At 33.1% G+C, this 72,089-nt stretch overlaps 1 long non-coding RNA gene and 2 pseudogenes across 1 annotated transcript; all 3 read right to left on the reverse strand.

The window, feature by feature from the left end:
- Nucleotides 1–10,737: 10,737 nt before the first annotated feature.
- LOC116662092 lies at nt 10,738–24,142 on the reverse strand. The gene is made up of 3 exons (XR_004318077.1): nt 24,057–24,142; nt 19,462–19,465; nt 10,738–10,747 (listed from the first exon to the last, which is right to left on the reverse strand). It is a non-coding gene; the product is annotated as an uncharacterized LOC116662092 (long non-coding RNA).
- Nucleotides 24,143–31,514: 7,372 nt separating this feature from the next.
- Nucleotides 31,515–33,156, reverse strand: LOC102511135 (annotated as a pseudogene).
- A 33,022-nt stretch (nt 33,157–66,178) lies between these two features.
- LOC116661903 lies at nt 66,179–68,004 on the reverse strand (annotated as a pseudogene).
- Nucleotides 68,005–72,089: the final 4,085 nt, after the last annotated feature.

The raw sequence follows: 72,089 nt of genomic DNA on the forward strand, positions 1-72,089 counted from the left end.
GATGGCTAACATCTAGCTCAATGTTAACATACAGGAATGTTTTCCTCTGGGCCAGTAATAAGAAAAAGTAGCTCATTCTCACAAGTCTTAAATTACACTACTAGAAGTTCTAGACAGAACAACTAGTCAAGAAAATAACATAAAAGGCATATGCAACTTGTCAAAAAGCAGTAAAACTTTTATAGATGACATAATTTCACATAGATACAAAACTCCATAGACTCCTCAAGTGAATGTTAGAAATAATTAATAAACTTATTAAACTTGCAGAATTCAAAATGAATCTACAAAATTCATTTGCATTTTTATATACTAACAACAATTTATCAAAGAGATGAATTAGGAAAACAATTATGTGTACAATTATATGAAAATGTATAAAATAGGAATAAATTTAATAAGTGAAATAAAAGATCTAAGCATAAATCTATTAATTACAGGTGCAAGAATTACAAGTAAACAAAATAAATAGAAAGATATTGTGTACTCATGGACTGTATGTAATGTGAGTAAATATCCTAATCTATCTTTTACATTATCAATCTTCCCAGCACTACTTATTGAGGAGAATGTCTTTTCTTCATTTTATACTCTTGCTTCCTTTTTCATAGGTTAATTGATCATAAGTGTGAGGGATTATATCTGGTTGCTCTATTCTCTTCTATTCATTGGTGTCTGTTTTTGAGCCAGTATCATGTTGTTTTAATTACTAAATCTTTGTAGTACTCTATAAGAGAAACTTTCACTATGAGATTTAATACTTTTTTTCAAGATTATATTGGCAACCAATGATCTTTGTTGTTACATACAAATTTTGAAATTATTTGCTCTATTTAATTGATAAATCTCATGGTTATTTTGATATGAATCACATTAAAATTAGATTTCTTTGGGTAATATGGTTGTTTAAACCACATTGTTTCACATCCTTAACATAAGAGATCTTTTCACTTGTTTCTATAAGTTTTAATTTCCTTCATCAATGTTTTGATTTTTTAATGTATAGGTTTTCAACTTATTTGTTAACTTCATTTCTAGGTATTCTTTACATATATATATATATATAATTATATACATAATATTTGTAAACATGTTTCCTTCACAAATACAGCAGCCAGAAGAAAGTGGCAAGACATATTCAAAGTCCTGAATGAAAGCTGTAATCTAAAATATTATATCAAGCAAAGCTATGCCTTAGAATAGAAGGAAAATAAATAAATTCCACACAAGCAAATACTAAAACAACTTAGCAACAGAATAAGAAATAATGAAAGAACTACTCTAAATACAAAAGAAGCAGGATGCTATTGAAAGTAGAAAGGTATAATTAGAAAGGCAATACTTACAACGACTTACAACAGAATAAACATGATGTTGAAAACAGGACATCAAAATTTTTAAGAGTCAGAGATTGAAACAGGACAATATAGAGTATTTTTTTTCTTGTTTCTATTCTCTGTAGGATGGGTTAGAGTTTGTATCACTATCAGTTAAAATAAACAGATATAGTAATGGGTCCATAAACATAGAAAAAAAAGGAAACCATAAATCAAAATTTTTACAATGAAGATAATAAAAGAAAATTATCAAGCCACAAAAAGAAAAAGAAATGAACAAAAACGAAATACCAAATCAAGTGGAAAATGAAGTACAAAATGGAAATAAACACCCACCTATCAATAATTATCATAAATGTTAATGGGCTAAGTGCTTCAATCAAAAGATATATATTGTCAGATGGTATAATATAACAAGACCCTACATTATGAAGCATACAAGAGACCCACTTAGGGAGAGGAACACACATCAATTGAAAGTCAGAGGATGGAAAAATATATTCAATGCAAAAGGACATGACAAGAAAGCAGAACTAGCAGTACTGATTTCACAAAAAATAGACTTAAAACAAAGGCCATAGGGAAAGATTAACAAGGATGAGATATAATGATTAAAGGAGAAATAGAAAATGAGGTTATTATACCCTTTAAGATATATGCACTCAATATTGGAGCACTTAAATACATAAAGCAAATACTAATAGATAAAAAGGGAGAAATTAATGGGAACACAATCATAGTAGGAGGCTATAACACCCAATTACCATCACTGGATTTGTCTTTCAGACAGAAAATTAATAAGGGAACAAAGATACTAAAAGATAAAATAAAATAATTGGACTAGGTTGATATTTCAAAAAGAGTACATCTCCCAAAAACAGATTATGCATTCTTTTCCAGTGCACATGGAACATTTTCTAGGAAAGATTATATACTCAGGCACAGAAGAAGCCTCAAAAAATTTAAGAGGATAAAAATTATTTCAAGCATCTTTTCTGAATATAATACCATGAAACTAGAAATCAATCACAGAAAAACCAGCGAGAAAAAAATGACACCATGTAGATTAAACAACATGATACTAAAACAAGAAGGGGGGTGATGAAGTTAAAGAAGAAAGTAAAAGTATCTTCAGAAAAATGACAAAAACACTGCACAAAGTCTATGGAATACACTTAAAGCAGGCTTAAGAGGGAAGTTCATAGTGACAAGGCTCTCCGCAAAGTAGAACAGAAATTTCAAATAAATAATCTAACGTTGTATGTAAAATAATCATGAAAAGAAGAGCAAACAAAACCAAAAGTCAGCAGAAAGAGGGAAATAATAATGATCAAGGATGAAAGAATTCATATAGAGATTAAAAAATAGAAAAAAAATTCAAACTCTTTTTTGAAATAGCAAACAAAATTGACAAAACTCTGGACAGGAACACCAAGAAGAAAAGAGAGAGAACACAAGAATTATATGAAATGAAACTGGAGAATCTACAAAGAGTACAACAAATTTGCAAAATTTCATAAGGGACTACCATGAACAACTGTATGGAAACAAACTGGATAACCAAGAATAAATGGAGAAATTTCTGAAAACATTCAGCCCACCAATATTGCATCAAGAAGAAATTGACCATTTTAACAGACAGATCACCAGAAATGGAATAGAATTATCAATAAAATAAAAAAAAATCTCTGCAAACAAAATTTCAGAACCAAATGTCTTCACTGGGGAATCTAACCAAACATACAAAGGAAAATCCATACCAGTCCTCCTGAAACCCTTCCAAAAGATTGATATGGAGAGAGTATTCCCAAACTCACACCATAAGGCCAACATCAACCTGATACCAAAATCAGACAAAGACACTACCCTAAAAGAAAGTTATAGGCCAATATCATTGATAAACTTAGATGTAAAAGTCCTTAAGAAATTATTAACAAACAGAATCCAACAGTATGTAAAAAAAGATCATACACCATGATCAAATTAGTTTCATCCCAGGAACACAAGGATGGTTTAACATAGGCAAATCAATCAATTGTGATACAACATTTCAACAAAAGAGAGGATAAAAACCACATGATCATCTCAGTAGATGCAGAAAAAACATTTGATAAAATGTAACAACTATTTGCAATAAAAATTCTTATCCCAGTGGGCATAGAGGGACCATATCTCAACATAATGAAAGCTATTTATGACAAACATATAGCCAGCAAAATACTCAGGGGTGAAAAACAGAAATCCTTCCCACAAAAATCTGAGACAAGACATGGTTGCCCATTCTCACAAATTTTATTCAATATAGTCTTGGAAGTCCTAGCCACAACGATCAGGCAAGAAAAAGAAATAAAAGGATTCAGACTGGAAAAGAAGAGGTAAAATTGTCACGGTATGCAGGCATGACACTATACATGGGAAACTGTAAAACCCTCCCAAAATAATACTTAGGCTAATAAAGGAACTGGACAAGGTAGCCAAAATAATGTATAAAAATCAATTCCATTTCTTTACACTACTAGTGAATCAACAGGAAAAAAAGGATAGAAACAACCACTTTTATAACTGCACCCAAAAGTATAAAATGCTTAGGAATAAATCTGACCAAGGAGGTTAATGTCTTATACATGGAGAAATACAAAACATTGATTGAGTAAATTAAAAAAGATTTGAAGAATTGAAGATACACAATGTTCTTGTAATGGAAGAAACTATATTGTTAAAATTGTCATGCTGCCCAAAGCAATTTACAGAATTAATGTGAGTTCCTATCAATTTATGCAAAACATTTCTTTTTAGGACTGGAACAATGATCCTAAGATTTATATAGAATCAGAAAAGATTCCTAATTTCCAAAGCAATATTGAAGAAAAAGAAAGAGGCTGGAGGTATAACCAGCCTGGTCTCTATACACTATTGCCTAACTACAATAATCAATATGACATGATATTGGAACAAAAACAGGCATATTGACCAATGGAACAGAATAGAGACCCAAGGAATAAATCTACAGGCCTATGTTCAAATAATCTTTGAAAAGTAGCCAAGCATATGACACAGAATAGAACATCTCTTCACCAGCTGGTGTTGGGGAAACTGGATAGCAGCATACAGAGCAAAGAAATTACAACACTCCTTCACTCCATACAAAAGAATAAACTCAAAATGGTTTGAAGACTTAAATTTAAGGCAAGACATAGTAAATCTCCTAGAAGAAAACATAGGCAAAACACTGAGTTTAATCTCAGCAATGATCTCCTAGAACAGCCTAAGCAGGTAATAGATATAAGAACAAAATTAATAAATGGGACCTAATTAAAATTATCACCATTTGCTCAGCAAAGGAAGCCATAAACAAAGCAAAATGACAAGCTACAGGATGAAGGAAAATATTTAGAAGTGATGCAACTGGCAAAAGCTTAATTTCCAAAATATAAAGAGCTCATACAACCGAATGATAATAAATAAAAAAGAAAAACAATCTGAAAATGGGCAGAAACATTAAATAAGGAATTCTCAAATAAAGACATACAAATGGCAAATAGATATATGAAAAAAATGCTCATTATCATTAATTATCAGAGAAATGCAAATCAAAACTCTAATGAAGTATCACCTCACAATACTCAGAAAGGCCAACATTCCAAAGTCCACAAACCATAAATGCTGGGGAAGCTGTATAGAAAGGGATCCCACCTAAACTGTTGGTAAGAATGTAGTTTGGTGCAGTCATTGTGGAAAACTGGATGGGGATTCCTCAAAGACTGAAAATATATTTAACATACAATCCAGCAATCCCACTTCTGGGTATATATCAAAGAGAACCCTAATTCAAAAAGACACCTGCACCCCAATTTTCATAGCAGTGCTATATAAAACAACCACGACATGGAAGCAACCTAATTGTCCATCAACAGATGACAGGATACAGGACTTATGGCATATTTACACAATGGAATAATACTCTGCCATAAAAAATGATAAAACAATGACATTTGCAGCAAAATGGGTGTCCCCAAAAAGTGTCATTCTAATTGAAGTACGTCAGAAAGAGAAAGAAAAATAACACATGACTTGACATATATGCAACCTTAAAAAAAAAGTTGGATGAAGGCACTATGATTTCATCTACAGAAATGAAACACACTCGCAGATCTACTAAATATTCTATGGTTCCTGCAGAAAGGGGATGGAAGAGGATATTCTTGGGAGCTGTAGTTTTATACATGTTATCCACTATATATAAAAATAGATATTTTCAAAAGTTCTTTTGTATGACACAGGGCAGTATGTTAAATAACGTGAAGTAAATTTTAATAGGAACACAAATATATGCATGAAATGGGACACTGTGCTATACACCACAGATTGACACAATGTAAATGGCAGTACGTCAAAGATAAATGAATATATATAAGTAAATAAGTAAATAAAATAAATAAATAAATAAATAAATAAATAAATAAATAAATAAATAAATAATATTTAATATAAAAAGAAATACAAAGATACACACTACTTAAATTTACACCTCAAGAATCTAGGAGAAAAAACAAACAATTAGGAAGAATATTGAATGAATCAGAGTAAGGCAAATAACAAGGTAAACAATGGAAATGATAAAAAAAAACTTAAGTTTGATTCTTTTAAACATAAAGTGGACAAACCTTTAGTTTGGCTAAGAAAATAAAGACTCAAATAAAATTAGAAATAAAAGAGAATATATTACCACTGATGTTACAGAGATACATAGGTTCATAAGAAATTACCACTAGCCAAAAGTTTGAATGACCTAGAACAAAAGACAAATTCCCAGAAACATATGTCTTCCAATACTGAATCAAGAAGAAATTAGAAATTTAAATAGAGCAAAAGTGTGTATGAGTAAATCAGTAATCCAAACCTCCCAAAACAGAAAATATTTACAAGATGACTTTACTAGTGAATTCTCTCATACATTTGAAGACAATTTTTCACCAATTCTTCCCCAAATCTTCCAAGAATTTAAAGGGGTGAAAGATTCCAAACTGGTTTTATGATGCCAGCTATATATGCAAAACAAGCTAGAAAGGACATTATATGCAAAGTATAGAATAATATCCATGATGAACATATGTGCCTCAATTCTCAACAAAACACAAGCAAAATGAATTCAACAACACATTTAAAGTATCATACACTATGTGTTAAGGGATTTATCACTGGGTTTAAGGATAATTCAAAATTTTCAAATCAATAAAGGTGACATGCCACACTACTAGAATGAGAAATGAAAATCACACAATTGTCTCAACAGGTGCAGAAAAATCATTGTATATAAAGAAACATCCTTTTATGATACTCCTGACAACTAAAATTAACTCTGTCAGTGGCACGATATCATATACACACAAAAAGTGTGTGGAGAGAAGCGAAGTAGTTCTCCGTTTATTAATTCTTAGAAAAAGGGTTTATATATCTCATGCACAATGACTCACATAACATCTAAGTTATAACAATGTTAATAATCTTAAGCTATTTATGACCCCATGCTCCTGCAGTAAGCACAGGATGTTAAATGATCAAGTATTGTTTGAAAGTTCATCACAAAAGTTCATTAAATAAGCCATCTCTTATCCTGCCAGCTATGACTGCCTTAGGTTGTTCTCCTCTGAGGATCTTTCCCGTCATTTTCATTCCAGCCATCCACAATGGATACATTGAGTAGGTCGTTTCTAATCCAGCCTGGTAATGGGACATTACTAAAAGTTTATCAGTTCAGCCTATGGGCTTATTCTCTAGAGCCTTCAGACAGGAGCCTACAAACTCAACATCCCTTGACAGAAAAGTGAATGAAGAAAATTTGATGTATATATACAATGGAATCAATATCTTACATTCCTATCAACAGTGTCAACGGTGTTCCTTTTTCTCCAATAACATCTATTTCTTTACTTTTTGATGAAAACCTTCTGACAAGTGTGAGGTCTTGTCTCACTTTTGGTTTATTACTTTCCTAATAATTTATAACTCTGAACATATTTTCATCTGTTATTTACCCAACTCTATATTTTCTATGGAAAATTGATTCAGAACTATCTATTCAGTTCTTATGGACTTTTTTTAAATTGGACTGTTTGGTCTTATTTGATGTTGTTGTGGGGCATGATTTTGCCATATATTTTGGATATTAACACTTGATTCAAAAATATCACTAGCAAATATATTCTCCCATTGTGTTGGTTGACTTCATTTTACTGATCATTTCCTCTGCAGTGTAAATCTGTTTAGAGTGATACAATCATATTTCTTTAGTTTTGCTTCTGCTTCCATTGCCAGAGGAGACATATGTAGAATCCAATTAAGCCCAATGTCAGAGTGTACTTTTTATGTTTTACTCTAGGATTCTTTGCCTTCGGGTTTTATATTTTTTATATGCCCAGGAGTGGGATTGCTGAGTCATAAGATAGGTCTATTTTGTTTTTTAAAGGAACTTCCATACTGTTTCCAAAGTGGTTGCACCAATTTTCATTCCCACCAACATTGTAGGGGAGTTCCTTTTCCTCCACAACCTCCCCAGCATTCATTACTTGTAGACATTTTGATGGCAGCCCTTCTCATTAGTGTGAGGTAAAACATTATTTAATTTTTGTCTTGCCTTTGTATAATGATTAGTAATGTGAGCAAGTTTTTATGTTCCTGTTTGTCAGCTGTGTGTCTTCTTTAGACAATTGTCTTGTGGTCATTTTCTGGCTGAGTTGTTATTAAATATTTGAAATAGAGTTATATGAACGATTTGTGTATTTTAGTAATTAGCCTCTTGTTGATAGCATTGTTTCCAAGTATTTTCTCCCATTTGGAAGTTTATATTTTCATTTTGATTATTTTGCTGTGTAGACGCTGTTAAGTTTAATTAGGACCTTTTTGTTTGATTTTATAATTTTCAGCTTGGGAGAGTGACGTAAGAAAATTTTGCTACAATTTATGTCTTGTTTTGCCTATGTTATCTTCTAGGAGATTTATTGTGTCATGTATTAGATTCAGATCTTTAAAATAATTTGATTTTATTTTTGTACAATGTGAGGGAGCGTTCTAATTTCATTGATTTCCATTTAGCTGTCTAGCCTTCCTCAACATCACTTGCTGAAGACTGTCTTTTTGGCACTGTATATTTTTGTTTTCTTTCTCATAGGTTAATTGACCATAGGTGTGATGTTTTATTTCTGCCTCTGTGTTCTGTTCCAGTGATATAGATGTTTGTTTGTTTTCTAGGATTGTGCTCTTTTGATTACTGTATTTTTTAATAAGTCTGAGATCTGGGAGGGTTATGCCACCAATGTGTTCTTTTTCCTCAATGTTTCTTTTGCAGTTCTGGTTCTTTTGCAGTTCCATACAAATGTTAGGACTATTTTTAGTTTTTTGGAAAATATCATGTAGTTCTATCTGAATAACTTTATATCTGTAGACATATTTTGTAGTATGTATATTGTAAAAATATTAATTCCTCTAAAATAAGACCATGAGATTTTTTCCATTTCTTTGCATTGTCTTCAAATTTCTTTATCACTGTCTTCTACATTTTATTATATTGATTTATTCATATGTTTTTCATTTTTTGATGTGATTTCATATGGAATTTTAAAATTATGGAATATTTCATTGTTAGTGTAACTTAATGTGACAGTTTTTGTATATTAATCATGAATCATGCTACTTTGCTAAATGTATTTATAAGTTTTAGTTGTTTTTGTGTGGAGAAATTTTAGGGTACTCTATATAGATTATCATGTCATCTGAAATAATAACAGTCTTATTTCTTTCAATCCAACTTGAATAACTATTTTATTGTCCGATTGCTGTTGCTAGGACTTCCCATACTGTGTTTAATAGAAATGGTGAGAGTGGGCATCCTTGTCTTATTCCTTAATTTGGCTTTCAGTTTTTCAACTTTGCATATTATGTTGTCTGTGGGTCTGTAATAAATGACTTTAGTTATGTTGAGATATATTTCCTGTATCCTTCTTTGGTAAGAGGTTTCTATTGTTGTTGCTGTTGTTGTTGTTGTGGTTGTTTTAAATTATAAATTTTGCATTTTGTGAAATGCTTTTTATGGGTTTATTGGGATGACCAATTTGATTTTCCTTTTTCTTTTGTTAATCTGTGGTAACAAACTGATTGATTTGTGTATGTTGAATCTCCCTTGTTAAGCTGCAATGAATCCAAATTTATCATGGTGTATGATTCATTTTATGTATTGCTGGATTTAGTTTGCTAATAATATTTGCAGAATTTTTGCATCTATATCAATCAAAGATATTGGCTTGAAGTTATCTTTGCCCGTACTTTGTTTGTTGGCTTTGCTATCAGGGTGATGAAAGCTTCATAGAATTAATTTGTGAGTTTCCCTCATCTTCAATATTTTTGAATAGTTTGAAGAGTATAACTTCTGCTTTGTATTTTTGTATAGTTCTCCACGCGAGCTGTTTAAATCTGCACTTGTATTTAACGATATTTTTTAAAATGCAGACTCTATCTTTCTTCTGCTAATCAGTTTGTTCCAATTATGTTTCCCCTTATCTCTGTCTCTTTCTAAACATGTGCCCATTTCTTCTAAGTTGTCCAGAATATTGGCATGAAATTGTTGACAAAAACATCTGTTTTTTATATATCTTAGGTAACAATTGTTTTTTCTCTTTTTTTATTTCTTACTTTATTGCTTTGGAGCATCTCTCTTTACTGCATGATGCACCTGGCAAGAGGTTTTTTGATTTGCTTATCTTAAAAACAAAACAAAATAAAAAAAAAACTTTGGGGTAACTACTGTTTTGCATACTGTTTTTCTAATTTATATTTATGCCTGTAATATTTAGGATCGTATTTTTCCTTTTTTTAACTTTTTTTTTAATTGATTTACAATCATTTTACAAAGTTGCCTCAAATTCCAGTGTAGAGCAAAATTTTTCACATACAATAAACATATATATATTTGTTGTCACACCTTTTTCTCTGTGAGCTGCCATGAGATCTTTTGTTTATTTCCCTGCACTATACAGTACAATCTTGCTTATCTAGTCTACAATTTTGGCATTCCAGTCTATCTCTTCCCAACACCCGCACCCTTGACAACCAAAACTTTGTACTCTATGTCTGCGAGACTATTTCTTTTTTTATTTTATGATTGTTTTGTTTTGCTTCATTTTGTTCTTAGATTTCAAGTATGAGAGATCTCATATGATATTTTTCTTTCTCTTTTTGGATTACTTCACTTAGAATGACATTCTCCAGGCGCATACTTGTCGCTGAAAATGATGTTATGTTGTTGGTTTACATGGATTAGTAGTATTCCATTGTATAAATATACTGCTTCTTTTTTATCCAGTCATCTGTCGATGGACATTTAGGCTGTTTCCATGTCTTGGCTATTGTAAATACTGCTGGCTATGAACATTGGGGTGCAGGTGTCATCCTGAAGTAGGGTTCCTTCCGGATTTATGACCAGGATTGGAATTCCTGGGTCATATGATAAGTCTATACCTAGGCTTTTGAGCGATCTCCATCCTGTTTTCCAGAGTGGCTTTACCAAAATGCATTCCCTCCAGCAGTGTTGGAGGGTTCCCTATTCACCACAGCCCCTCCAGCATTTGTCATTTGTGGATTTTTGAATGATGGATATTCTAACTGGTGTGAGTTGATACCTCATTGTAGTTTTGATTTGCATTTCTTGGATAATCAGTGATATTGAGCATTTTTTGATGTGCCTGTTGATCTTCTGCATATCTTCCTTGGAGAATTGCTTGTCTAGGTCTTCTGCACATTTTTGGATGGGTTTTTTTTTTTTTCTTGTTCATTTGGATGAGCTGCTAATATATTCTGGAGATCAAGCCTTTGTCAGTTTCATTTGCAAATTTTTTTTCCAATTCTGTAGGTTGTCTTTTTGTTTTACTTCTGGTTTGCTTCCTGTGTAGAGGCTTGCAAGGTTCATTAGGTCACTTTTTTTTTTTACTGCTTTCATTCCTTCTATGAGAAAAGTTTCGAGATGGATGTCAAATAATGTTTTGCCTTTATTTTCCTATAGGAGGTTTATTGTATCCTGTCTTATGTTTAAGTCTTTGATCCATTCTGAGTTTATTTTTGTGTCTGGTGTAAGGGAGTGTTCTAGCTTCATTGATTTACATGCTGCTGTCCAGCTTTCACAACACCATTTGCGGAAGAGACTGTCTCTATTCCATTGTATATTCTTGCCTCCTTTGTCGTAGTTTAATTGACCTAAAGTTTGTGTGTTCATTTCTGGGCTCTGTATTCAGTTCCATTGGCCTATATGTCTGTTTTTGTACCAATAAAGTGCTGTCATGTTGACTGTAGCTCTGTAGAATTATCTAAATCGTTAGCGTAAAGAAATGTCACTGATTTTTGAACCTGAATCTTGTAACCTGCTACCTTGCTGAATTCTTTGATCAGCTGTAGTAGTTTTTGTGTGGATCTTGCAGGGTTTTCTATATATAGTAACATGTCATCTGCCTATAGTGAGACTTTTCCTTCTTCCTTTCCAGTTTGGATCCCTTTTCCTTCCATCTTTATTTGATTGCTGTGTCTGGGACTGCCAAGATTTTGTTGAGTGTGAGTGCTGATAGTGTGCAACCTTGTCTTGTCCCAGATTTTAGTGGGAAGATTTTGATTTTCTCACCATTGAGTGCTATGCTGGCTGTAGCTTTGTTATATATAGCTTTTATGATGTTGAGATATGTTCCCTCTATGCCCAATTTGGTGAGCGTTTTTATCATACATGGGTGCTGAATTTTTTCAAATGCTTTCCCTGCTTCTATTGAGATGATCATGTGGTTTTGGCCCTTTCTCTTGTTGATGTCATGTATTACATTGATTGATTTGCATATGTTGATCGACCCATGTGTCTTTGGGATTAACCCCATTTGGTTATGATGCATAATCTTTTATATTTGTTGCTGGATTCTATTTGCTACTATTTTGGTGAGGATTTTGGCATCAAAGCTCATCAGTGATATTGCCCTATAATTCTCTTTTTGTTAGTGTCTTTGCCTGGTTGTGGTATCAGGGTGATTGTGGCTTCATAGAATGAGTTTGGGAGTATTCCTTCCTTTTCAATCTTCTGGAAGTTTTTGAGAAAGACTGGTATGAGTTCTTTGTATGTTTGGTAGAATTACACATTGAAGCCGTCCGGTCATGGACTCTTAATTGTAGGGAGGTTTTATATTGCTATTTTGATTTCATTTCTAGTGATCTGTTTGTTCAAGGGGTCAGTTTCCTCTTGATACAGTCTTAGTGGGCTGTATGTTTCTAGAAACTTGTCCATCTTCTCTAGGATGTCCAGTTTGGTTCCATGGAGTTTTTCATAATATACTAGTATGATATTCTTTATTTCTATATTATTTGTTGTAATTTCTTAATTCTCCTTTCTTATTTTGCTAATTTGTGCTCTCACTCTTCTCTTCTTTTTGAGTTTGGACAGAGGATTGTCGATTTTTCTTACCTTTTCAAAAAACCAGCTTTTGGATTGGTTGATGTTTTTCCTATGGTCTTTGGAACCTCCATTTTATTTATTTCCTCCACAATCTTTATGATTTCCTTCCTGCTGCTGCCTTTTGGGGATTTTTGTTCTTCCTTTTCTAGTTCATTCAGCTGGTGGCTTAAATTGTTTATTTGTTATTGTTCTTCTTTTTTGAGGAAGCCCTTTATCACTATAAACTAACCTCTTAGCTCAGCTTTATGAGTCCCATAAATATTTTGTGGTTTTGCTTTCATTTTCTTTTGTCTCAAGGTATTTTTTCTATTTCAGCTTTGAATTCTTCATTGACCCTTTGGTTTTTAATAACATATTGTTTAATCTCCATGTTTTCCTTTTGTTCTCCTTTGTTTCTCTGTTGTTGAGTTCTAGCTTCATGGCATTGTGGTCAGTAAATTTGCTCAATGAAATTTCTATCTTCTTAAAATTGCTGAGGTTTCTTTTGTGCCCACGTACATGATCAATCCTGGAAAATGCTCCTGGTGTCCTTGAAAAGAATGTATATCCTATTTTGGGGGGTACAATGCTCTGAAAATATCCACCAAGTCTAATATTCCTATTGTATTATTTAATTTCTCTGTTGCCTTATATATTTTCTGTCTCGGTGATCTGCCCAGTGATGTTAATGCAGTGGTGAAATCTCCAACTGTGATTCTATTCCCATCACTATGCTCCTTTATCTCTGTTAGTAATTATTTTATGTATTTAGGTGCTCCTCTATTTGGTGCATATGTGTTAATGAGTGTACTATCCTCATCTTGTATCACTCCTTTAATCATTATAAAATGTCCTTCTTTATCTTTCTTTATGACATTTGTTTTAAAGCCTATTATGTCTCAAATCAGTACTGCAACACCTGGTTTTCTGGCTTTTCCTTTTGTATGGAATACCCTTTTCCATCCTTTCACTCTCAATCTATATGTGTCCTTCTCCCTCAAGTGGGTATCTTGTATGCAGCATAATTAAGTTTATTGCTTTATTATATCCCCTGCCACTCTATGTCTTTCGAACTGGAGCATTTAGTCCATTCACATTTACAGTAATTGATGATAGGTTTGTGTTTATTGCCACTTTGACCTTATCTTTGCAGTTGACAAGTATTCATCTTTGTTCCTTTCATCTTCCTTTTATGGTTTGGTAATTTTCCTTTGTTTTATCATGAATTTTATTTTGTTTTATTGATTCCCTGATTAGTTTTTGTCTTGTTGTTACCCTTTTTTATAAGTCTATTAGCCCATTACTATAACTGCTTTTATTAAACTGACAGTAACATGATCTCAAACCCATTTTATGAAGAACAAAAAATTTTAAAAGGAAAGACAAAGAAAACAATTCTGTATTTTCATGCCTCCCTCTCCCACTCTCAATGATTTGTATGTCTTATTTTATAATTTCATATTTATTTTATTTGTAATTCATGTGTTATAACCTTTCCAGCAGCAAGTTTCTCATTTCTGTAGCATCCTGCTTCTTTTCTATTTAGACTAGAACTTTCAAAATTTTTTAAGTATGTTTTTAGTGTTGCTAAACTCTTGTAGGTTTTTCTTGTCTGTGAAATTATTTACGTCTCCCTCTATCATAACAGATAGCCTTGCAGGATAAAGTTTCCTAGGAGTATATCTTTTCTTTTTCATTCAGTATTTTTAGTATACCTTAACACTCCCTTCTGGCCTGTAGTGTCTGTGTAGAGAAATCATCTGAGATCCCTATGGGGGTTCCCTTGTAACTCACTCTTTGCTTTTCTCTTGCTGTCTTTAGGATCACTTATTTATCCTTGACTTTGGCCATATTAATTATATGTTGTGGTGTGGGTGTACTTGGGTTCTTTCTGTTTGGGACCCTCTGAGCCTCCTGTCCTTGGATATCTCATTCCTTCTTTAAATTTAGGAAGTTCTCTGTCATGACATCTTCAAACACCTTTGCAATCCCCTTTGATATTTCTTCCCCTTCTGGGACATCTATCATGCAAAATTTGGCATGCTTTATATTATCCCATTGTTCCCTTATGCTTTTTTCACTTGTTCCTGGTTGTTTCTCTTGTACATATTCTCATTGGGTGCTTGCTATTGCATTGTCTCCTAAGTCACTAATTCGTTCCTCTGCATTTCCTAGTCAGCTTTGCAATGCCTTTACATGATTCCTCACCTCAGTCAAGGGGTTTACCTATACTACTCGGCTCTTCTTTATAGCTGTCATTTCATTTATGAAATATTTTATATCTCTAAACACTATCTCTGTTATTTCCTTCAGTATTTTGATCAGTCTTTTTTGAAATCTTGATCTAGTATGCTATCAATGTCTATTTCACAGAGCATTCTTTCAGGGATTTCTGTTTTTCTTTTAATTGGGAATGGTTTCTCTGCTTCTTCATCTTGCTCCTACATCTCTGGCACTGTGTTTTATGGAGTACCAGTTATCTACTGTGGTCCTAAAAGAGTTTATCTATCTAATGCCTATGTAGTAATACAACTTAGGAAAGAGAAAAAAGGGACAGAGTGATAAAGAATTTTAAAGAAGGGAGAAATAAAGCTTTGAAAACATCATATAATGTATAATAGAAAAGCAAGTTGAAGCAGAATTTTGAAAAATAATAATCATAAATATATTTTTTAAAAATTCCAAAGGGGTGAATATGGGGGTATATATAATTTTCTAAGAAGTAAAAATTAAGAGGGTAATAGAAAATGGAGCAGATAAAAACAGATTTAAACAAGAATGGGTTGTCAGTGTCCTCCTGGAGACTGTGTGCTTTTAATGGGAAGTCTTTCTGCCTTCATCCTTATTTGGAATCTCAGCTTGAAATTTCCAGAGGTCCTCCATTGTAGACCTCATCTGTGATGCTCCCAGTGCCTGTCGGCAAGCAGATCGCACCTACTCCCAACACTGGGTCAGGTGCAGTTCTCCTTTACTGTGGACTGGCTTGTCACTGCCCTGCCCGATGCTGCAGTCAGATGTTGCATACTGCCCAGGCATGATTCGGCATCATGCCCTCTCCCAGCAGCATGGTCAGGGGCTGTGTTCCAGCCTAAAATGTTGGGGGCCACCCTCCCCTTCAGGGTGGAGGTCACTACAATGCTCTGTGCCACTGTGCACTCCGCCTTGGGTTTGCACCCGGTAGGAGGGCTCAGAGAAGACTGAGAAACAGTGCTGCCCCTGGTCTGGGACAAAACACAGCACCTTGTTTGTCTTGGTGGGGCAAGTTCTCTGAGGGACCATGACAGAAGTATCCTATCTGCCTTGGGCTGTAGACAAGTCTTTTTCCAGCCCTTGAGGCTGCTAAGTCCTTAGGTGTGGATGCAGATTTTGCCCCTGCTGCCACCTGGGTGCAAAGTGATAGAGGGTATGGTGGCTGCGCATGAGCTCCACCTCGCTTCAACTAGAAAATTTTGTGGATTCTCAGAGATTGGGGTATGCACCCTTCCCCAATCCAAGGGCACATCTGCCCTGATGTTTTATGTAGGGCCCAGTTTATTCTGCCCCATTAATGCACAGCCATGGCACACAGCCCCCTACATTACCCCTGGGTTGCCTCAGTTTAGCCATCCCCATCTTCCACCCAGCTCGGGCAGCATGGACTTGCCCAGAGCTGCTGGACTGCATTTTGGGCTGGGTGTCACAGGGAACCTCTGTGCCTGTTTAAATTTGTTCGGTCAGTCAACTGATACTCTGTACATATCCAAGCCTTCTAGGCTCCCCCTTCATCCAACTGGCCTCTCAGTTGGAAAGGGGAGACTCAGTGAATGAGTGCCTGTCCTTCTTTGCTTCTCCTTCCCATTCTGTTTTGCCTTTTCTTCCATCTTTATTCCTTTTCTCCTACCAGATTTTTGGCATCTTTATCTTTTGAAGAGGACAATGATCTTTCAGAGTTCTGCAGGTTCTCTGGTTAGGTGAGTGACTCTGGATGTGAGTCTTGGTGCATTTGTGGGAAAGGGAGAGCTATGAGTATCCTTCTACTCCACCCTCTTGGCCTCCCCCCAAAAAAGACTCACTTTATGGAGGAAGATATACACAGCCTGGAAATAGATGGAGAAGATATTTCATGGAAATGACAAGAAAGTGCAGATTGCAATTCTGAAAACATACAAAATATGTTTTACAACAAGGGCCACAATGAAAGTTTAATGAGATTATATAAAGAAAAAGAGATCAATATAAAAATAGAGTATTACACTCATTAACTTATATATGGACCCAACACCAAAGATCTTAAATGTATAAAGAAATATTAGTAGACATGAGGGAATCAATTCATTGTAAAACAATAATAGTACATGAGTTTGTCTCCTCACTATTTTGATGGACAGAACATCCAGAAAGAATATCTGTAAGGAAACAGAGGTCTTAATAGCATATTAGATCATTTCAACGTAACTGAGTTATTGGACACTGCATCAGAAAAGCAGAACACATAAACTTTTCAAGTGTGCACAGGATGTTATTTAAGGAATTAACCACATATTATGTCATGAAAAGAGCCTCAGAAACTTTAAGCAAATAAAGATGACAGCAAGCATTATTCCATACACAAAGGTATGAAACTATGCATCAACTCTAGAAAGAAGAACAGGAAAGCACAAACATGAGATTAAACCACATCCTTTAAAAAACATAAAAAATGGTCAATGATGAAATCAAAGATGTAATAAAATCATACCTGGGGACAAACTGCAATGAAAACACAGCTTCATAAAAAGTATGGGATGCAGCAAAGACAAATCTATGAGGGAAGTTTAGAACAAATCGGGTCTTCTAGAAAAAATAAGAAAAACCTCACACAAAGGTCTATGCTTACCACCCATAATAACTACTAATAATAACAAACAAAACCCAAAGGCAGTAGAATGAGAAATCTTTAAACATTAGGTTGAAAATAAATAAAATAAAAATTAAAAAATAAATTATAAGTCATAAAATCAGGAGCATTTTTGTCTTAAAAATAATAACAAATTGATAAGCATTTAGCCAAGTTTTTCAAGATATACAGAGAGTGGACCCAAACAAAATAAGAATCAAAAGAGTAGAAATAAATTCTGATATTACACAAATACAAAAAAGTTTATGAAAGCCATATGAGCAGTTACATGACAACCAACTGGATGACCTAAAAGAAACGGAGAAATATCAAGAAACACATATCCGGCCAACACTGAATAAAGAGAAAACTGAAAACTTGAAAACAGCAATCAGTATAAGTTAAATAAAATCTATAATTTTAAAAAGACCCCTTTATCAAAATGTCTGGATGCCTTCATTAATACCTATATCCCCCCAACTATTTCAAAAAATAAAGGAGGAAGGAAAATTCCCAAAGTTATTCTATGAGACCACCATTACTTTGATAACAAATCCAGTCAAAGACATTACAAAAAAAAAAAAATGAAAATGAAAAGCCAATATCCTTGATGTATATACATTGAAAACTCCTCAATAAAAGAACAACAAATTAATCCAGCAATACATAGAAAGGATTATACACGACGTTCTGCTGGATAACTTCTAAAGTCACAAGGTTGGATCAACATACACAAATCAATCAGCATGATACATATTCAAAAAAGGAAGGACAAAATTCACAGGACCATGTCAATACACACAGTAAAAGCATTTGATAAAATTCATCATCCATTCACGATCAGAAATCTCAGGAAAGTGATTACAATGGGAACATCCTTCAACATACTAAAGGCCATTTATAACAAATTTTAATACTCAGTGGGAAATGCTGAAAGCCTTCTGGGTAAATTCAGAACATGACAAGGATTTCTACTCTCAGCACTTCTGTTTAATAGTAATAGAAGAAAGGAAAAGGAAAAGAAGTAAAAGAAAGGCAAAATGGAAAGAAAGAGGCAAAATTGTCACCAGTACTGATGACATAACAATCTACATAGAGAGTCCTAAAGGCTTCACACAGACTATTATGAACAATAAATAATTTCAGCAACGGAGCAGGGTACAAGATAAATGTAAACAAGTCTCTTGCATTTCTACACATTAATCATGAGGTACCATAAAATGGATGTTGAAAGCAATACTATTTTAAATCCCATCCCCCAAATATCTTGGAATAAATGTAACCACATATGTGAACGGTCTAAACACTGAAAATTATAAAACATTGACAAAGAATTTAAAAGTGATTCACAGAAATGGAAAGATGTCTTGTGTTCTTGGAATGAAAGAGTTAATAAGGTTAACATGTCCATACTACACAAAGAAACCTACAGATTTAGTGCAATTCCTGTTATAATGCTGTAGTATTTTCCACACAACTAGAAAAGAATAATTCTAAGTTTTACATGAAACCATTAAAAATTGCCAAAATGATCTTGAAATAAAACAAAAAATCTGGAGGTTTAACCCTCCCAGATAACTTACTATATTACAAAACTACAGTAATAAAAACAGCATGGCATTGGCACACAGGTATAATAAATACAAATAGATACAGAGCCTAGAAATAATTCCACAAACATATGATTAATGAATCTATGATAAAAGAGGCAAGAGTACACAGTGGAGAAAAGACAGCCTCTTCAATGGATGGTGTTGGGAAAGCTGGACATCTACATGTAAAAGAGTGAAATTAGAGCATTCCCTGACATCATACACAAAACTAAACTCCAAGTTTATTAAGGATATAAATAGAAGACCTGATAATATAAAACATCTAGAAGGGAATATAGGTGATACACTCTTAGGTATATATCATAGGAATATTTTCTTATATCAGTCTTCTAATGCAAAAGAAATAAAAGCAAAAGTAAGCAAGTGGGACCTAAACAAACTTGAAAAATTCTGCACAGCTAAAGACACTATCAATGAAATGAAAACATTGCCTGTGAAACTGGTGAACATAATTGCAAACAATGCAAGTGGCCAGGGGCTAATAGATGTAGGTTAATAGTTGTAACATGGATTTAAGTTACACAACTCAATGTGAAAAACAAAAATGCTATCAGAAAAAGAGCAGAGTACCTGAATTAATATATTTCCAAAGAAAAATTTCAGATAAGTAACAGGCAAGTAATAAAAATGCTCAACATTACTAATTATTAGGGAATTGCAAATCAAAACCACAATGAGGTATCACTTCACATTGGTCAAATGGCAATTATCAAAAGTCTACAAATACTAAGTTTTGGAAAGTTCTGGAGAAAACATAGCTCTTGTATACTCCTGGTAGGAATGTAAATTGGTACAATTTCTATGAAAAACAGTATTCACATTACTTTAAAAACTTAAAAGGGAACTACCATATGACCAAGTAATACCTCTCCTAGGAAAAATCCAGGGAAAATTTCTAAATTGAGAAGAACCTATGTTCACAACAGCACTGTTTATAATATGCAAGAGAGGGAAGCAAAGAGTTCACAATAGACTATGGAATTAAGAAGATATGATATTTCAATAAATATGCAATGGAATATTACTCAGCCATGAAAAAGTATAAAACGTAGCTTTTTCAGTATCACGAATGGTCTAGTAAATATTATAGTTAGTGAAGTAACTTACACAAAGACAAAAGTATATAATATAATTTATATGTGGAATCTAAATAATAACAAATATCTGTGTATATCTATCAAATGCTATCAATTGATAAATGACAGATAAATTGATAGAAAGTTATGTAGATAGATACATAGAAAGATAGATAGATTGATAGAGAATTAAAGATATAGAAATATAGAGAGTTTGACATATTGAGAGATTAGATATACAAGACTGAAGCAGACTCAAATTTATGGGAAAAATTTATGTTTACCAAAGGGGAAGGGAAAGACAATTTAATGGTAGGACATTGAGAGATACAAAGTAGTACACATAAAGGAGATAAGCAACAAGGATAATCTGTAGATAACAGGGAATTATACACAATAAATTATAATAATTCTATCTTAAAATTATTGTAATAACTTTTAATAATTTATAATGCATTATAATCTACAAAGTGGTTGGAATCACCATGCTGTACATCTGAAAATACACAATATAGTACATCTACTGTACTTCATTTAAAATAAAATATCTCATGTATCATTTATTATTTTTACCCGTGATAGCATCATCCTTTAAAGTTGTTTTACTTTCACTCTTTAACTTTTCTGATTATTGTCTCAAATTAATTCTTTTACTATTATGAGGATGTTACCAGATTGAAATATCTATATTTATTGCCCCTGATTTCCTATTTTTCTCTTTTTCATCCTTATAGTATAGTACCATATTAAAACATACCCAAAAAAAAGTTGCAGCTTTCTCGTGGTCTCCACTTAGCATTTTGGTCAATGTTTTGCATATTTTTCCCATTTTATTTTTCTTAGAAGAGCTCTTTTCTACATCTCTTGTAAGGTGTCTCGGTTCTGGTTTTCATCTCATTCAGGTTTTGTTTGTCTGGTAAACTCTTCATTTTCAATTTGTATCTAAGTGATAACTGTGCAAGGTAGAGTATTCTTGGGTTAGAAGTTTCATATGACAGTAGTTTGAAAATGTCATTTTGTTTACCCTTGGCCTATGTTTTCTGCTGAGAAATCTGCAGATTTCCTAATGGGGGTTCCTGTGTAGTTTATCATAACTTTTTTTGCTGCTCTTAAAATTTTACTCGGTCATTGAATTGCCAAATTGCATATGATGTATCTTGAAGGAGGTCTCTTTGCCTTAAAGTTATTGGTGTTTTGTTGGCTCACAGACTTGTGTATCAGTTTCTTACACAGTTTAGGGAAGTTATAGACTATTAATTTTTTAAATAAACCATCAGCTGACTTCTACCTTTCTTCTTCCTCCAGGATTTCAATCTAATGTGAGTTCCTAAAGAAGTCTGATGGCTATTGTAGAATTTCCTCACTTTTTAATATCTTGTATCTCTGCCCTCTCCTATCATTTCTAGTTTTGTATTGGTGAGTTTACTAATCTCTCTTCCACAAAAACAGTCTAGTTCCAATACTTTCTATTGCATAATTCATCTCATTTATTAAGTTCTTCTGGTTCTCCAATAATGTTTATTTTATAGTTTCAGTATCTTTAGTAATGTATTCCTTATCATAATTAAATTTATTCCTGAGTTCACTAAACTGCTTTCTGAGATTTGTTGAGTTATGTATTGAGTTTCTGTATGACACCTATTTTGAATACTCTATTAGTCATATGGCAATATTCCATGAGTTTAAGTTTGTTTGCTTGAGGGTCGTCATTGTGTGTGTGTGTGTGTGTGTGTGTGTGTCTGTGTATATGTGTGTGTGTGTGCCCTATAATGTTACTGTGATTGGTCATGATCTTTTAAATTATTGCTCTGATGACACTAAATAACAGATTGGGTGTTCAAGTCCTTGCTTTTGTTTTCTGGTAGTTTGCAATATTGCAAATTTTTAGGTTTTACTTACCTGAGCTACCTCTGATAATATTTAAAAATGGCACTTTCCAGTCGCTACTGTCTGGATAAAAGATGTGCTTTCATTGTCACTTCTTAGACTTCTCTGGTAGTTAATGCCACTGTTGCCACTGGGATGGGGAAACCCTTCCTTTTATCTGATATCCCTTGAGACTCAGTGTACACATTGAGGAAATTTGTAAAGACAGGTGGGTAGTTGGAATCAGGCAAGTGCCTTTGCCATGTCCAGTGTTGCAAGGTACCTTGTCTCCACCACTGTGAATGGGGAGAAGGGTGAGTGTCATGAATGTCTGAGTGTCTGAAGGATGGAATTTCTGTCTCCATTGTGGCTCCCTCCTAGTTACCTGTGACCATGAATACTGGTGCAGTTGGAGGCTGAAGCTGAGTGAACAACTGAGACCCTTTTTCTACTGGGTTCTCTGAACCTGTGGGCTCAGATACCCTAGTCAGTGGTCCTTGGTTACAGTCACCAACTCTGCTCTTCCTTCAATTCAGCCTCCTTTATGTGTTTTAGTCCACCACACTTCAGCTGTACACATGCATACTGGAGTATTGTTTTGTGTTGTAGTTATTTTTGTAGAGATGTGAACGTTTTACTGACTGTAGATTAAAGGGGAGAGACTAGAATAGTTTAAACTTATGTAACTTTTTAAAAAGTATATACTTTTTCATTTAAAAGCTTAAATTCTACTTAGGACATTATAACAACAGAAAAGAAAGTGAACAAATCACCTCCCTTAATATCATAGTACTGCAAAATATTTTGTTTTTCCTAGTTTTTTCTTCAATTATTGTCCCATATAGATGCACATTTTCCTATAACATATGCTTATAATCTCTTTAAAATCATTTAAATTATTGAAATATTTCTCTGTCCTGTAAATATAGCTGTGTTGCTTCTCTAATTTATAACTAGTAGCTTGCATATTTCTGTTTTCTACATCCTTCTTCCCTGTCCCCACAGGAAACCACTACTTGGTACACTACACATATATAAGTGAGTCGGTTTCTGCTTTTTTTTTAATGATTATTTCTCTTATATCTTTAGTTTACTCATGTAAGTGATAACGTACAGTGTTTTTTTCTGTATTACTTATTTTCCTATGTGCAACAACCTCTGAGTCCAATCACATTGTTTCAAATGGCACAATTTTATTTTTTGTTTAAACTAACTATTTATTATATTATATATATCTCACATATCTTCAGCCAATCAATTGTTGATGGGCAGTTGTGTTGTGCTTCTATCCTTGGCTATTATAAATGATGATGTTAAGGACATTGGTTGTAATATATCCTTTAAAGTTTTTGTTTTCATTTATTTCAAATTTAGAAATAAAAGTGGAATTGCTTCAACATATAATGTTTCTATTTCTATTTTTCTGAGTACTGTCCACACTTTTATAATAGTGGATGCATCAATTTATATTTCCACCAACAGTATACCTGGGTTCCCTTTTCTCAACATTCTTATTAAAGTTTGTCATTTGTAGACATTTTGTTAAAAGCCATTTTGGTTTCTCTGAGAATATATTTCATTCTGGATTTGATTTATGTTTTCCTAAATATTAGCAATGTTATGTATCTTTTTATGTTCATGAAAATCAGCCACATGTTTTTGAAAAGTTTCCATGAAGATCCTTCAACTATTTTTAAGTTGGGGTCTTTGTTTTTTAAATACTGAGTCTAATATGCTATATATATATTATGGATATTAACACCTTGTTGGTCTCATTGTCTGAAATTTTTCCTTCTATTCTGTGTGTTGTCATATGTCTTGTGGACAGTTTCCTTTACTCTGCAAACGGTTTTGCACTTCACATTTTTACAAGAAGTAGAATCCCTGTATCACATAGTACATCTATTTTTTCCTCAATAAACTATAAACTGTTATTCATAGTTTTGTTTATTTTTCTATTTTTTTTTTTACATAGGAGAAACATCAAAAATAAATATTTTTATGATTTACCTCAAAGTCAGTTCTGCTCATTTTCTTGGTCATAAATTGTGTATTTTCAGGATTTACATTTAGGAAATTAATCCATTTGTATATTAGTTTGTATTCTATGGAATGAAGTGCTCTTACATCCTCCTTTTACATGTAGTGTCCAGTTTCCCGAGAACTACTTGTTGAAGAGACTGCGTTTTCTCTGTTTTATACTCTTGCCTACTTCATTGTAGACTAATTGATCATATGTGTGTGGGTTTATTTTAGGACTCTCTATTTTGTTCCATTGAATGATGTGTCTCTGTTAGTGCCATATTTTGATGTTTTGATTACTGTAGCTTTGTAGTATGTTCTAAAGTCAGGGAGGATAATGCCCAGAGCTTTGTTCATTTTTTAAAGGTTATTTCCGAAAATTTAGGTCTTAAAAGTATTTGTATAAATTTTACTATTTGTCTCCTTGTTTTGTGAAGGAACTTATGGATTCTGTGAGACTAGAAATTTACTAAAGAAAAAAACAGAAAAATATTAAAATGTGGAGGGTAAATCATACAATATTAAACAACAAATGGATTGCTGTATAAATCAAAGAAAAAATATATAAACAAAAATGACAACAAAAACAAAGTTCATGGGGTATAGCAAAAGCAGTATTAATAGGGATGTTTTTAGCAAAATAATCCCACTTATACAAAAAGAAATATCTCTCTCTTATAACATAATCTTACAACCAAATATGTAACAAAGTAATAAACAAAACAGTTAGTAGAATGAAAGACACCAGAAAGTTAAGAACATAAATAAAGATTAAAAATAGAAACATTAAACAATATAAATAATAGTTTTTCAAAGATAAATAAAATTCATAAACTGTAAACAGACTCATGAGCAAAAAAGAGAATACAGATTGATAAACTCAGAAATAAATGAGAAGTTACAGCTTATATCACAGAAATACAAATCATCATAAGAGGATACAACAAATTATATGCCAATAAAATGGAAACCCTAGAAGAAATTGACAAATTCTTAGAAAGACATAATCTCCAGGATGGAATGAGAAATAGAAAATATGAACCGATTATCACCAATGAAATTGAATAAGTAATTAAACAAAATCTTCCAAGGAACAAAATTCCAGTCCTAGACAGCTTCACAGGTGACTTCTGCCAAACATTCAGAGAAAAGCTATCACCTATACTTTTCAAAGTATTCCAAAAATTTGCAAATGAAAGAAGGCTTCCTAACCCACATTTCCATATCACACTACTACTAAAACTGGAACAAATATCTCAAAGAATTACAGGTTAAATATTACTGATAAGCATAGATGCAAAAATCATCACTAAAATGTTAGCAAGCCAAACAATACATTAAAAGGATTATACAAAATGATTAAGTCCATGTTATTCCAGTGATGCCAAAGTGATTCAATACCTACAAATTAATCAATATGATACACCACACTAACAAACTGAAGAAGAAAAATTATATGGTCACCTCAATAGAGTCATAAAATGTTTTGACAAAATCAGTATCTATTTATGATTATATTTCCCCTCAAAGTGGGCATGAGGAATCATACCTCAACACAGTTAAGGTCATATTTGACAAGATTTCAGCTAACATGACACTCATTGATTAAAAGCTGAAAGCATCTCCTGTAAGGGCAGCAAGAAGACAAGAATGCTCACTCTTACCACTTTAATTCAATATAGAATTAGAAATTCCAGCCATAGCTATCCATAATAAAAGTAAATAAAATGTAGCTAATTAAGGAAATGACTAAAAGTATCTGTTTGCAGATGACATATTTTAAACAGAAATCCTAAAGATGGCTTGATAAAACTACTAGGGCTTATCAATGAATTTGGTAAAATTACAGAAAGGAACATTAATATACAGAAATCTTGCATTTCTACACACTAACAAGCTAACAGATAGAGAAAGTGAGGGAACTGTCTTATTTACAGTTTCATTACAAAAAAATAAAATATCTAGAAATATATCCAACCAAGGAGGTAAAAGACCTGTACTCAGAAAAGTATAAAATATTTATAAAAGAAATTGAAGATGAAGCAAATAGATGAAAGGATATACAGTGTTAATAGATTATGAAAAAATTATTGTTTAAATGACAGTACTAACCAAGAAAATACACAAGTTAAATTCAGTGCCTTTAAAAAGACCAAGGACATTTTCAGAAACTAACAATAAATAATTCTAAAATATACATGTAATCAGAAAAGAGTTGAAATCACTATAAAAGAAATAAAGAAAACAAACATACAAAAAACACAAACTACTTTGAGAAAGAACAAAGGGGATGTGTCACAGTGCCTGATTTTAAACTATAATACAAAGCTACGGTAATAAAAAGAATATGTTATTGGAACAGATCAAACAGAATAATGGAACAAAACAGAGTGCCTAAAAATGAAATCACACAATATGGTCATTTAGTCCATTACAAACCAATGAATATACAGTGGGGGAAAGATAACCAACAGGCACATGAAAACGTGCAACATCACTAACCATCAGAAAAATGCAAGACCAAAACACAATGAGATTTTATGTCAGTACTGTCAAAATGACTATTATCAAAAAGATAACAAATATAAGTGTTGGTGAGAATGTAAGGAAAAGAACCCTGATGCACTGCTGGAGTGAATGTAAATTTCTGTTGCCACTGTGGAAAACCGTATGGATTTATATCTAAAAATTAAAAATTAAATATGATCCCACAATTCCATATCTGCATATTTATTCCAAGAAGATAAAAACACTAATCAGAAAAGATAAATTCAAACCTATTTTCAGTTCAGCATTATTTACAGTATCCAGGAAATAGATGCAAATTAATTGCTCAACAGTAGATGATGGATAAACAAGATGTGCATTTATAGTATATTAATATACCCATCTATTAAATACAGATATATCTATATTTATAGATATATATATACAGATATAGATAGATAGATAGATAGATAGATAGATAGATAGATAGATAGATAGATAGATATAAGCACACAAACACATAAAAATTCAAAGGGTTATTCCTCAGCTATAAAAAGAATAAGTTCTTGTCATTTGCAACAAATGTGTACAACAAGAGGGTTATATGCTAAGTGAAATAAATCAGAGAGAGAAAGACAAATGTTACTAATTTTATTTATATTTGGAATTTAAAACAAACAAACATAACAATACAGAAAAGGAGTTATAGATATAGAAAGAAACAGGTTGTTAACAAGAAGGAGGGAAATAGGGTGAAGGAAAAGAAATAGTTGTGGAAACTTAAGAGAGAAAAATTTCCAGTTGCAAATTAAATGAGTCAGGGACAAGAAATATACTATATGGGGAAGAGTCAATAACTATGAAATATCTTTAAAGAGCAACATGTTATATCTAGATTTATTCTGCTGATCAGTTTGAAATTTATTACAGTTTGCAAACAGTAGGTTGTGTAAGAGAAACTAACATAGTGTTATAGATTAAAGTACACTTCAAAAACCAACAAACATAATTTTAGAAAAAAAACCATATTTGTAGTTAATAGAGGCAGGGGTTGGGAAAGGAGAATTAGATTAATGAACTCAAAAGTTACAAATATCCAGCCGTAAAATAAACATGTTACATGGAGGCCAAAAGTAACATGATAAACACAAGTAATACTGCTTTATGTTATATATGAATGTTGTTAAGGGAGTAGACCATAAGATTTCTCATCACAAAAAAAAAAAAACAAATTATATATCTTTAGTAATGTATCTAAATGAGAAAATGAATTCTCCCTATAGTTGCTATGATATCTATTTCATGATATATGTAAATAAAATCACTTTCCTGTGCACCTAAACTTACACAATATTTTATGCCAATTATATCTCAATAAAAGTGGAAGGAAAAATGGAAAGGCAATGATCATTTTTTCCATGCCATTTCTCATGATTGTTTTCGCAGCAAGCAACCTTGAGTCATGATGTATTTATCCGAGGTAAAGATACTAATAAATAAGTGATTCTAATAAATAATTCATAAAGATACTAATAAAATTAGTGTTTTCCCATGACTTAAACTTTCTTCCTGATAACAGCCCACTTCTTCTGTAGGCATCAAAATTTTACACTGTGTATTCATCTGAGATTAGGGAATAGGTATAAAATTAACCCTGGCTGCTTTTGCTGTAAGTGATAATGTTCACTGTCTCTGACCGAGGGTCTCATATACCCGACAGCATCTACAAGAAAGGAACATGCTCAGTTACTAAAAATCTCAGCATGGTAAAATCTCAGAACTCCTACACTTATTAACAGTTTGGCAATGAGAATGCAATACTGACAAAGACTTGATTTTGGATAACAATGTGGTGTTTTCCCATGGTTGCATTAGGGGTTGTGAGGAGAATCCCTGTGATCCACAACAACATTCTTGCTCAAGTGCTGGGCAAAGAAGTGTAAATGTTCTGCATTATTAGGACTGAGCACTGCTTTCAAACTAATGACTATGCTCACTCTACTCCAGGTAGTCCAAGGAAAGAAAGGTTATTGCAATTTCTAGGCGAACGGGAATAAGTCTGTGTTTCAGTCTCCATAAATAAGTCAAGGGGTGTTCAAAGCCAAAATAAATTGTATCAACAATGAGAATGAAAAGAAAATATCTTAGACATATGCTTAATTTAAAAAGGAGACACAATCCTGTGCTGGGCTCTGGGGACTGCAGAATGTATATGTCTCTGTCCAGTTCAAGGATTCAGTGGCTTAGCCCTAGCATCAACTCGGGATTCAGTGAACAGGTAACAATTAGTATACTGGGAGAAATATAATCTACCTCTTCCTGATCTAAAGAAAATCTGATGGCTCAATGAAACTCTTAATTCACAGAGTTCCTGCCAGATGCAGAAGAATAATTCACTGATGACTCAAATGAGACAAATTTAGTTACTTCTTAACAATTCATCTTCACACATACACACAGTGGTAGACAGATTTGTAGTATTTAGTGGGAAGAATTCAGTGGGCAGAGCTCAGAGAATAGTTTTCAAAGCACCAGCAAACTTTTGTACTTTTGCCAATAGTCTATATTATCCCAGGTAGAAAACTACAAATGAACAAACAATATTCTTCTTTAGGATTTCTAATTTTGAAATTAAACTGTAGCTTTTGACTTATCAGTATATAACCTTGTTAAGATAATCACGGTAAGACACACTGTCTGAGAAGAGAGCTGGAAACTAGCTGCTGAACCAGTCCATCTGAACCCCAGACTGCTAATGTAAACAACATAACCACCATGAGATTTGAGCTGGCAAACTTAAAAGCTTCATGTTTCTGTTGTAGGAAAAACCACTGCTGTCCAGAACCAGTTCTCCTGCTGCAAGTGGGCTCTTTTCTTCTCTTGGTAAAGGTCATATTGGTGGGATGTGGCTAGAGCTTACCTTTGTCCATTTGCCCATTCTCCAGATTATCAAAGGCTTTCTTCACAACTGGTGACACATTTTCAGAATTCAATATTGCCATTCCAGTCTTATTAGCTGACACTGGCTGCATGATTGTGAGCAGAAGCCTTAGGCTCCCTGACCTTGCCTACAATTTTTCCCACATTACAGGGCATTTCACATTCTGAAAATGCCTCATCTTTTATTTTAAATTAATGGAAAATTGTCAGTCTTCCGTGAATATTTTATATTTCCTACTTTCTGCAAAAATTTGGTATTCTTGCATTTGGACAAATTTTTAATTCTACCAACCTCAACTCTTTCTAATCCACACATTTTAGATTGCAATTTAGTTAATGAATACGACCAACCCAAGTAAGGGTCTAGTATCTCTTAGATACTTCCTGTGTGAAGGTTAGAAGGGGCACAATTTATGTGGGGTGTATTAACCTACTATAATGTTTGTAATGGCACTATCCCTTCTGGACATAGCAATGATTCTAAGAAGTAAATTAATTAGAAGACAATATTATTATTATTATGGGGATGAGAATCATTTATTTTGGTTTGAGTGGGTGAGGAAGAGACAGGAATATATCCAGCAAATGAGAATGGAATGCTTTAGTCCCCTGGAGGCCTGAATTAAGAAGAAAATAATACTTTGTCTACTTTACATACCTCCACTTTTTGTAATTTGTGACTAGTCCTTGGGTTATGAAAAGAGCTAGTTTGTGGTGAAGAGTAAAGACCATAATGAAATAATTTGAAAACCATGAGAGTTTGTTGTTTCAGAAAGTAGATTTTGCTTAAAGTCAACATGTATTTTTCACTCACTAAATACTAAAATGCATCCTGTGGCATGTGCTGTGCTTACTGTGCTGGTACCCAAGATAGACAAGGAAATGGGGATAGACAGAAAACATCTGGAGGAGGTGGTTTCTGTGCTGAGACTGGGAAAGTCTAAGTAGGTAAAAGAAGGACATCCTAAGTCCAAGGATGAGCTGGAACAAAAGTTGTGAGTTTGTAGTTAACATGGTTGACAAGCATTTGCCTGGATATATCACCAGATACAGTGAAACATAAAGATATGCCAAGGTAGTCAGATGCCTGATCTGTAAAGAAATGACTAAACTATGTTGAATTTGTGGGCTTAGATTTGGAAAGGCAATAAGAGCCAACCTGAGGATTTAAGCTTGTCTTTGGCTGCAACATAAAAGCAACATAAATTATTCACCAGAAATTAAAGTGTAGACTCCTGATGGGAGGACATGAAAGCACAAATTGGAATGCTTTGAAAACAGCACAAAGAAGACCATAGATAAAATTACGTCTTAAATTCTACCACAAGCAGAATGTGCCATCTGAGACTACATCATGTGACCTTTATTATTCCAGGGATGACATAATAGAGACCATGATCCCTGGGCCAGTTCCAGCATTTATCTCCTGTTCCAACCATTCCTACCTTAACACTTCTAATGTTTTCCAGGATGAACCAGAAGACACTTAGTACTTTTCCCGCTCTAAATATTTTAGTCTTTTCCCAAATTCTTCCATTTTCCCTTCTTCCTTAAAAGAAATTATTCAAATTTACTTCCACATTGTTCCATCAGATGATCATATCAATCAAATATCTCTTTTTTTCTTTAAATGTTAATTTATTCTCCCACTTTACTCTTAACTGTATTTTAAAAAGACAAGGAAACACAGTTACACATGTATGTTTATCTTTCAAATAAGAAAATTGCAAATATTTGTTGATATTTGCCAACATCAATTTTAATCTTTGTTATCTTGCATAAACTCTTAGTACTCCAGTAGATCAGTTGTAATTAGGATGAGGTTCATAAACTGCAGTTGGCTGATGAGTAGGCTATGAAAGAGAGTTAGATGATATCAGCTATCACTGGCACTTGAAACCTTGGGTTGCTCTCTCCTTGAAGTTTAGAAAAAGGACCTTCATTGGCCGATATATTGTGATATTTATTTGGAAAAGTAGAAGGCTCCAACATCAGTCCAAGATAATTTCTCTGTATGGGAGATACGTTGCTGTACTAAGAAGTAGAATTTGTAGTTGTAATGAAATTCACAACACGGCTATTTGCTTCAGTGTAGCTGCTTTGTGAGTGCACGTGGAAAGTGGTCAACTGATTTAAAATAGCACGTTGATCCACTGCAATTTGTTCTGGTGGTCTAACTGACATTGATGATGCAGGAGAAAAATCACCTCTCGTTGGGGTAGTTGTATCATCAATTATGTGGCTAGTAGAGGGCTTTCTTATTAGAGGCATGTTTAAAATGCAGAAGGTAAAAATGCACTTTCTCCTCTAGTGTCAGCCACAAAACCAGAATTATGATTATCCACATTACCCCCTGCTTTAAAGTGCTTTCTTGTTGAAATCTTGAGCCAATGAAGATACCAGAGAAGCATTTTTAATCACAACTCTTCTTTTTATTCTCACTAAAAGCTGGGGACAGCCTCGTTTAAAATTTGGATTATGATAGAACTGCAGCTACAAACAAAGGAGAAAGATTTTAGTACTACTTTCAAACAATATACAACACTACAATAAGCCTACTCTATAAAACCTCAGATTTCATGCTTACTATACAAAGATAATATCATCAAAATGTGAACATTGCTGACTATTTTTTGAAATTCCTTATTTGGAAAATACACTTTTAAATAGTATAGTCATCAAATTTAAAATGTTAACATTTGCAGTAACGGTGAATGCCCCTTTTAGAAAGCAGCTTTAATACCTTTATTTACATTTTGATAAGATTCATAGTTGCTAGCAAATTTCTCATAATCTTGAATACTTAACACACTGTCTTCATTTTTTAGATAAAAGAAAGAATTTTAGCCTTAGTAGTTTTATACAATTTTCAAAAATTAACTTTACATTTATATTACCATTGACTGATGTAAAAAAAAATTTATATATAAGCTATGAAGTGGCGACTAAAATTTCTGAATACCTTGCTTAAAACAGAGACTCCTTTTTCTTCTGCCAGAAAGTCAGCTAGACAAGCAGATCTTGGAAAATTCTGCCACACTTTACTAAACCCGTGAAGGTTAAGCTGTCTAACTAAACATTTCATACTTCCAGTTTCAAATATTCTGAAAGGGGCCTTTCTTTCCAAAACTTCCTTCTTAAAGACATCTTCATCGATCACTATGGAAGTTCCATTATCTTCCCACTAGATGGATTGAAATTGGTCACTCCCAACAATTTTCCAGAGTTTTCTTGGAAAACTCCCAACAATTTTCCAGAGTTTTCTCTCTTGTTCCAGAGAACAAAAATCATTATCTTCATCTGGTTCAAAGACACAATGTGTGTAACATGGTCTTTTTATCAAGGATTCTTCACACAAAGTCTGAAAAGCATTTTCTTCAATCATATACCTCATGTCCAAGTCCCCAGAGAATGTTTCATCACATAATAGAGATCTACTGGACTTTCCTGAATCCATTGGTGCATATTTAGGAGACACATCTTGAATTTCTGAAGAAACATGTGCCATCTCAAGTAACATTTTCTACAGCTCCTTTTCTAATCTGCCTGATTTTGAGCACTGCAGCTTCTAATGCTGCTTTGGAAGGCCTGCACACATAAACTGCTAGGACATCACAGTGGTTCTCAACCTGAGTAGCTGTGACATCACAAAATGACTGGTCTCCTAGCAACCCAAGTGTAATATTCAGCCAGTGCTTACTTCTCATTCATCCAGTTAAAATGAAACCTATAGGATGTTTATTTTTATAGTATGATCTGCAAATATTATTCCCACAAAATCTTTGTAAATAATTTAAATTTGGGGTCTATGAAATAAAATCAATCTCCTTCCTTTTGTACACAAATTTATACCTGATTGGTGAACAGAGTATAAATAATGCACTGAATAAATAAACTAATTTTAAAGTTTTGGAATTTTAATTGACATGTGTTTAAAACCTGTGAAAAAAAAAAAGGTATAACTGTTTCATTGTCATTTGTAATTAAAATGAAACATAATTTGATTTCGATATGGAAGTAGTTATTTATCTGTGTGCTTTACATTAAGTAGCTCTATATTCAAAAAATGAGCAGAATAAATATTGGTTCATTTGGTATGTTTATAAATAAATGGTAAATATTTATGAAATAAAATTAGATTAAAATAATCAATCAAATTTAAGAATTCCCAAAGGGGGGAATTTTTTTTTAAATTGTAATTCAGCATTATAAGTAAAACAAATGTAATTTAATATTCTTCTTTAAAATTACAAAAGAGAAAATCTTATTGTATACTTACAAATGTTTATTTTTGCCATTCTTTCACTCAGACGTTTTTCAGTCCTTAGAAGGAATAAATTTTCTAGTCATCTTTATAATCCATATCATTGTGGCTCCTGTTAAGTGTTCAAAAATGATGTTGATAAATAAACTTATGCACAAGATCGTGGGTTCCATACCCAGTGCCTCCATTAAGGGGCAAACAAACAAACAAACAAATAAACAAACAACAGTATATGTGGGTTGGTGTGGAAAAGACCAGCTAAATACATTTTAGGAAGCAATTTGCTTCTCAGTCCTGAAACAGTTGGCATTCTTAGTATAATATGGCATTTAAGGCAAGTATTTTGTGCTCTAATTGTAAATAATAACTATGTTCTATATCAGTAAACTGTAGTAAATCCAGTTCTACCAAAAGTTATATTCTTTATTTAGAAATAAATTCCATTAAACATAAGCCATATTCAAAATGAGAGATAAAATTTCTAAATAAATAAATCTACACTCAAGCTACAATTGTAACTTTTTCCTTCAGTATATGTATATTCAATTCTAAATAAATATTAGCAATCTGAATACATGGCATATTATATGTATCATAAACGATAGTTAAGTGGGATTTAGTTCTGATTCATAAATATTATTTAACATAGGCAAATCAATAAATGTGATACCATCCTTTAAAAAACAAAGAATACAAAAATAATAATCTCAATAGATGTAGGAAATTTATTGACAGAACTTAACTTTTTTATGAAAAAATTCTTAACAATTTCACTCCAGATAAAATGTAACTAAACATAATAAAAGCCTTATTTGAAAAAAACCATGACTAACATCAAGCTCAATGTTCACATACAGGAAGGTTTTCCTCTGGACCAGTAATAAGAAAAAGTAGCTCATTCTCACAAGTCCTAAATTACAATACTAGAAGTCCTAGCCAGAACAACTAGTCAAAAAAAAGCATAAAAGGCATCAAACTTGTAAAAAAGTAGTAAAACTTTTACAGATGACATAATTATACATAGATAGAAAACTTCATAGACTCCTCAAGTGACTGTTAGAAATAATGAACAAACATAATAAACTTGCAGAATACAAAATCAATATACAAAAATCAGTTGCACTTTTATACACTAACAACAATTTATCACAAAGATGAATTAGGAAAACAATTGTGTGTACAATTATATCAAAAAGAATAAAATAGGAATAAATTTAATAAGTAAAATAAAAGATCTAAACAAAAATCTAATAATTACAGGTGCAAGAAATAAAAATAAACAAAATAAATAGAAAGATATTCTGTGCTCATGGATTGCATGCAATATGAGGAAATATCCTAATCTATCTTTTACAAGTTCTATGTTCCCAGCACTGCTTATTGAGGAGAATTCCTTTTTTTCATTTTATACTCTTGCTTCCTTTTTCATGGGTTAGTTGATCATAAATGTGAGGGATTATATCTGCTTGCTCTATTCTCTTCTATTCATTGGCGTCTGTTTTTGAGCCAGTATCATGTTGTTTTAATTACTAAAGTTTGTAGTACTGTCTAAGATCAAAGAAACTTACACTATTAGATTTAATACTTTTTTCAAAATTATATTGGCAACTCATGATCTTTGTGGTTACATATAAATTTTGAAATTATTTGTTCTATTTAATTGAAAATTCTCATTCGTATTTTGATATGAATCACACTAAATGTAGATTGCTTTGTGTAGTATGGTTGTTTTAACCATATTGTTTCACATCATTAACATAAGAGATCTTTTCACTTCTTTGGATCAGTTTTAATTTCCTTCATCAATGTTTTGTATTTTTTAATGTATAGGTTTTCATCTTATTTGTTAACTTCATTTCTAGGTATTCTTTACATATATATATAATTATATACATAATATTTGTAACACGTTTCCTACACAAATGCAGCAGGCAGAAGGCAGTGGCAACACATATTCAAAGTCCTGAATGAAAGAAAGCTGTAATTTAAAATATTTTATCAAGCAAGGCTATCCCTTAGAATAGAAGGAGAGATAAATAACTTCCACACAAGCAAATACTAAAAGAAATTATCAACAGAAAGAAAATAATGAAAGATCTACTCTAAATACAAAAGAAGCAGAATGCTATAGAAAGGAGAAAGGCATAACTAGAAAGGCAATAGCTACAATGACTTACAACAGAATAAACATGATGTTGTAAAACAGGACATCAAAATTTTTAAGGTTCAGAGATTGAAACAGGACAATACACAGTATTCTTGTTTCTGTTCTCTGTAGGATGGGTTAGAGTTTGTATTACTATCAGTTAAATCAAACAGATATAATAATGCGTCCATATACATACAAAAAAAAAAAGTAACCGTAAGTCAAAGCTTACAAAGAAGTCACAAACCCAAAAAGAAACCAAGTTAATAAAAGAAAATTATCAATCCACAAAAAGAAAAAGAAATGAACAAAAAGGAAATACCAAATCAACTGGAAAATGAAGTTCAAAATGAAATAAACACCTGTCTATCAATAATTATCATAAAAGTTAATGGACTAAGTGCTTCAATCAAAAGATATATATTGTCAGATGGGATAATATAACAAGACCCTACATTATGAAGCATACAATCGACCCACTTTAGGGAGAAGAACACACATCAATTGAAAGAGGATGGAAAAATATATTCCATACAAATGGACATGACAAGAAAGCAGGTCTAGCAGTACAGGTTTCACACAAAATAGACTTTAAAACAAAGGCCATAGGGAAAGATAAACAACAACATGATGTAATGTTTAAACGATCAATACAAAATGAGGGTATTATACCCTTTAAGATATATGCACTCAATTTTGGAGCAACTAAATACATAAAGCAAATACTAATAGATAAAAAGGGAGAAATTGATGGGAACACAATCATAGTAGGAGACTATAACACCCCATTACCATCATTGGAGTTGTCTCTCAGACAGAAAATTAATAAGGGAACAAAGACACTAAAAGATAAAATAAAATATTAGGACTTGATGGATATATTCAAAAGAGTACATCTCCCCAAAACAGAATATGCATTCTTATCCAGTGCACAGGGAACATTTTCTAGGAAAGATTATGTACTCAGGCACAGAAGAAGCCTCAACAAATTTAAGAAGATAAAAATTATTTCAAGCAGCTTTTCTGAATATAATACCATGAAACTAGAAATCAATCACAGAAAAACCAGGGAGAAAAAAATGACAACATGTAGATTCAACAACATGATACTAAAAAAGGGGGGGGTGATGAAGTTAAAGAAGAAATTAAAAAATATCTTGAGGAAAATGACAAAAACACTACACAAAGTCTATGGAATACACTTAAAGCAGGCTTAAGAGGGAAGTTCATAGTGACAAGGCCCTCCTTAAAGTAGAAGAGCAATTTCAAATAAATAATCTAATGTTGTATGTAAAATAATCATGAACAGAAGAGCAAACAAAACCAAAAGTCAGCAGAAAGAGGGAAATAATAATGATCAAGGATGAAAGAATTCATATAGAGTTTAAAAAATAGAAAAAAAATAATCAAACTATTTTTTGAAATACTAAACAAACTTGACAAAACTCTGGACATGCTCACTAACAAGAAAAGAGAGAGAACACAAGATATATATGAAATGAAAATGGAGAAACTACAAAGAGTAGAACAAGTTTGCAAAATTTTGTAAGGGACTACCATGAAAAACTGTATGGAAACAAACTGGATAACCTAGAAGAAATGGAGAAATTTCTGGAAACATTCAGCCCACAAATATTTCATCAAGAAGAAATTGACCATTTGAACAGACACATCACCAGAAATGGAATAGAATTATCAATAAAATAAAAAAAAAATCTCTACAAAAAAAATTTCACATCCAAATGGCTTCACTGGGGAATCTGACCAAACATACAAACAAAAATCCATACCAGTCCTCCTCAAACTCTTCCAAAAGACTGATATGGAGAGAGTACTCCCAAACTCACACTATAAGGCCAACATCAACCTGATATCAAAACCAGACAAAGACACTACTCTAAAAGAAAATTATAGGCCAATATCATTGATAAACTTAGATGTAAAACTCCTTAAGAAATTATTAACAAACAGAATCCAACACCATGTGAAAAAAGATCATACACCATGATCAAGTTAGGTTCATCCCAGGAACACAAGGATGGTTTAACATATGCAAATCAATCAATCAATTGTGATAAACCATATCAACAAAAGAGAGGACAAAAACCACATGATCATCTCAGTAGATGCAGAAAAAGCATTTGATAAAATTTAACACCTATTTGCAATAAAAATTCTTATCCCAGTGGGCATAGAGGGACCATATCTCAACATAATGAAAGCAATTTAAGACAAACATATAGCCAGCAAAATACTCAGTGCTGAAAAACTGAAACCCTTCCTACAAAAATCTGAGACAAGACAAGGTTCCCCATTCTCACAATTTCTATTCAATATAGTCTTGGAAGTCCTAGCCACAATGATCAGGCAAGAAAAAGAAATAAAAGGATTCAGACTGGAAAAGAAGAGGTAAAATTGTCACGGTATGCAGGCATGACACTATACATAGGAGACTGTAAAAGCCTCACAAAGTAATACTTAGGCTAATAAAGGAACTGGGCAAGGTAGCCAGAATAATGTACAAAAATCAACTGCATATCTTTACACTACCAGTGAATCAACAGGAAAACAAAGTATGGAAACAACCATTTTTATAACTTCACAGAAAAGTATAAAATGCTTAGGAATAAATCTGACCAAGGAGGTGAATGACTTATACATGGAGAACTAGAAAACATTGATTGAGGAAATTAAAAAAGATTTGAAGAATTGAAAAGATACCCAATATTCTTGTAATGGAAGAAAAAATATTGTTAAAATGGCCATACTGCCCAAGGCAATCTACAAAATTAATGCGAGTTCCTATCAAATTACACAAAACATTTCTTTATAGGACTAGAATGGATGATCCTAAGATTTATATAGTATCAGTAAATATCCATAATTTCCAAAGCAATATTGAAGAAAAAGAAAGAGGCTGGAGGTATAACCAGCCTCATCTCCATACACTATTCTAGAGCTACAATAATCAAAATGACATGATATTGGAACAAAAACAGGCATATGGACCAATGGAAAAGAATAGAGAGCCTAGGAATAAGTCTACAGGCCTATGATGAAACAATTTTTGACAAAGTAGCCAAGAATATGAAACAGAAAAGACCATATCTTCACCAACTGGTGGGAAAAGCTGGATAGCAGCATGCAGAGCAATGAAATTAGAACACTCCTTCACTCCATACACAAGAATAAAGTCAAAATGGTTTGAAGACTTAAATGTAAGGCAAGACACAGTAAATCCCCTAGAGAAAACATAGGCAAAACACTCTGCGATAAATCTCAACAATGATCTCCTAGAACAGCCTACCCAGGTAATGGATATAAGAGCAAAATTAATAAATTTTACCTAATTAAACTTATAAGCATTTGCATAGCAAGGGAGCCATAAACAAAGCAAAATGACAACATACAAGATGAAAGAAAATATTTAGAAGTGATGCAACTTGCAAAGGCTTAATTTCCAAAATATAAAGATTTCATACAACCTAATAATAATAAAAAAAAAATCTGAAAATGGGCAGAAACCTTAAATAAGCAATTCTCCAATAAAGACATACAAATCCCAAATAGATATATGAAAAAAAAATGCTCACTATCATTAATTATCAGAGAAATGCAAATCAAAACTGTAATGAAGTATCACCTCTCAATAGTCAGAATGGCCATCATTCAAAAGTCCACAAACAATAAATGCTGGGGAAGCTGTGGAGAAAGGAAGCCCTCCTAAACTGTTGGTAAGAATGTAGTTTGGTGCAGTCATTGTGGAAAACAGGATGGGGATGCCACAAAAGATTAAAAATAGACTTAACGTACAATCCAGCAATCCCACTTCTGGGTATATATCAAAGAGAACCCTAATTCAAAAACACACCTGCACCCCAATTTTCATAGAAGTGCTATATACAACACCCACGACATGGAAGCAACTTAATTGTCCATCAACAAATGACAAGATACAGGAGTTGTGGCATATTTATACAACAGAATAATACTCTGCCATAAAAAATGATAAAACAATGACATTTACAGCAACAGGGGTGTCCCCAAAAAGTGTCATTCGAGTTGAAGTAAGCCAGAAAAAGAAAGAAAAATAATACATGACATGACATATATGGAATCTTAAAAAACAAAGTTCAATGAGGGCACTATGATTTCATATACAAAACTGAAACACACTCGCATATCTACTAAATATTCCAACGTTTCCTACGGAAAGTTGCTGGGAGTGGATACATTTGGGAGATGTAGGTTTATAAATGTTATACACTATATATAAAAATAGATTATTTCAAAATTTTTTTGTATGACAAAGGGCATTATGTTAAATATAGTGAAGTAACATTTAATAGGAAAAGAAATATATGCATGAACTGGGACGCTGTGCTATACACCACAGATTGACACATTGTAAGTGGCAGTACTTCAATCATAAATAAATGAATAAATAACTAAATAAGCAAATTAAATAAATAAGTAAATAAATAAATAAATAATAAAAGAAATACAGAGATTCACAATATTTGACTTTACACCTCAAGAATCTAGGAGGAAAAAGAAAGAATAAGGAAGAAAATTGAATGAATCACAGTAAGGCAAATAACAAGAGAAACAATGGAAATGATAAAAAAAAATACAACTAAGTCTGTTTCTCTTAAACATAAAGTGGACAAACATTTAGTTTGGCTAAGAAAATAAAGACTCAAATAAAATTAGAAATAAAAGAGAAGATATTATCAATGATGTTATAGAGATATATAGGATCATAAGAAATTAGCACTAGCCAAAAATTTGAATGACCTAGAACAAAAGACAAATTCCCAGAAACATGTGTCTTCCAATACTAAATCAAGAATAAATTAGAAAGTTAAATAGAGCAAAAGTGTGTATGAGTAAATCAGTAATCCAAACCTCTCAAAACAGAAAATATTTACAAGATGACTTTACTAGTGAATTCTGTCATACATTTGAAGACAATTTTTCACCAATTCTTCTCCAAATCTTCCACGAATCTGAAGGGGTGAAAGATTCCAAACTGGATTTATGATGCCAGCTTTATTTGCAAAACAAGGCTACAAAGGACATTATATGCAAAGTATAGAATAATATCCCTGATGAAAGTATGTGCCAATATTCTCAACAAAACACAAGCAAAATGAATTCAACAACACATTTAATGTATCATACACTATGAGTAAAGGGATTTATCCCTGGGTTTTAGGATACTTCAAAATATTAAAATCAATAAAGGTGACATGACACACTAATAGAATGAGAAATAAAAATCACATAATCATCTCAATAGGTGCATAAAGAGCCTTGTATATAATACAACATCCTTTTATGATTCTCCCAACAACTTAAATTAACCCTGTCAGTGGCACGATATCATATACACACAAACACTGTGTGTAGGGAAGCGAAGCAGTTCTCTGTTTATTGATTCTTAGAAAAAGGGTTTATATATCACATGCACAATGCCTCACATATCATCTAAGTTATAACAATGTTAATGATCTGAAGCTATTTATGTCCCCATGCTCCTGCAGTAAGCAGAGGAAGTTAAATGATCAAGGATTGTTTTAAAGTCCGACATGAACTTCATTAAATAGGCCATCTCTTATCCAGCTAGCTGAGCCTGTCTTAGGTTGTAATTCTCTGAGGATCTTACCCATCATTGGCTATCCAGCCATCCATACTGGATACATTGAGTAGGCCATTTCTTATCCAGCATGGATATGTGACATTCCTAACAGCTTGTTTATCAGTTCAGCCTATGGGCTTACTCTAAAGCCTTCAGAATGGGGCCTACAAACCCAAAATCCCTTGACAGAAAAGTGGATGAAGAAAATTTGATGTATATATACAATGGAATCAATACTTTGCATTCCTATCAACAGTGTCCACGGTGTTTCTTTTTCTCCACCAACATCTATTTCTTTTCTTTTGATGAGAGCTTTCTGACAAGTGTGAGGTCTTGTCTCACTTTTGGTTTATTACTTTCCTAATAATCTATAACTCTGAACATATTTTCATGCGTCATTTAGCCAACTCTATGTTTTCTACGGAAAATTGAGTCACATCTATCTATTCAGTTGCTATGGACTTTTTTTTAATTGGATTGTTTGGTCTTTTTTGTTGTTGTTGTGGGGTATGAGTTTGCCATATATTTTGGATAATAACACTTGATTTGAAAATATCACTTGCAAATATATCCTCCCATTGTGTTGGCTGACTTCATTTTATTGATCATTTCCTCTGCAGTGTAAATTTTTTAGAGTGATACAATCATATTTCTTTAGTTTTGCTTCTGCTTCCCTTGCCAGAGGAGACATATGTAGAATCCAATTAAGTCCAATGTCAGAGTGTACTTCTTATGTTTTACTCTAGGATTCTTTGCCTTCGGGTTTCACATGTTTTATATGACCAGGAGTGGGAATGCTGGGTCATATGATAGGTCTATTTGTATTTTTTAAAGGAACTTCCATACTGTTTCCAAAATGGTTGCACCAATTTTCATTTCCACCAACAGCGATAGGAGAGTTCCTTTTCCCTCCACAACCTCCCCAGCCTTCATTATTTGTAGACATTTTGATGACAGCCCTTCTCATCAGTGTGAGGTAAAACATTATTTAATTTTTGTCTTGCCTTTGTATAATGATTAGTAATGTGAGCATGTTTTTATGTTCCTTTTTGTCATCTGTGTGTCTTCTTTAGAGAATTGTCTTCTGCTCATTTTCTGGTTGAGTTGTTTGTAAATTTTTGAAATGGAGTTGTATGAACCATTTGTGCATTTTAGAAATTAGCCTCTTGTTGATAGCATTGTTTCCAAATATTATCTCCCATTTGGAAGTTTATCTTTTCATTTTGTTTATTTTGCTGTGTAGAAGTTTTTAGTTTAATTAGGACCTATTTGTTTATTTTGATTTTATAGCTTTCAGCTTGGGAGAGTGACATAAGAAAATTTTGCTACAATTTATGTCTTGTTTTGCCTATGTTAGCTTCTTGGAGTTTTATTCTGTCATGTATTAGATTCAGATCTTTTAAACATTTTGAGTTTATTTTTGTACAGTGTGAGGAGTGTTCTAATTTCATTGATTTCCATGTAGCTGTCTAGCTTTCTCAACATCACTTGCTGAAGACTGTCTTTTAGGCATTGTATATTTTTGTTTCCTTTTTCATAGGTTAATTGACCATAGGTGTGATGTTTTATTTCTGCCTCTGTGTTCTGTTCCAGTGATATAGATGTTTGTTTGTTTTCCAGTATTGTGCTGTTTTGATTACTGTATTATTCTAATATAGTCTGAGAGCTGGGAGGGTTATGCCTCCAACTTTCTTCTTTTTCTCAATGTTTCTTTTGCAGTTCTGGTTCTTTTGCAGTTCCATACAAATGTTAGAACTCTTTTAGTTTTGTGGAAAATATCATGTAGTTCTATCTGAATCGCTTTATATCTGTAGACATTTTTGTAGTATGTATATTGTAACAATATTAATTCCTCTAAAATAAGACCATGAGATTTCTTTCCATTTCTTTGCATCATCTTCAAATTTCTTTCACTGTCTTATAGATTTTATTATATTGGTTTACACATAGGTTTTCCTTTTTTTGATGTGATTTCATATGGATTTTTTAAAATTATGGAATATTTCATAGTTTGTGTAAATAAATGTGAGTTTTTGTATATTAATCATGAGTCATGCTACTTTGATAAATGTATTTATTAGATTTAGTTGTTTTTGTGTGGAGAAACTTTAGTGTTCTCTATATAGATTATCATGTCATCTAAAATAATAACAGTTTTACTTCTTTCAACCCAACTTGAATAACTTTTTTTCTTGTCAGATTGCTGTTGCTAGGACTTCTGATACTGTGTTTAATAGAAATGGTGAGAGTGGGCATCCTTGTCTTATTCCTTAATTTGGCTTTCAGTTTTTCACCTTTGCATATTATGTTGTCTGTGGGTATGTAATAAATGACTTTTGTTATGTTGAGATATGTTTCCTGTATCCTACTTTGGTAAGAGGTTTCTATTGTAGCTGTTGTTGTTGTTGTTGTTGTTGTTGTTGTTGATTTAATGAATAAATGTTGAATTTTCTGAAATGCTTTTTATGGATTTATTGAGGTGACCACGTTGTTTCCCTTTTTCTTTTGTTAATGTGTTGTATCAAGCTGATTGATTTGTGTATGTTGAACCTCCCTTGTGACCGTGATATGAATCCAATTTGATCATGGTGTATGATTCATTTTATGTATTGCTGGATGTAGTTTGCTAATAATATTTTGTAGAATTTTTGCATCTATATCAATCAAAGATATTGACTTGAAGTTCCCTTTGCCCGTACTTTGTTTGTTGGCTTTGCTATCAGGGTGATGAAAGCTTCATAGAATTAATTTGGGAGTTTCCCTCATCTTCACTATTTTTGAACAGTTTGAAGAGTTAAGTTGTGATTTGTATTTTTGTACAGTTCTCCACGTGAGCTGTTTAACTCTGCACTTGTATTTAATGATTTTTTAAATGCAGATTCTATCTTTCTTCTACTAATCAGTTTGTTCAAATTATTTGTTTCTCCTTATCTCTGTCTCTTTCTAGACATTTGTCCATTTCTTCTAAGTTGTCCAGATTATTGGCATAAAACTTTTGACAAAATGATCCCTTTTTTGTATATCTGAGGTAACAATTGTTGTTTCTCTTCTTTTATTTCTTACTTTATTGCTTTGGAGCATCTCTCTTTCCTTCATGATGCACCTGACAAGAGGTTTTTTGATTTTGATTATCTTAAAAAAAAAAAAAAAAAAAAACTTTGGTTTTACTACTGTTTTACATCATTTTATTCTCTCTAATTTATATTTATGCCTGTATTATTTAGGATCATGTTTTTCCTTTTTATAACTTTTTTTTATTGATTTACAATCATTTTACAAAGTTGTCTCAAATTCCATTGAAGAGCAAAAAATTTCCAGTTACAATGAACATATATATATTTGTTGTCACATTTTTTTCTGTGACCTGACATAAGAACTTTATATATTTCCCTGAGCTATAAAGTAAAATCCTTGTTTCTCTATTCTACAATATTGGCATCCCAGTCTATCTCTTCCCAACCCCCATACCCTTGGCAACTGAAAACCTTGTATTATATGTCTGCGAGTTTCTTTCTGTTTTGTATATGCATGTTTTGTTTTGTTTCATTTTTTTTAGAATTCACATATAAGCGATCACATATGGTATTCTTCTTTCTTTTTCTGGCTTACTTCACTTAGAATGACATTCTCCAGGAGCATTCATGTCGCTGAAAATGGCATTATGTTGTCAGTTTATATGGCTGAGTAGTATTCCATTGTAAAAATATGCTGCCTCTTTTTTATCCAGTCATCTTTCGATGGACATTTAGGCTGTTTGCATGTCTTGGCAATTGTAAATACTGCTGGCTATGAACATTGGGGTACAGGTGTCATCCTGAAGTAGGGTTCCTTCGGGATTTATGCCCAGGATTGGGATTCCTGGGTCATAAGATAAGTGTATTCCTAGGCATTTGAGGGATCTCCATCCTGTTTTCCAGAGTGGCTGCACCAAACTGCATTCCCACCAGCAGTGTAGGAGTGTTCCCTATTCTCCACAGCCTCTCAAGCATTAGTCATTTGTGGATTTTTGAATGACGGCCATTCTGACTGGTGTGAGGTGTTACCTCATTGTAGTTTTGATTTGCATTTCTCTGATAATCAGTGATATAGAGTATTTTTTGATGTGCGTGTTGATCATCTGTATGTCTTCCTTGGAGAATTGTTGTTTAGGTCTTCTGCCAAATTTTGGATTGCGTTGTTTGTATTTTCTTATTCAGCTGGATGAGTGCTTGTATTTTCTGGAGATCAAGCATTTGTCTGTTTCATTTGCAAAATTTTGTTCCCATTCTGTAGGTGGTCTTTTTGTTTTACTTCTGGTTTTCTTACTGTGTAGAGGCTTGCAAGTTTCATTAGGTCTCATTTGTTTCTTCTTGCTTTTATTTTTTCTACGAGAAAATTTTCGAGATGTATGTCAGGTAATATTTTGCCTATATTTTCCTCTATGAGGTTTATTGTATCTTGTCTTATGTTTAAGTCTTTGATCCATTCTGAGTTTATTTTTGTGTCTGGTGTAAGGGAGTGTTCTAGCTTCATTGATTTACTATGCTGCTGTCCAGCTTGCACAACACCATTTGCTGAAGAAACTGTCTCTATTCCATTGTACATTCTTGCCTCCTTTGTCGAAGATTAATTGACTAAAAGTTTGTGGGTTCACGTCTCGGCCCTCTATTCTGTTCCATTGGCCTATATGTCTGTTTTTGTACCAATACAGTGATTTCATGTTGACTGTAGCTCTATAGTATTATCTGAATCGTTAACGTAAAGAAATGCCACTGATTTTTGAATCTGAATCTTGTAGTCTGCTACCTTGCAGAATTCTTTGATCAGCTGTAGTAGTTTTTGTGTGGATCTTGCAGGGTTTTCTATATATAGTAACATGTCATCTGTGTATAGTGAGACTTTTACCTCTTCCTTTCCAATTTGGATCCCTTTTCCTTCTCTCCTCTTCTTTGATTGCTGTGGCTAGGACTTCCAAGACGATGTTGAGTAGGAGTGCTGATAGTGTGCAACCTTGTCTTGTCCCAGATTTCAGTGGGAAGAATTTGACTTTCTCACCATTGAGTGCTATGCCAGCTGTAGGTTTGTTATATATAGCTTTATGATGTTGAGATATGTTCCCTCTATGTCCACTTAGCTGAGCGTTTTTATCATACATGGGTGCTGAATTTTACCAAATGATTTCCCTGCATCTATTGAGATGATCATGTGGTTCGGCCCTTTTCTCTTGTTGATGTGATGTATTACATTGATTGATTTGCATATGTTGAACCACCCCTGTGTCGCTGGGATGAACCCCATTTGGTTATGATGTATAATCTTTTATATGTGTTGTTGGATTCTATTTGCTACTATTTGGGTGAGGATATTGGCATCAAACCTCATCAGTGATATTGGCCTATAATTCTCTTTTTTCGTAGTGTCTTTGCCTGTTTCTGGTATCAGGGTGATTGTGGCTTCATAGAATGACTTTGGGAGTATTCCTTCCTTTTCAATTATCTGGAAGAATTTGAGAAAGACTGGTATGAGTTTTTTTTGTATGTTTGGTAGAATTCCACACTGAAGCCATCCGATATTAGACTGTTATTTGTACGGAGGTTTTATATTGCTATTTTGATTTCATTTCTAGTGATCTGTTTATTCAAGGGGTCAGTATCTTCTTGATTCAGTCTTGGTGGGCTGTATGTTTTCAGAAACTTGTCCATCTTCTCCAGGTTATCCAGTTTGGTTCCATGGAGTTTTTCATAAAATTCTTGTATGATATTCTGTATTTCTAATTTTATTTGTTGTAATTTCTTCTTTCTCCTTTCTTATTTTGCTAATTTGTCCTCTCTCTATTTTCTTCTTTTTGAGTTTGGCCAGTGGTTTGTCGATTTTTCTTACTTTTTCAAAAAACCAGCTTTTGGATTGATTGATTTTTTTCCTATGGTCTTTGGAACCTCTAATTTATTTATTTCCTCCACAATCTTTATGATTTCCTTACTGCTGCTGCCTTTTGGGGTTTTTTGTTCTTCCTTTTCTAGTTCATTCAGCTGGTGAGTTAAATTATTTATTTGTGATTGTTCATCATTTTTGAGGAAGGCCTGTATCACTATAAACTCCCCTCTTAGAACTGCTTTTGCTGTGTCCCATAAATTTTGTGTGGTTTTGATTTCATTTTCTTTGTCTCAAGGTATTTTTTCTATTTCAGCTTTGAATTCTTCATTGACACTTTGGTTTTTAATAACATATTGTTTAATCTCCTTGTTTTCCTTTTGTTCTCCTTTGTTTCTCTGTTGTTGAGTTCTAGCTTCATGGCATTGTGTTCAGTAAAGATGCTCGAGGTAATTTCTATCTTCTTAAAATTGCTTAAGGTTTCTTTTGTGCCCAAGTACAAGATTAATCCTGGAAAATGTCCCTGTGCCATTGAAAAGTATGTCAATCTTATTTTGAGGGTATGCAATGCTCTGATAATATCCACCAAGTCTAATATTCCTATTGTATTATTTAATTTCTCTGTTTCCTTATTTATTTTCTGTCTCAGTGATCTGTCCAGTGATGTTAATGCAGTGTTGAAATCTCCAACTATGATTCTATTCCCATCACTATCCCCCTTTATCTCTGTTAGTAATTATTTTATGTATTTAGGTGTTCCTCTATTTGGTGCATATGTGTTAATGAGTGTACTATCCTCAATCTTGTATCACTCTTTTAATCATTATAAAATGTCCTTCTTTATCTTTCCTTATGGTCTTTGTTTTAAAGCCTATTTTATCTGAAATCAGTACTGCAACACCTGCTTTTCTGGCTTTTCCATTTGTATGGAATACCCTTTTCCATCCTTTCACTCTCAATCTATATGTGTCCTTCTCCCTCAAGTGGTTCCCTTGTATGCAGCATATTTAAGTCTTCCTGCTTTATTATCCAGCCTGCCACTCTATGTCTTTTGACTGGAGCATTTAGTCCATTCGCATTTGCAGTAATGGATGATAGGTTTGTGTTTATTGCCACTTTGACCTTCCCTTTGCCATTGATTTGGTATTTCCTCTTTATTCCTTTCATCTTCCTTTCATGGTTTGGTAATTTTCCTTTTATTATCATGAATTTTATTTAGTTTTAGTGACTCCCTGATAAGTTTTTGTCTTGTTGTTACCCTTTTTTATAAGTCTATTAGCCCATTAGTATAACTGCTTTTATTAAACTGATAGTAACATGATCTCAAACCCATTCTACCAAGAACAAAAAATTTTAAAAGGAAAGACAAAGAAAACAATTCTGTATTTTCCTGCCTCCCTCTCCCACTCTCAATGATTTATATGTCTTGTTTTATAATTTCATGTTTATTTTATTTGTAATTCAAAAGTTATCACCTTTTAAAGTGAGTTCCTCATTTCTGTAGCATCCTGCTGCTTTTCTATTTAGAGTAGAACTTTCAATATTTCTTTAAGCATGGGTTTAGTGTTGCTAAACTCTTGTAGATTTTTCTTTTCTGTGAATTTCTTTATGTCTCCTTTTATCATAAAGGATAGCCTTGCTGGATAAAGTATCCTAGATTATATCTTTTTTTTCATTCAGGACTTTGAATATATCTTGCCACTCCCTTCTGGCCTGTAGTGTTTGTGTAGAGAAATCAGCTGAGATCCTTAAGGGGGTTCCCATGTAACTCACTCTTTGCTTTTCTCTTGCTGCCTTTAGGATCACTTCTTTATCCTTGACTCTGGCCAACTTAATTTTATGTTTCGGTGTGGGTTTATTTGGGGTCTTTCTGTTTGGGACCCTCGGAGCTTCCTATACTTGGATATCTCATTACTTCTTTAAGTTTGGGAAGTTCTCAGTCATGACATCTTCAAACACCTTTGCAATCCCCTTTGATCTTTCTTCCCCTTCTGGGACCTGTATCATGCTAGGATTGGCATGCTTTATATTATCCCATAGGTCCCTTATGCTTTTTTCATTTGTTTCTGGTTGTTTCTCTTATAGCTCTTCTGATTGGGTGCTTTCTATTGTCCTGTCTCCTAAGTCACTAATTTGTTCCTCTGCATTATCTAGTCATCTTTGCACCACCTTTAGATCATTCCTCATCTCAGTGAATGTGTTTACCTATCCTTCTCGCCGATTTTTATGGCTGCCATTTCATTTATGACATATTTTTTTTATCTCTAAACACTATCTCTTTTATATCCTTCAGTACTTTGATCAGTCTTTTTTGAAATTTGATCTAGTAGGCTATCGATGTCTATTTCACTAATCATTCTTTCAGGGATTTCTCTTGTTCTTTAAATTGGGAATGGTTTATCTGCCTCTTCATCTTGCTCCTACCTCTCTGGCACTGTGTTTTATGGAGTATCTGTTATCTACTCTGGTCCTAAAAGAGTTTCCCTACCTAATGACTATGTATTAATACAACTTAGGAAAGAGAAAAATGAGACAGAGAGATAAAGAATTTTAAAGATGGGAGAAATAAACGTTTGAAAACATTTTATAATGAATAATAGAAAAGCAAGTAGAAGCAGAATTTTGAAAAATATTAATAATAAAAATATTCTTTAAAAATTTCAAAGGGATGAATATGAGGGTATATATAATTGTCTAAGAATTAAAAATTAAGAGGGTAATAGAAAATAGAACAGGTTAAAACAGATTAAAAAAAGGGGCGGTTGTCGGTGTCCTCCTGGAAACTGTGTGCACTTAATGTGAAGCCTTTCTGCCTTCATCCTGTTTTGGAAGCTCAGCTTGCAGTATCCAGAGGCCCTCCATTGGAGCCCTCATCTATGCTGCTCCCAGTGCCTGTCGGCAAGCAGATCTCACCTACTCTCAACACTGGGTCAGGTGCATCTCTCTTTACTGTGGGCTGGCTTGTCACTGCCCTGCCCGATGCTGCAGTCAGATGTTGCCGACTGACCAGGCAGGAGTGGGCATCATGCCTTCTCCCAGCACCATGGTCATGGGCTGCATTCCTGCCCAAAAGGTTGGGGCCACCCTCCCCTCAGGGTGATGGTCACTACAATGTTCTGTGCCACTGTGCACTCTGCCTTGGGTTTGCACCCCATTGGTGGGCTCAGAGAAGACTGAGGAACAGCCCTGTCCCTGGCCTGGGAGAAAACACAGCTCCTTGTTTGTCTTGGTGGGGCAAGTTCTCTGAGGAACCAGGACAGAAGTATCCTATTTGCCTTGGGCTGTAGACAAGTCTCCGTCTGGCCCTTGAGGCTGCTAAGTCCTTAGGTGTGGATGCAGGTTTAGCCCCCACTGCCACCGGGGTGCAAAGTGCCAGAGGGTATGAGGGCTGTGCATGAGCCCCGCCTCACTTCACCTAGAAAATTTTGTGGATTTTCAGAGATGGGCTTATGCACCCTTCCCCCATGGCACATATGCCCTGTTGTTTTATGTAGGGCCCAGTTTGTTCTCCCCTGTGATTGCACAGCCATGGCACACAGGCCCCTGCATTTCCCCTGGGCTGCCTCTGTGCAGCCATCCCCATCATCCACCCAGCTCGGGCAGAATGGCCCTGCCCCCAGCTGCTGGGCTGCATCTTGGGCTGGGTGTCACAGGGACCCTCTGTGCCTGTTTAACTTAGTTCTGTCAGTCAACTGATTCTCTGTACAGATCCAAGGCTTGGAGGCACCCCCAACATCCTACTGGCCTCTCAGTTAGAGAGGGGAGACTCAGTGAATGGGTGCCAGTACTTCTTTGCTGCTTCCTCCCCATGGGACCTGTCCCACTCTGTTTTCCCTTTTCTTCCTTCTCTATTCCTTTTCTTCTACCAGATTTTTGGCATCTTTTCCTTTTGAAGAGGACAATGATCTTTCAGAGTTTTGCAGGTTCTCTGGTTAGCTGAGTGAGTCTGTGGATGTGAGTCTTGGTGCACTTGTGGGAAAGGGTGAGCTACGATCTTCCTTCTACTCCACCATCTTGGCCTCCCCCCAAAAATAGTCACTATATGGAAGAAGATATACACAGCCTCGAAATAGATGGAAAAGATATTTCATGGAAATGACAAGAAAATGCAGATTGCAATGCTCAAATCATACAAAATAGTTTTAAAACAAGGGCCACAATGAAAGTTTAATATGAGATAATATAAAGAAAAAGAGATCAATATAAAAATAGGGTATTACACTCATTAAATTAAATATGGACCCAACACCATAGACCCTAAATATAAAACAAATATTAGTAGATATGAGGGAATTAATTCATTATAAAACAATAATAGTAGATGAGTTTGACACCTCACTATACTGATGGACAGATCATCCAGAAAGAATATCCTGTAAGGAAACAGAGGTCTTAATAGCACATTAGATCATTTCAACCTAACTGAGCTATTGGACACCTGCATCAGAAAAGCAGAACACATAAACTTTTCAAGGGTACGCACGATGTTATCTAAGGAAATAACTACATATTATGTCATGAAAGAGCCTCAGAAACTTTAAGTAAATATAGATGACAACAAGCATTATTCCATACACAAAAGTATGAAACAATGCATCAACTCTAGAAAAACAGGAAATTCACAAACATGAGATTAAACCACATCCTTTAAAAAATAAAAAATGGTCAATGATGAAATCAAAGAGGTAATAAAATCATATCTGGGGACAAACTACAATGAAAACATAGCTTCATAAATTGTATGGGATGCAGCAAAGACAAATCAATGAGGGAAGTTCAGAACAATCCAGGCCTTCTATAAGAAACAAGAAAAAACTCACACAAAGGACCAAGCTTACCACCCATAATATCTACTAATAATAACAAACAAAACCCAAAGGCAGTAGAATGAGAAAATTTTAATGATTAGGTTGAAAATGAATAAAATAAAAATTAAAAAATAAATTCAAAATCATAAATTCAACAGCATTTTTTTCTTAAAATATTTACAAATTGATAAGCATTTAGCCAGGCTTATCAAGATATACAGAGGGTGGACACAAACACAATAAGAATCAAAAAAGTAGAAAAAACATCTGATATTACAGAATTACAAAAAAATGATTATGAAACCCATATGAGCAGTTACATGAAAACCAGCAGGATGACCTAAAGGAAATGGACAAATTTCTAGAAACATACAGCTTGCCAACACTGAATAAAGAGAAAACTGAAAACTTGAAAACAGCAATCAGTATAAGGTAAATAAAATCTATAATTTTAAAAAGACCCCTTGAACAAAATCTCCTGATGCCTTCATTAAAACCTCTTTACCCCCAACTATTTCAAAAAATGAAGGAGGAAGGAAAATTCCAAAAGTTATTCTATGAGACCACCATTACCCTGATAAGAAATCCAGTCAAAGACACTACAAAAAAAAATGAAAATGAAAAGCCAATATTTTTGACGAATATACATTCAAAACTCCGCAATAAAACATCAACAAATTAATCCAGCAATACATAGAAAGGATTATACACGATGATCCTTTGGATACCTTCCAAAGTCACAAGGATGGTTCAACATACACAAATCAATCAGCATGATACATATCTAATAAAGGAAGGGCAAAATTCACAGGACCATGTCAATACACACTGAAAAAGCATTTGACAATATACAACATCTATTCATGATCAGAAGTCTAATGAAAGTGAGTACAATGGGAAAATCTCTCAACATACTTAAGGCCATTTATAACAAACTATAATACTCAGTGGGAAAAGCTGAAAGCCTTCTGGGTAAATTCAGGAACATGACAAGGATTCCTACTCTCACCACTTCTGTTTAATAGTAATAGAAGAAGGAAAAGAAAATGAAGTAAAAGAAAAGCAAAATGGAAAGAAAGAGGCAAAATTGTCACCAGTACTGATGACATAAAACTCTACATAAAGAGTCCTAAGGTCTCCACACAGACTATTATGAACAATAAATAATTTCAGCAAGGGAGCAGGGGACAACATAAATGTTAAGAAGTCTCTTGCATTTCTACACATTAATCATGAGATGCCATAAAATGGATATTGAAAGCAATAGTATTTAAAATCCCATCCCCCAAATATCTTGGAATAAATGTAACCATATGTGTGAAAGGTCTACACACTGAAAATTATAAAACATTGAGAAAGAATTTAAAATTGATTCACAGAAATGGAAAGATATCTTGTGTTCTTGGATTGAAAGAGTTAATAATGTTAACATGGCAGTACTACACAAAGAAACCTACAGATTTAGTGCAATTCCTGTTACAATGCTGTAGTATTTTCCACACAACTAGAAAAATGTAATTCTAAGTTTACATGAAACCATTAAAAATTGACAAAACGATCTTGGGATAAAACAAAAAATCTGGAGGTTAACACTCCCAGATACCTTACTATACTGAAAACCTACAGTAATAAAAACAGCATGGCGTTGGCATACAGGTATAAACAATACAAACAGATAGACAGCCTAGAAATTATTCCACAAACCTATGATCAATGAATCTATGATAAAAGAGTCAAGAGTACACAGTGGAGAAAAGACAGTCTCTCCAATTGATGGTGTTGGGAAAGCTGAACATCTATATGTAAAACAGTGAAATTAGAACATTCCCTGACATCATATACAAAAATAAACTCCAAGTGTATTAAGGACATAAATAGAAGACCTGATACTATAAAAGTTCTAGAAGGGAATATAGGTGATTCACTATTGTTTATATATCATAGGAATATTTTCTTATATCAGCCTCCAAAGGCAAATGAAATAAAAGCAAAAATAAGCAAGTGGGAACTAAACAAACATCAAAACTTCTTCACAGTTAAGGACACTATCTGTGAAATGAAAACATTGCCTGTGAAACTGGAGTACACTTTTGCAAACAATGCAAGTGGTCAGGAGTTAATAGATTTAAGTTAATTGATGTAACACGGATTTAAGTTGCACAACTCAATGGGGAAAACAAAAACCCAATAAAAAAAAAAGAGCAGAGTATCTGAATTAATATTTTTCCAAAGAAAACATTCAGATTAGTAACAGGCAAGTGACAAAAATTCTCAACATTACTAATTATTAGGTAATTACAAATCAAAATCACAATGAGGTATCACTTCACAATGGTCAAATGGTGATTATCAAAAAGTCTACAAATAGTAAGTGTTGGAGAGGATGTGGAGGAAACAAAGCTCTTGTATACTCCTGGCAGGAATGTAAATTGGTACAACTTCTATGGAAAACAGTATTCAGATTACTTTAAAAACGAAAAAGGGAACTACCATATGACCCAGTAATACCTCTCCTAGGAAAAATCTGGGGACAATCCCTAAATTGAGAAGAACCTACGTTCACAAAAGCATGGTTTATAATATGCAACAGAGGGAAGCAATCAAGGAATCCACAATAGACTATGGACTTAAGAAGATATGATGTTTCTATAAATATGCAATGCAATATTACTCAGCCATGAAAAATTATAAAACATTGCTTTTTCAGCATCACGAATGTGTCCAGTAAATATTATGCTTAGTGAAGTAACTTAGACAAAGATAAAGAATATAATATAATTTATATCTGGAATCTAAAGAATAACAAATATCTGTGTACATCTATCTATAGCTATCTATATGTAGATGAGAGATAAATAGATAGAAAGATAGAAAGATACATAGATAGATGATAGATAGATAGATAGATTGATAGACAGATAGATAGAGAAATAGACAGATAGAAAGATAGAGAGATTGAGAGATTAGATAGACAAGACTGAAGCAGACTCAAAAATATGGGAAAAAATTTATGTTTACCTAAGGGGAAGAGAAAGACATTTTAATGGTAGGACATTGAAAGATACAAAGTAGTACACATAAAGGAGATAAGCAACAAGGATAATCTGTGGAGATAAGGGAATTACACAATAACTTATAATTGTATGTTACAATTATTGTAATTACTTGTAATAATTTATAATGCAATGTAACCTACAAAGCGGTTGGAATCACCATACAGTACATCTGGAAATACACAATATAATACATCTAATGTACTTCATTTAAAATAAAACATCTCATGTATAATTTAGACATTTTTCCTCTGATACATGTTCCTTTAATGTTGTTTTATTTTTACTCTTTAACTTTTATGATTGCTGACTCAAATTATTTCTTTTACTGTTGAGAGGATGTTACCAGATTGATATATCTATATTTATTGCCCCTGATTTCCTATGTTTCTCCCTTTAATCCATATAGTATAGTAGCATTTTAAAACATATCCAGATAAACAGTTGAAGCTTTCTCGTGGTCTCTACTTAGCATTTTGGTCAATGTTTTGCATATTTTTGCCATTTTATTTTTCTTAGAAGAGCTCTTTTCTACATCTCTTGTAAGGTGACTTGGTTTTGTTTTTCATCTCATTCAGGATTTGTTTGTCTGGTAAAGATCTTTATTTTCACTTTGTATCTAAGTGATAACTGTGCAAGGTAGAGTACTTCTTGGGTGAGAGATTTCATATGTCAGTAGTTTGAAAATGTCATTTTATTTACCCTTGGTCTATGTTTTCTGCTGAGAAATCTGCAGATAGCCTAATGGGGGTTCCTTTGCAGATTATCACAACTTTATTTGGCTGCCTTTAAAATTTTACTCTGTCATTGACTTGCCAATTTGCATATGATGTATCTTGAAGGAGGTCTCTTTGCCTTAAAGTTATTGGTGTTTTGTTGGCTCATGGACTTGTGTATCAGTTCCTTACCCAGGTTAGGGAAATTATCGACTATTACTTCTTTAAATAAACCACCAGCTGCCTTCTACCTTTCTTCTCCCTCCAGGATTTCACTCTAATGTGCACTTCCTGAAGAAGTCTGAAGGCTATTGTAGAATTTCCCCACTTTTTAATATCTTGATTCTCTGCCCTCTACTATCATTTCAAGCTTTTGTATTGCTGAGTTTGCTAATGTCTCTTTATAAAGACAATCTACTTCCAGTGCTTTCTTTTGCATTATTCATCTCGTTTATTAAGTTATTCTGGTCCACCAATAATGTTTGGTTATTTTATAGTTTCAGTCTCTCTGGTAATGTACTCCTTATCATCATTTAATTTATTCCTGAGTTCACTAAACTGCTTTCTGAGTTTTGTTTTATGTGTTGAGATACTGTATGAAACCTATTTTGAATTCTCTATTAGTCACATGGCAATATTCCATGACATTAAGTTTTGCTGCAGGGTTAACATAGTGTGTGTTTGTGTGTCTCGTTTGTGTGTGTGTCTGTGTATCTGTGTGTGTGCATGCCCTAAAATGTTACTGTGATTGGTCATGATCTTTTAAATTATTGCTCTGATGACACTAAATAAGAGATTAGGAGTTGGAAGTCCTTGATTTGTTTTCTGGTAGTTTGCAATATTGCACAATTTTTGGTTTTACTTACCTGAGCTACCTCTGATAATATTTCAAAATGGCACTTTCCAGTTGCTACAGTCTGGATAAAATATGTGCTTTTCATTGTCACTTCTTAGACTTCTCTGGTAGTTAATGCAACTGTTGTCACTGTGATGGCGAACCCTTCCATTTATATGATATCCCTTGAGACTCAGTGTACACATTGAGGAAAGGTTTAAATGCAGGTGGGTAGTTGCAATCAGGCAACTGCCTTTGCCATGTCCAGTATTGAAAGGTACATTGTCTCCACCACTGTGAATGGGGAGTAGGACAGTGTCATAATTGTCTGAGTGTCTGAAGGATGGAATTTCTGTCTCCAAGGTGGCTCCCTCATAGTTAACTGTGACCATGAGTACTGGTGCAGTTGGAGGCCGAAGCTGTGTGAACCACTGAGACCCTGTTTCTACTGGGTTCTCTGACCCTGTGGGCTCAGATATAATAGTCAGTGGGCCTTGGTTGCAGGCACCAATTCTGCTCTTCCCTCAATTCAGCTTCCTTCATGTGTTGTAGTCCACCACACTTCAGCTGTACACATGCATTCTGGAGTATTGTTTTGTGTTGTAGTTATTTTTGTTGAGATATGAACGTTTTACTGACTGTAGATTTAAGGGGAGAGACAAAAATAGTTTGAACTTATGTCACTTTTTTAAAAGTATATACTTTTTCATTAAAAGCTTAAATTCTACTAAGGACATTATAAGAACAGTAAAGAAAGTGAACAAATCACCTCCCTTAATATCATAGTACTACAAAATATTTTCAGTTTTCCTGGGTTCCTTTCTTCAATGTTTTTCCCACATACATGCACATTTTCCTATAATATATGCCTATAATCACTTTAAAAATCATTTAAATTATTAAAATATTTCTCTGTGATGTAAATATAGCCCTGTTGTTTCTCTAATTTATAACTAGTTGCTTGCATATTTCTGTCTTCTCCATCCTTCTTCCCTGTCCACACAAGAAACCACTATTTGGTACACTACACATATATACGTGAGTCTGTTTCTGGTTTTTTTTTATGATTATTTCTCTTATATCTTTAGTTTCCTCATGTAAGTGATAATGTAGAGTGTTTTTCTCTGCATTACTTATTTTCCTATGGGCAACATGCTCTTAGACGAATCACATTGTACCAAAAGGCACAATTTTATTTTTTTTATAACTAAGTATTTATTATATTATATATATCTCACATCTTTTTCAGCCAATTATCTGTTGATTGGCAGTTGAGCTGCGCTTCTATCCTTGGCTATTATAAATGATGATGTTAAGGACACTGTGGAAAATGTATCCTTTAAAGTTATTGTTTTCAATTTTTTAAGAATTATAACAAAAACTGGAATTGCTGCAACATATAATGCTTCTTTTTCTAGTTTTCTGAGCACTGTCCACACTTTTATAATAGTGGATGCATCAATTTATATTTCCACCAACAGTGTACCTGAGTTCCCTTTTCTCCACATTCTTATTAATGTTTGTCATTTGTAGACATTTTGTTAATAGCCATTTTGGTTGCTGTGAGATTATATTTCATTCTGGTTTTGATTTATGTTTTCCTAATGAATAGCAACGTTATGTATCTTTTTACGTGCATGAAAATCAACCACATGTCTGTTTTTGAAAAGTTTCCATGAAGATCCTTCAACTATTTTTAAGTTGGGGTCTTTGTTTTTAAATATTAGTCTAATATGCTATATATATATTATGGATATTAACACCTTGTTGGTCTCATTGTATGAAATTTTTCCTTCTATTGTGTGTGTTGTCATATGTCTTGTAGAAGGTTTCATTTCCTCTGCAAAAAGTTTTGCACTTCACATTTATACATGAAGTAGAATCCCTGTATCACATAGTACATCTACTTTTCCTCACTAAACTATAAACACTTACTCTTAGTTTATTATTACTTTTTATTAATTAGGAGACACATCAAAAATAAATATTGCTATGATTTACCTCAAAGTCAGTTCTGCTCATGTCCTTTGTCAGGAATTCTCTAGTTTCAAGTTTTACATTTAAGAAATTAATCAACTTGTATCTTAGTTTGTATACTATGGAAGGAAGTGCTCTTACATCTTCCTTTTACATGTACTGTCCTGTTTTCCCAGAACTACTTGTTGAAGAGACTGCCTTTTTTCCATTGTATATTCTTGCCTACTTCATTGTAGACTAATTGACCATATGTGTGTGGGTTTATTTAAGGACTCTCTAATTTGTTCCATTGATCTTTGTGTGTCATTTAGTACCATATTTTGATGTTTTCATTACTGTAGCTTTGTAGTATGTTCTAAACTCAGGGAATATAATGCCCACAGCTTTGTTAATTTTTCAAAGATTATTTCAGAAAATTTGGATCTTACATATTTTTCTATAAATTTTATTATTTGTCTCCTTGCTTTGTGAAGAAACATATGGATTCTGTGAGACTACAAATTTACTAAAAGAAAAAAACAGAAAAATATTAAAATGTGGAGGATAAATGGATACAATATTAAATAACCAATGGATTGCTGTAAAAACCAAAGAAAAAATATATAAAGAAAAATGATAACAAAAGCAAAGTTCATGGGTTATAGCAAAAGCAGTATTAATAGGGATGTTTATAGCAAAATACTCCCACTTATACAAAATAAAAACATCTCTCCATAATAACATAATCTTACAACAAAAACATGTAAGAAAATAATAAAAAAAAACTTCTTAGTAGAAGGAAAGACACCTGAAATTTCAGAACATAAATAAATAAGGATTAAAAATAGAAACATTTAATCAATATAAATAATGGTTTTTGAAAGATAAATAAAATTCATAAACTGTAAACAGACTCAGGAGCAAAAAAGAGAATACAGATTAATAAGCTCAGAAATAAATGAGAAGTTACAGCTTATATCACAGAAATACAAAGCATCATAAGAGGATACAACAAGTTATATGCCAATAAAATGGAAACCCTAGAAGAAATGGACAAATTCTTAGAAAGACATAATCTCCAGGATGGAATGAGAAATAGAAAACATGAACGGATTATAACTAATGAAATTGAATAAGTAATTAAACAAAATCTCCAAAGAAACAAAATTCCAATCCTACACAGCTTCACAGGGGACTTCTGCCAAATATTTAAAGAACAGCTATCACCTATACTTCTCAGAGTATTCCAAAATTTTGAAGACAAAGGAAGGCTTTGTACCCCATCTTTCCATATCACACTGCAACTAAAACAGGAACAAATACCTCAAAAAATTACAGGTAAAAAATTTCTGATAAGCATAGATGCAAAAATCATCACTAAAATGTTAGCAAGCCAAACAATACATTAAAAGGATTATACAAAATGATTCAGTCCATTTTATTCCAGGGATGCAAAACTGATTCAATACCTACAAATTAATCAATATGATACACCACACTAACAAACTGAAGAATAAAAATTATATGGTCACCTTAATAGAGTCATAAAATGTTTTGACAAATTCAGTATCAATTTATGATTATATTTCCCCTCAAAGTGGGTATGAGGAAACATAGCTCAACACAGTTAAGGTCATATGTGACAAGAACTCAGCTAACATGACACTCACTGATTAAAAGCTGAAAGCATCTCCTGTAAGAGCAGCAGGAGACAAGAATGCTCACTATTACCACTTTTATTCAATACAGTATTGGAAATTCCAGCCATACCTATCCAAAATAAAAGTAAATAAAATAGAGCTAATTAAGAAAGTGAGTAAAATTATCTGTTTGCAGAGGACATACTTTAAACAGAAATACTAAAGTTTTCATGACAAAACTACTAGGGTTTATCAATGCATTTGGTAAAATTTCAGCATGGAAATTTAATATACAGAAATCTTGCATTTCTACACACTAACATGCTAACAGATAGAGTAAGTGAAGGGAACTGGCTCATTTACAGTTGCATTACAAAAAAATAAAATATCTAGAAATGTATCCAACCAATGAGGTAAAAGACATGTACTCAGAAAACTATAAAATATTTAGAAAAGAAATTGAAGATGATGCAAATAGATGAAAGGATATACTGTGTTGCAAAGATTTAAAAAACATTATTGTTTAAATGACAGTACTAACCAAGAAAATACACAAATTAAATTAGGGCCTTATCAAAATACCAAGGGCATTTTCAGAAACTTACAATAAATAATTCTAAAATTTACATGAAATCACAAAAGAGTTGAAATCACTAAAAAAGAAAAAAAATGAAAACTAAACAAACAAAAAACACAAACTACTTTGAGAAATAACAAAGAGGATGTATCACAGTCCCTGATTTTAAACTATAATACAAAGCTACGGTAATAAACAAATATGGTACTGGCACAGAACAAACAGAATAATGGAACACAACAGAGTGGCTAAAAATGAAATCAGACAATATGGCTTCTGTAGCCCATTACAAAAAAAATGAATTTACAGTGGGGGAAAGATAACCAACAGGCATATGAAAACGTGCAACATCAATAACCATCAGAAAAATGCAAGTCCAAAACACAATGAGATTTTATGTCAGTGCTGTCAAAATGGATATTATCAAAAAGATAACAAATATAAGTGTTGGTGAGGATGTAAGAAAAAGAACCCTGATGCACTGCTGGAGTGAATGTAAATTTCTACTACCACTGTGCAAAACAGTATGGAGTTTTATGTAAAAATTAAAAATGAAATGTGATCCAACAATTTCATATCTGGATACTTATTCCAACAGATATAAACACTAATCAGAAAAGATGAATTCAAACCTATATTCACTGAAGCCTTATTTAAAATAGACAGGAAATAGAAGCAAATTAATTGCTCAGCCATAGATGGATAAATAAGATGTGAATTTAAAGTATATATGTCTACCCATCTAATAACTACAGACTTGTATATATTTATAGATATATATACAGATAGATAGATATAAGCACACACACACATAAAAACACAATGGGTTATTACTCAGCTATAAAAAGAATAAATTCTTGTCATTTGCATCAAATGGGTAGACCAAGAGGGTAATAAGCTAAGTGAAATATGTCAGACAGAGAAAGACAAATGTTAATGATTTTACTCACATTTGGTATTTAAAACAAATGAACATAACAAAACAGAAAAGGGGTTATAGATGCAGAAATTCACAGGTTATTCACAAGAAGGAGGGAAATGGGGTGAGGAAAAAGAAATAGTTGAGGAAATTTAAAAGAGAAAATTTTCCAGTTGCAAATTATATGAGTCAGGGACAAGATATGCACTGTATGGGGAATAGTCAAAAAGTATGAAATATCTTTAAATAGCAACATATCATAACTAGATTTATTCTGCTGATCAGTTTGAAATGTATTAAAGATAGCAAAGAGAATGCTGTGAAAGAGAAACTAACATAGTGTTATAGATTAAAGTACACTTCAAAAACAAACAAACATAATTATAGAAAAAAACCGATTTGTACTTAACAGAGTCAGGGGTTGGGAAAGGAGAATTAGATTAATGCACTCAAAAGGTACAAGCCTACTGCCATAAAATAAGTGTGTTCTAGGGAGGCCACAGAGAAACATGATAAATACAATTAGTACTGCTTTATGATATATATGAATGTTGTTAAGGGAGTAGACCCTAAGATTTCTCATCACAACCAAAAACAAAATTGTATATCTTGAATATTGTATCTAAATGAGATAATGAAATCTCCCTAAAGTTGCTATGAATATTTATTTCATGATACATATAAATCAAATCACTTTCCTGTGCACCTAAACTTACACAATGTTTTATGCCAATTATATCTCAAAAAAGTGGAAGGAAAAATGGAAAGTCAATGATCATTTTTTCCATGTCATTTCTCATGATAGGTTTTTGCAGCAAGTAACCTTGAGTCATGAAGAATTTATCCTAGGTAAAGATACTAATAAATAAGTGACTCTAATAAATACTACATAAAGATACTAATAAAATTAGTGTTTTCCCATGCCTTAAACTTTCTTCATGATAACAGCCCACTGCTTCTGTAGGCATCAAAATTTCACATCTGTGTATTCATCTGAGATTAGGGAATGGATACAAAAGTTAACCCTGGCTGCGTTTACTGTGAGTGATAAAGTTCACTGTCTCTGACCCAGGATCTCATCTCCCCGACAGCACCTACAAGAAAGGAATATGCTCGGTTGTGAAATATCACAGCATGGTAAAATTTCAGAACACCAACACTTCTTAACTGTTTGGAAATCGGAATGCAATACTGACAAAGACTTGATTTTGGATAACAATGTGGTGTTTTCTCATGGTTGCATTAGGGGATGTGAGGATAATCACTGAGATCCACAACAAACATTCTTGCTCATGTGCTGGGCAAAGAAGTGTAAAGGTTCTGCATTATTAGGACTGAGGACTGCTTTCAAAATGATGACTATGCTCACTCTACTCCAGGTAGACCAAGGAAAGAAAGGTTATTGCAATTTCTAGGTGAATGGGAATAAGTCAGTGGTTCAGTCTCTATAAATTATTCAAGGTGTATTCAAAGACAAAATAAGTTGTGTCAACAATGAGAATTAAAAGAAAAGAAATCTTAGGCATAAGCTTAAGTTAAAAAGGAGACACAGACCTGTGCTGAGCTCTGGGGACTGGAGAATATATATGCATCAGTCCAATTCATGGATTCAGTGGCTTGGCCTTAGCATCAACTCAGGATTCAGTGAACAGGTAACAATTAGTATACTGGGAGAAATATAATCTACCTCTCCCTGATCTGAAGAAAATCTGCTGGCTCAATGAAAATCTTAATTCACAGAGATCCTGCCAGATGAAGAAGAAAAGTTCACTGATGACTAAATAAGACAAACTTAGTTACTGCTTAACAATCCATCTTCACACACACACACATAGTGGTAGACAGATTTGTAGTAATTAGTGGGAAGAATTCAGTGGGCAGAGCTCACAGTATAGTTTTCAAAGCACCAACCAACTCTTGTACTTTTGCAAATAGTCTAGATTTCCCAGGTAGAAAACTACAGATGGACAAACAATATTCTTCTTTAGGATTTCTAATTTTGAAAGTAAACTGTAGATTTTGACTTATCAGTATAGAACTTTGTTAAGATGATCACAGTAAGACACACTGTCTGACAAGAGAGTTGAAAACTAGCTGCTGAACTAGCCCATCTGAACCTGACACTGCTACTGTAAACAACAACATAGCCACCATCAGAGTTGAGCTGGCAAACTTAAAGCTTCAAGTTTCTGTTGTAGTAACAACCACTGCTGTCCAGACACATTTCTTCAGCTGCAAGTGGGCTCTTTTATTCTCTTGGTAAAGGTCATATTGTTGGGATGAGGCTAGAGCTTACCCTGGCCCATTTGCCCATTCTCCAGATTATCAAAGGCTTTCTTCACAACTGGTGACACATTTTCAGGACTCAATATGGCCATTCAAGTCTTATTCACTGACACAGGCTGCATGATTGTGAGCAGAAGCCTTAGGCTCCCTGACCTTGACTAAAATTTTTCCAGCATTTCAGGGCATTTCACATTCTGAAAACGCTTCACCATTTATTTTCAATTAATGGGAAATAGACAAAGCCTTCCATGAAAATTTTATATTTCCTAATATCTGCAGAAATTTGGTATTCTTGCATTTGGACAAATTTTTAATTCTACCACCCTCAACTTCCTTCTAGTCCACACAATTTAGTTTGCAATTTGGTTACTGAATAAGACCACCCCAAGCAAGGGTCTAGTACCTCTTAGATACTTTCTGTGTGAAAGTTAGAAGAGGCACAAGTTATGTGGGTTGTATAAACCTACTTTAAATGTTTCCAATGGCACTGTCCCTTCAGGACAATGCTCTGACTCTAACAAGTAAATTAATTAGAAGACAATATAGTTATTGGTATGGGGATGAGAATCAGTTATTTTGCAGTGGGTGGATGAGGAAGAGACAGGAAAATATCCAGCAAATGAGAATGGAATGCTTTAGGACTCTGGAGGCATGAATTAAGAAGAAAATAATACGTTGTCTCCTGTACCTACCTCCACTTATTGTCTTGAGAGACTAGTCCTTGGGCTATAAAAAGAGCTAGTTTGTGGTGAAGAGTAATGACCATAACAAAATTGTTTGAAAACCATGAGAGTTTTGTTGTTTCAGAAAGTAGATTTTGCTTAAAGTCAACATGTATTTTTCATTCACTAAATACTAAAATGCATCCTGTGGCATGTGCTGCGCTTACTGTGCTGGTACCCAAGTTAGACAAGGAAAGGGGGATAGACAGAAAACATCTGGAGGAGGTGGTTTCTGTGCTGAGACTGGGAAAGTCTAAGTAGATAAAAGGAGGACATCCTAAGTCCAAGGATGAGCTGGAGCAAAAGTTTTGAGTTTGGAGTTAACATGGCTGACAAGGATTTGCCTGGATGTATCTCCAGATACAGTGAAACATAAAGACATGCCAATGTAGTCAGATGCCAGATCTATAAATAAATGACTAAACTAGGCTGAGTTTGTGGGCTTAAGGTTGGAAAGGCATTAAGTGCCACCCTGAGGATGTAAGCTTGTCTTTGGCTGCAACATAAAAGCAACATAAAGTATTCACCAGAAAATATAGTGTAGACTCTTGAGGGGAGGAAATGAAAGCACCAATTGCAATGCTTTGAGAACAGCACAAAGAAGACCACTAGATAAAATTACTTCTAAATTGTACCACATGCTGTATGAGCCATCTGAGACTACATCTTGTGAACTTTATGATTCCAGTGATGACATAATAGAGACCATGATCCCTGGGCTGGTTCCTCCATTAATCTCCTGTTCCAACTTATCCTAACTTAACACTGTTAATACTTTCCAGGATGAACCAGAAGCTACTTAGTAATTTTCCCTCTCTACATGTTTTAGTCTTTTCCCAAATACTTACTTTTTCTCCTCTTCCTTACAAGAAACTATTCAAATCACTCCCATATTGTTCCATCAAATGATCATATCATTCAAATATCTCTTTTTTCTTCAAATGTTTACTGAGTCTCCCAATTTACTCTTAAATGTATTTTTAAAAGAAACAAGGAAAATATAGGTAAACATGTATGTTTATTGTTCAAATAAAAAAAATTGCAGATATTTGTCAACATTTGCCACCATCAATTTTAATCTTTGTTATCCTGCATAATGTGGTAATCCTCTAGTAGATCAGTTGTAATTAGGATGATGTTCATAACCTGCAGTTGGCTGATGAGTTGGCCGTGAAAGAGAGATAGCTGATGTATCAGCTATCAACGGCACCGGAAACCGTGTGTTGCTCTCCGGTTGAAGTTTAGAAAAAGGACCTTCATTGGCACATATGTTGTGATATCTATCCGGAAAAGTAGAAGACTCCACCATCAGTCCAAGATAATTGTCCTGTATGGAGATAAGTTGCTATACTGAGAATTAGAATTTGTAGTTGTAATGAAATTCACAACATGGCTATTTGCTTCAGTGTAGCTGCTTTGTGAGTGCACGTGGAAAGTGGGCAACTGATTTAAAATAGCACGTTGATCCACTGCAATTTGTTCTGTTGGTCTAACTGACATTGGGGATGCAGGAGAATAATCACCTCTCATTGGGGTAGTTGTATCACCAAATAGGTGGCTAGTAGAGGGCTTTCTTATTAGAGGCATGTTTAAATTTCAGAAGGTAAAAATGCGCTTTCTCCACTAGTGTCAGCCACAAATCTAGAATTATGATTGTCCACAATACCCCCTGTTTTAAAGTGCTTCTTGTTGAAATCTTCAGCCAATGAAGATACCAGAGAAGCATTTTTAATCCCAACTCTTCTTTTTATTCTCACTAAATCTGGGGACAGCCTCATTTAAAATTTGGATTATGATAGAACTGCAGTTACAAAGGAGAAAGAATTTAGTAAAACTTTCAACCAATATACACTAAAATAAGCCTATTCTATAAAACCTCATATTTCACGGTTACTATACAAAGATAATATCATCAAAATATGAACATTACTGACTATTTTTTGAAATTCCTTATTTGGAAAATACACATTTAAATAGTATAGTCATCAAATTTAAAACATTAACATTTGCAGTAATGGTGAATGCCCCTTTTTAAAAGTAGCTTTAATACCTTTATTTACATTTTGATAAGATTCATAGTTGCTAGCAAACTTTCTCATAATCTTGAATACTTAATGCACTGTCCTCATTTTTTAGATAAAAGAAAGAATTTTAGCCTTAGTAGTTTTATACAATTTTCAAAAACTAACTTTACATTTATATTACCATTGACTGATGTACAAAAAAAAATTTATATATAAGCTATGAAGTGGTGACTAAAATTTCTGAATACCTTGCTTAAAACAGAGACTTCTTTTTTTTCTGCCAGAAAGTCAGCTAGAAAAGCAGATCTTTGAAAATTCTGCCGCACTTTACTGAACCCATAAAGGTTAAGCTGTCTAACTAAACTTTTCATACTTCCAGTTTCAAATATTCTGAAAGGGGCCTTTCTTTCCAAAACTTCCTTCTTAAATACATCTTCAAATATCATTATAGAAGTTCCATTATCATCCCAACAGATGGATTGAAACTGGTCACTCCCAACCATTTTCCAGAGTTTTCTTGGAAATGCCAGAGAACGAAAATCATTATCTTCATCTGGTTCAGAGACACAATGTGTGTAACATGGTCTTTTTATCAAGGATTCTTCACACAAAGTCTGAAAAGCATTTTGTTCAAACATAGACCTGAAGTCCAAGTCCCCTGAGAATGTTTGATCACACAATAGAGATCTACTGCTGTTTCATGAACCAGTTGGTCCATCTTTAGGAGACACATCTTGAATTTCTGAAGAAACATGTGCCATCTCAAATAACTTTTTCTCCAGCTCCTTTTCTAATCTGCCTGATTTTGAGCACTGCTGCTTCAAACACTGCTTTGGCAGGCCTGCACACATAAACTGCTAGGACATCACAGTGATTCTCAACCTGAGTAGCTGTGACATCACAAAATGACTGGTCTCCCAGCAACCAAACTGTAACATTCAGCCAGAGTTTACTTCTCATTCATCCAGTTAAAATGAAACATATATGATGTTTATTTTTATAGTGTGACCTACAAATTTTATTCCCACAAAATCTTTTTAAATAAATTAAATTTGGTGTCTATGAAATAAAATCAATCTCCTTCCTTTTGTACACAAATTTATACCAGAGTGGTGAAAAGAGTATAAATAATGCACTGAATAAATAAACTTATTTTAAAGTTTTGGAATTTAAATTGAAATTTGTGTAAATCCTGTACAAAAATGTTATAACTATTTCATTATCATTTGTAATTAAAATGAAACTTAATTTGATTTGCATATGGAAGTAGTTATTTATATTTGTGCTTTATATTAAGTAGCTCTATATTCAAAAAATGAGCAGAATAAATATCAGTTTATTTGATATGTTTATAAATAAATGGTAAATATTTATGAAATAAAATTAGATTAAAATAATCAATCAAATTTAAGAAATCCCAAAGGGGGGAATTTATTTTAAATTATAATTCAGCATTATAAGTAAACAAATGTAATTAATATTCTACTTTAAAATTACAAAAGAGAAAATCTTTTTGTATACTTATAAATTTTTATTTTTGCCATTCTTTCACTCAGAGGTTTTTCAGTCCCTAGAAGGAATAAATTTCAAGTCATTTTTATAATCCATACCCTTGTGGGTCGTCTTATATGTTCCACAATGATGTTGATAAATACATTTATGCACAAGATCCTGGGTTCCATACCCAGTGCCTCCATTAAGGGGAAACAAACAAACAAAGAGCATAACAGTATATGTGGGTTGGGGTGGAAAAGACCAGCTAAATACATTTTAGGAAGCAATTTGTTTCTCAATCCTTAAACATTTGGCATTGTTAGTATAATATGGCATTTTAAGGCAAGCACTTTGTGTTCTAATTGTAAATAATAGCTATGTTCTCTATCAGTAAACTGTAGTAAATCCAGTTCTACCAAAAGTTATATTGTTCATTTAGAAATAAATTCCATTTATCATAAGCTAAATTCAAAATGAGACATAAAATTTTTAAATAAATAAATGTACACCCAAGCTACAATGTAACTTTTTCCTTCAGTATATGTATATGCAATTCTAAATAAATATTAGCAACCTGAATTCATGGCATATTATAAGTATTATAAACTATAGTTAAGTGGGAATTAGTCCTGATTCATAAATTCTATTTAACATATGCAAATCAATAAATGTGATACCATTCCTTAAAAAACAAAGAATACAAAATTATAATCTTAATAGATGTAGGAAATTTATTGACAGAACTTAACCTTTTTATTAAAAAAAATTCTTAACAAATTCTCTCTAGATAGAATGTAACTAAACATAATAATAGCCATATATGTAAAACCCATGACTAACATCAAGCTCAATGTTAACATACAGGAAAGTTTTCCTCTGGACCAGTAATAAGAAAAAGTAGCTCATTCTCACAAGTCCCAAATTACACTACTAGAAGTCCTAGACAGAACAATTAGTCAAGAAAATAACATAAAAGGCATCCAACTTGTAAAAAAGCAGTAAAACTTTTACAGATGACATAATTTCACATAGATAGAAAACTCCATAGACTCCTCAAGTGACTGTTAGAAATAATGAACAAACGTATTAAACTTGAAGAATACAAAATCAATATACAAAAATTAGTTGCATTTTTATATACTAACGACAATTTATCAGAAAGAGGAATTAGGAAAACAATAGTGTGTACAATTATATCCAAAAGAATAAAATAGGAATAAATTTAATAAGTGAAATAAAAGATCTAAACATAAATCTATTAATTACAGGTGCAAGAAATATAAGTAAACAATATAAATGGAAAGATATTCTGTGCTCGTGGATTGTATGCAATGTGAGGAAATATCCTAATCTATCTTTTACATTATCAATCTTCCCAGCACTACTTATTGAGGAGAATGTCTTTTCTTCATTTTATACTCTTGTTTCCTTTTTCATGGGTTAATTGATCATCAGTGTGATTGATTATATCTGGTTGATATATTCTCTTCTATTCATTGGTGTCTGTTATTGAGCCAGTATCATGTTGTTTTAATTACTAAAGATTTGTACTACTCTTTAAGATCAGAGAATCTTACACTATAAGATTTAATACTTTTTTTCAAGATTATATTGGCAACTCATGTTCTTTGTGGTTACATATAAATTTTGAAATTATTTGTTCTATTTAATTGAAAAATCTCATGGGTATTTTGATATGAATCACACTAAAACTATATTGCCTTGGGTAATATGGTTGTTTAAACCATATTGTTTCACATCCTTAACATAAGAGATCTTTTCACTTCTTTGGATCAGTTTTACTTTCTTTCATCAACGTTTTCTATTGTTTAATGTAAATGTTTTGACCTTATTTGTTAACTTCATTTCTAGATATTCTTTACATATATATATAATTATATTATAATATTTGTAAACATGTTTCCTACACAAATACACCAGGCAGAAGGCAGTGGCAAGATATATTCAAAGTCCTAAATGAAAGAAAGCTGTAACCTAAGATAATTTATCAAGCAAAGCTATTCCTTAGAATAGAAGGAGGTATAAATAAATTCCACACAAAAAAATACTAAAACAACTTAGCAACAGAAAAATAAATAATGACAGATCTACGCTAAATACAAAAGAAGCAGGATGCTATTGAAATGAGAAATGTATATTAGAAAGGCAATAGCTACAATGACTTACAACAGAATAAACATGATGTTGTAAATCAGGACATCAAAATTTTTAAGGGTCAGAGAGTGAAACAGGACAATTTAGATTATTTTCTTCTTGTTTACTGTTCTCTGTCGAATGGGTTAGAATTTGTATTACTATCAGTTAAAATAAACAGATATAGTAATGGATCCATAAACATACAACAAAAAGGTAACCATAAGTCAAAGTTTTACAATGAAGTCACAAAACGAAAAAGAAACCAAAATAATAAAAGAAAATAATCAAGCCACAAAAACAAAAAGAAATGAACAAAAAGGAAATACCAAATCAACTGGAAAATGAAGTTCAAAATGCAAATAAACACCCGTGTATCAATAATTATCATAAATGTTAATGGAACAAGTGCTTCAATCAAAAGATATATATTGTCAGATGGGATAATATAACAAGAACATACATTATGAATCAAACAAGAGACCCACTTTAGGGAGAGGAATACATATCGATTGAAAGTCAGAGGATGGAAAAATATATTCCATGCAAATGGACATGACAAGGAAGCAGGACTACCAGTACTGATTTCACACAAAATAGACTTTAAAACAAAGGCCATAGAGAAAGATTAACAGGGACATGATATAATGATTAAAGGAGAAATACAAAATGAGGGTAGTATACACTTTAAGATATATGCACTCAATATTGGAGCACCTAAATACATAAAGCAAATACTAATAGATAAAAAGGGAGTAATTGATGGGAACACAATCATAGTAGGAAACTATAACACCTCATACAATCACTGGATTTGTGTTTCAGACAGAAAATTAATAAGGGAACAAAGATACTAAAAGATACAATAAAATAATTGGACTTGGTTGATATTTTCATAACAGTACATCTCCACAAAACAGAATATACATTCTTTTCCAGTGCACATGGAACATTTTCTAGGAAAGATTATGTACTCTGACACAGAAGAAGCCTCAACAAATTTAAGAATATAAAAATTATTTCAAGCATCTTTTCTGAATATAATACCAAGAAACAAGAAATAAATCACAGAAAAACCAGGGAGAAAAAAATGACACCATGTACATTAAACAACATGATACTAAAACAAGGGAGGGGTGATGAAGTTAAAGAAGAAATTAAAAAATATCTTGAGAAAAATCACAAAACCACTAACACAAAGTCTATAGAATACACTTAAAGCAGGCTTAAGAGGGAAGTTCATACTGACAAGGCCCTCCTCAAAGTAGAAGAGCAATTTCAAATAAATAATCTAATGTTGTATGTAAAATAATCGTGAAAAGAAGAGCAAAAAAACCAAAAGTCAGCAGAAAGAGG

The sequence above is a fragment of the Camelus ferus genome, chromosome X (assembly GCF_009834535.1).
Source record: "Camelus ferus isolate YT-003-E chromosome X, BCGSAC_Cfer_1.0, whole genome shotgun sequence".
In the NCBI taxonomy this organism is placed as follows: Eukaryota; Metazoa; Chordata; class Mammalia; order Artiodactyla; family Camelidae; genus Camelus; species Camelus ferus.